Below are 67,908 nucleotides of genomic sequence, written 5' to 3'. Positions count from 1 at the left end.
GGGTCTATGGGGGGCATATGGGGTCTGGGGGGGGTCTGGGGGGGTCTGGGGGGTCTATAGGGATCTATGGGGTTCTATAGGGGATCTATAGGGGTCTATAGTGATCCACATGGGGGCTATAGGGATCTATGGGAGTCTATAGGGCTCCTTAGGGATCCTCATGGGGGTCTATAGGGATCTATGGGGATCCATAGGGATCTATAGGGGTCTATAGTGACCCACATGGGGGTCTATAGGGATCTATGGGGGTCTATAGGGCTTCTTAGGGATCCTCATGGGGGTCTATAGGGGATCTATAGGGGATCTATAGGGATCTATGGGGGTCTATAGTGACCCACATTGGGGTCTATAGGGATCTATGGGGATCCATAGGGATCTATAGGGGTCTATAGTGACCCACATGGGGGTCTATAGGGATCTATGGGGGTCTATAGGGCTCCTTAGGGATCCTCATGGGGGTCTATAGGGGATCTATAGGGTTCTATAGGGGTCTATAGAGGATCTATAGGGTTCTATAGGGGATCTATAGGGTTCTATAGGAGTCTATGGAGGATCTATAGGGTTCTATAGGGGATCTATAGGGTTCTATAGGGGTCTATAGGGTTCTATAGGGGATCTATAGGGTCCTATAGGGGTCTATAGGGGATCTATAGGGGATCTATAGGGTTCTATAGGAGTCTATGGGGGATCTATAGGGTTCTATAGGGGATCTATAGGGTTCTATAGGGGTCTATAGGGGATCTATAGGGTTCTATAGGGGTCTATGGGGCTCCATAGGGCTCCATAGTCACAGCGGGTGGTCTCGGTGTGGGCGTGGCCTAACCCCAGCAGTGGGCGTGGCCTCTTTAAGCCCCGCCCCCTCGGCGCCGCCATCTCCCTTTTTCCCGCCACCTTTTTCCCGCGCCCGCGCCCGATAACGGATCGGAGCGCGGGAACCGGAACCGGAACCGGAACCGGACGGAAACCGGAACCGGAACCGGAGCTGGTTGGGGGAGGGGGGGGGAATAACGGGATGATGGCGGACCCGGGGGGGGGTGGGTTTAATTAAGGGGGGGTCGTTGTGGGGGTCGCCATGGGCTGCAATATGTGCGTGGTGCAGAAGGCCGAGGAACAGCACCGGGGGGGGATGCAGGTAATGGCCGGGGTTGCCATGGGAACCGTTGTCATGGGAACTATGGGGGGGGATGTTGTCATGGTAACCGGGGATAAGGGGATGGATGGGGACAATGGATGGGGGGGGGGGTTATAGGGGGAGATATAGGGGGGTTATAGTGGGGCTATGGGGGGAGATGGGGGGGATATAGGGGGATATGGGGGGATATAAGGGGATATGGGGGGGTTATAGGGGCATATAGGGGGATATGGGGGGCTATGGGGGGCTATGGGGGGGCTATGGGGGGGCTATGGGGGGATATAGGGGGAGATGGGGGCGTGGCAGGGGGATATAGGGGGATATGGGGGGATATAGGGGGGATATGGGGGGCTATGGGGGGAGATGGGGGGGTTATAGGGGGAGATTGGGGGTTATAGGGGGGAGATGGGGGGTTATAGGGGGATATAGGGGGATATAGGGGGGGTATGGGGGGTTATAGGAGGGATATAGGGGGAGATGGGGGCGTGGCAGGGGGATATAGGGGGGATATAGGGGCTATAGGGGGAGATGGAGGGTTATAGGGTGGATGTAGGGGGGATATGGGGGGGTTATAGGGGGGATATGGGGGGATATAGGGGGAGATGGGGGGTTATAGGGGGAGATGGGGGGTTATAGGGGAAGATGGGGGGGATATAGGGGGAGATGGGGGGGTTATAGGGGGAGATGGAGGGAGATGGGGGGGTTATAGGGAGAGATGGGGGGTTATAGGGGGGATATAGGGGGGAATGGGGGGATATGGGGGGGTTATAGGGGGATATAGGGGGATATGGGGGGGTTATAGGGGGAGATAGGGGGGATATGGGGGGCTATGGGGGGATTGGGGGCGTGGTAGGGGGGATATAGGGGGGATATGGGGGGTTATAGGGGGGCTATGGGGGGAGATGGGGGGATATAGGGGGAGATGGGGGGTTATAGGGGGATATGAGGGGTTATAGGGGGATATAGGGGGAGATGGGGAGGATATGGGGTGCTATGGGGGGATTGGGGGCGTGGTAGGGGGGATATGGGGGATTATAGGGGGATATAGAGGGAATGGGGGCATGGCAGGGGGACATAGGGGGGATATGGGGAGTTATAGGGGGGGTATAGGGGGAAATGGGGGTTATAGGGGGATATGGGGGGATATAGGGGGAATGGGGGCGTGGCAGGGAGATATAGGGGGGAATGGGGCGGTTATAGGGGAAGATGGGGGGCTATAGGAGGGATATAGGGGGCTATGGGGGGAGATGGGGGGTTATAGAGGGAGATGGGGGGATATGGGGGGATTGGGGGGCTATAGGGGGGAATGGGGGCGTGATAGGGGGGATATAGGGGGAGATGGGGGGTTATAGGGGGGATATAGGGAGAGATGGGGGCGTTATAGGGGGTATATAGGGGGAATGGGGGCGTGGCAGGGGGATATAGGGGGGATATGGGGGGTTATAGGGGGGATATGGGTGGTTATAGGGGGGTTATAGGGGGGCTATAGGGGGAGATGGGGGGGATATGGGGGCGTTATAGGGGGATATAGGGGGAATGGGGGCGTGGCAGGGGGATATAGGGGGAGATGGGGGGTTATAGGGGAAGATGGGGGGCTATAGGGGGGATATAGGGGGCTATGGGGGGAGATGGGGGGTTATAGGGGTTGATATAGGGGGATATGGGGGGGATATGGGGGAATTGGGGGGCTATAGGGGGGAATGGGGGCGTGATAGGGGGGTTATAGGGGGGGATATAGGGGGCTATGGGGGGAGATGGGGGCGTGGCAGGGGGTTTAAAGGGGGAGATGGGGGGTTTAAAGGGGGCTATGGGGGGAGATGGGGGGGTTATAGGGGGCTATGGGGGTCTATGGGGGGTTTGAAGGGGGCTATAGGGAGGTTATAGGGGGATATGGGGGGCGTGGCAGGGGGTTAAAGGGGGCTATAGGGGGAGATGGGGGGTTATAGGGGGCTATAGGGGGGAATGGGGGCGTGGTGGGGGGATATGGGGGGAGATGGGGGGTTTAAAGGGGGATATAGGGGAGGAATGGGGGGTTATAGGGGGCTATGGGGGGAGATGGGGGCTATAGGGGAGAATGGGGGGTTATAGGGGGTTATAGGGGGATATGGGGGGGAATGGGGGGTTATAGGGGGCTATAGGGGGAATGGGGTCGTGGTGGGGTGGGAATGGGGGGGTTTAAAGAGGGATATGGGGGGTAACGGGGGGCGTGGCAGGGGGTTATGGGGGGGATTGGGGGGCTTAAAGGGGGGGATTGGGGGTCTGGGGGGGTCTGTGGTGGTCTATGGGGGTCCGGGGGGGGGTGTATGGGGGCTGTGGGGGGGTCTATGGGGGTCTGAGGGGGTCTGGGAGGCGTCAAAGGGGTCTATGGGGGTCTGGGGGCGTCAATGGGGTCTATGGGGGTCCGGGAGGGGTCTATGGGGGTCTGGGGGGGGTCTGTGGGGGTCTATAGGGCTCTGGGGGGGGTCAAAGGGGTCTATGGGGGTCTGGGGGCGTCAATGGGGTCTATGGGGCTTTGGGAGGGGTCTATGGGGGTCTGGGGGCGTCAGTGGGGTCTATGGGGGTTTGGGAGGGGTCTATGGGGGTCTGGGGGGGTCTATGGGGGTCTGGGGGCGTCAATGGGGTCTATGGGGGTTTGGGAGGGGTCTGGGGGGGTCTATGAGGGTCTGGGGGCGTCAATGGGGTCTATGGGGGCCTGGGGGGGGGGTCTATGGGGGTCTGGGGGGGTCTGTGGGGGTCTATAGGGCTCTGGGGGGGGGGGTCAAAGGGGTCTATGTGGGTCTGGGGGCGTCAATGGGGTCTATGGGGGTTTGGGAGGGGTCTATGGGGGTCTGGGGGGGTCTATGGGGGTCTGGGGGCATCAATGGGGTCTATGGGGGTTTGGGAGGGGTCTGGGGGGGTCTGGGGGGGTCTATGGGGGTCTGGGGGGGGTCAAAGGGGTCTATGGGGGTCTGGGGGCATCAATGGGGTCTATGGGGGTTTGGGAGGGGTCTATGGGGGTCTGGGGGGGTTTATAGGGCTCTGGGGGGGGGGTCAAAGGGGTCTATGGGGGTCTGGGGACATCAATGGGGTCTATGGGGGTCTGGGGGCATCAATGGGGTCTATGGGGGTTTGGGAGGGGTCTATGGGGGTCTGGGGGGGGTCTGGGGGGGTCTATAGGGCTCTGGGGGGGCGTCAATGGGGTCTATGGGGGTTTGGGAGGGGTCTATGGGGGTCTGGGGGGGTCTACGAGGGTCTGGGGGCGTCAATGGGGTCTATGGGGGTCCGGGAGGGGTCTATGGGGGTCTGGGGGGGGTCTGGGGGGGTCTATAGGGCTCTGGGGGGGTGTCAAAGGGGTCTATGGGGGTCTGGGGGCATCAATGGGGTCTATGGGGGTTTGGGAGGGGTCTATGGGGGTCTGGGGGCATCAATGGGGTCTATGGGGGTTTGGGAGGGGTCTATGGGGGTCTGGGGGCATCAGTGGGGTCTATGGGGGTCTGGGGGCGTCAGTGGGGTATATGGGGGTTTGGGAGGGGTCTATGGGGGTCTGGGGGGGTCTATGAGGGTCTGGGGGCGTCAATGGGGTCTATGGGGGCCTAGGGGGGGGTCTATGGGGCTCTGGGGGGGGGTCAAAGGGGTCTATGGGGGTCTGGGGGCATCAATGGGGTCTATGGGGGCCTGGGGGGGGTCTATGGGGCTCTGGGGGGGGGTCTATGGGGGTCAAAGGGGTCTATGGGGGTTTGAGGGCGTCAGTGGGGTCTATGGGGGTTTGGGGGGGTCTATGAGGGTCTGGGGGCATCAATGGGGTCTATGGGGGTCTGTGGGGGTCTGTGGGGGTCTATAGGGCTCTGGGGGCATCAATGGGGTCTATGGGGGTTTGGGAGGGGTCTATGGGGGTCTGTGGGGGTCTATGAGGGTCTGGGGCCATCAATGGGGTCTATGGGGGAGGGAGCTTTGGGGGGGGGGGAGGGAATTTGGGTGGGGGTCTCAGCTTCTGACCCCCCCCCCCCCCCCCTTTTATCCCCCTATAGGTGAGGGAGGGGCTTCGCCGTGGGGGGGGGGGGGACGGCAGCCGGGCGGGGGTCCCGCGGGGGGGGGTCCCCAAAGAGCCGCTGATGCTGCAGGTGCTTCGACGCAGCCCCCACCCCCGAGGGGCCGCCCCCCCCCAACCCGGAGGGACCCCCCCCCCCCTGCCGTGGGGTGGGGGTGGGGGGTCGGGACCCCCATTGGATGCTGCGCCCCCCCCACAACACCCCCCCCCCACATCTATGGGGCTGGTGGACAGCGGGACCCAGACAGACATCAGCTTCGAGAGTCGACTGGGGGGGGCTGAGCAGTGAGTGACCCCCCGTTATTGGGGGGGGGTTATGGGGGGGTTAATGGGGGTCCTGGGGAGGGTTATGGGGGTCCTGGGGGGGGTTATGGGGGTCCAGGGGGGGGTTATGGGGGGTAATGGGGGTCCTGGGGGGGTTATGGGGGTCCTGGGGGGGGTAATGGGGGTCCTGGGGGGGGTCCTGGGGGGTAATGGGGGTCCTGGGGGGGGTTATGGGGGTAATGGGGGTCCTGGGGGGGTCCTGGGGGGGTAATGGGGGTCCTGGGGGGGGTTATGGGGGGTTAATGGGGGTCCTGGGGAGGGTTATGGGGGTCCTGGGGGGGGTTATGGGGGGTTAATGGGGGTCCTGGGGAGGGTTATGGGGGTCCTGGGGGTCTTATGGGGGGTAATGGGGGTCCTGGGGGGGGTCCTGGGGGGGTAATGGGGGTCCTGGGGGGGTCCATGGGGGTCCTGGGGGGGTTTATGGGGGTCCTGGGGGGGTTATGGGGGTCCTGGGGGGGGGTAATAGGGGTCCTGAGGGTGTTATGGGGGGTAATGGGGGTCCTGGGGGTGTTATGGGGGGTAATGGGGGTCCTGGGGGGGGTCCTGGGGGGGTAATGGGGGTCCTGGGGGGGGTTATGGGGGGTTAATGGGGGTCCTGGGGGGTTATGGGGGTCCTGGGGGTGTTATGGGGGGTAATGGGGGTCCTGGGGGGGTTATGGGGGTCCTATGGGGCTGGGGGAGTTATGGGGGTCCTGGGCGGGGTTATGGGGGTCCTGGGGGTCTTATGGGGCATAATGGGGGTCCTGGGGGGGTTATGGGGGTCCTGGGGAGGTTATGGGGGGTAATGGGGGTCCTGGGGGGGGTTATGGGGGTCCAGGGGGGGGTTATGGGGGGTAATGGGGGTCCTGGGGGGGTTATGGGGGTCCTGGGGGGGGTAATGGGGGTCCTGAGGGTGTTATGGGGGGTAATGGGGGTCCTGGGGGGATTTATGGGGGTCCTGGGGGGGGTAATAGGGGTCCTGAGGGTGTTATGGGGGGTAATGGGGGTCCTGGGGGGGTCCTGGGGGGGTAATGGGGGTCCTGGGGGGGGTTATGGGGGGTAATGGGGGTCCTGGGGGGGGTTATGGGGGGTTAATAGGGGTCCTGGGGGGGGTTATGGGGGGTAATGGGGGTCCTGGGGGGGTTATGGGGGTCCTGGGGGGGGTTATGGGGGTCCTGGGGGGGGTTATGGGGGGTAATGGGGTCCTGGGGGGGGTTATGGGGGGTAATGGGGGTCCTATGGGGCTGGGGGGCCATCATGGGGGTCCTGTGGGGTGGTTTATTGGGGTCCTGGGGGGGATAATGGGGGTCTTGGGGGGGGTAATGGGAGTCCTATGGGGCTGGGGGAGCATCATGGGGTTCCTATGGGGTGCTTTATTGGGGCCCTGGGGGGGTTATGGGGGTCCTATGGGGCTGGGGGTGTTATGGGGGTCCTAAGGGGGAGTTATGGGGGTCCTGGGGGGGTTGTGGGGGGTAATGGGGGTCTTGGGGGGGTTATGGGGGTCCTATGGGGCTGGGGGTGTTATGGGGGTCCTGGGGGAGGTTATGGGGGTCCTGGGGGTCTTATGGGGGGTAATGGGGGTCTTGGGGGGGTTATGGGGGTCCTATGGGGCTGGAGGGCTTATGGGGGTCCTATGGGGTGGTTTATTGGTGTCCTGGGGGGGTTATGGGGGTCCTGGGGGGGGTTATGGGGGGTAATGGGGGTCCTGGGGGGGTTAATGGGGGTCCTATGTGGCTGGGGGTGTTATGGGGGTCCTGGGGGGGGTTATGGGGGGTAATGGGGGTCCTGGGGGGGGTTATGGGGGTCCTATGGGGCTGGGGGGGTTATGGGGGTCCTGGGGGGTGTTATGGGGGGTAATGGGGGTCTTGGGGGGGTTATGGGGGTCCTGGGGGGGGTTATGGGGGTCCTATGGGGCTGGGGGGGTTATGGGGGGGTCCTGGGGGTCCTGGGGGGGTTAATGGGGGTCCTGGAGGGGTTATGGGGGTCCTGGGGGTCTTATGGGGGGTAATGGGGGTCTTGGGGGGGTTATGGGGGTCCTATGGGGCTGGGGGTGTTATGGGGGTCCTGGGGGGGAGTTATGGGGGTCCTGGGGGGGGTTGTGGGGGGGTAATGGGGGTCCTGGGGGGGGTATGGGGGTCCTATGGGGCTGGGGGGGTTATGGGGGTCCTGGGGGGGGTTATGGGCGTCCTGGGGGTCTTATGGGGGATAATGGGGGTCTTGGGGGGGTTATGGGGGTCCTATGGGGCTGGGGGTGTTATGGGGGTCCTGGGGGGGGTTGTGGGGGGTTAATGGGGGTCCTGGGGGGGGTTATGGGGGTCCTATGGGGTGGTTTATTGGGGTCCTGGGGGGGTTATGGGGGTCCTGGGGGTGTTATGGGAGGTTATGGGGGTTCTTGGGGGGGTTATGGGGATCCTGGGGGGGTTAATGGGGGTCCTATGGGGCTGGGGGGGTTATGGGGGTCGTGGGGGGGTTAATGGGGGTCCCACCCCACAGCCCCCCCCAGGACTATTACGACCCCGTTGACATGGGGGACCCCGAGCGCCCCGACGAGCTGGAATACGAGGTCAGTGGGGTCATTATGGGGGGGGACAGAGGGGCAATTTAATGTGGGGAGGGGTCCACAACCCCCCTGACCCCCCCCCCTATATGTGCCCCCCCCCCCATTATAGGAGGTGGAGCTCTATAGGGCCAGCCATAGGGATAAGCTGGGGCTGACCGTCTGCTATCGAACTGATGGGGAGGAGGATGCTGGCATCTATGTGGGGGAGGTATATGGGGGGGGGGGCGACTTGTGGGGCTGGGGGGGGCTATGGGGGTCCTGGGGGGCTTATGGGGGTCCTGGGGGGGTTAATGAAGGGGTTATGGGGGTCCTGGGGGGGTTATGGGGGTCCTGGGGGCGTTAAATGAAGGGGTTATGGGGGTCCTGGGGGGGCTATTGGGGTCTTTTAGAGGTTATGGGGGTCCTGGGGGTGTTATGGGGGTCCTGGGGGGGTTAATGAAGGGGTTATGGGGGTCCTGGGGGGGTTATGGGGGTCCTGGGGGGGGTTAATGAAGGGGTTATGGGGGTCCTGGGGGGGTTATGGGGGTCCTTAGGGGGTTATTGAAGGGGTTATGGGGGTCCTGGGGGGGGTTATGGGGGTCCTGGGGGGGGTTAATGAAGGGGTTATGGGGGTCCTGGGGGGGTTATGGGGATCCTGGGGGGGTTATGGGGGTCCTGGGGGGGGTTATGGGGGCCCTGGGGGGGTTAATGAAGGGGTTATGGGGGTCCTGGGGGGGTTAATGAAGGGGTTATGGGGGTCCTGGGGGGGTTAATGAAGGGGTTATGGGGGTCCTGGGGGGGTTATGGGGGTCCTTGGGGGGTTATTGAAGGGGTTATGGGGGACCTGGGGGGGTTATGGGGATCCTGGGGGGGGTTAATGAAGGGGTTATGGGGGTCCTGGGGGGGGTTATTGGGGTCTTGAAGGGGTTATGGGGGTCCTGGGGGGGGTTATTGGGGTCCTGGGGGGGTTATGGGGGTCCTGGGGGGGTTAATGAAGGGGTCCTGGGGGGGGTTATTGGGGTCTTGAAGGGGTTATGGGGGTCCTGGGGGGGTCTTTGGGGGTCCTGAGGGCATCCTATGGGGGGCCTAAGGGGTCTTGGGGGGTCCTGGGGGGGTCCTGGGGGGCCTGGGGGGTCGTATGGGGTCTGAGGGGGTCTTATGGGGGGTCCTATGGGGTTCCTATAGGGAACTGGGGGGTCCTATGGGGTGCTGGGGGGTCTTTGGGGGGGGCATATGTAGGTCCTATGGGGATCTGAGGGGAGCTATGGGGGTCCTGGGGGGCTTTATGGGGGTCCTGGGGGGGTTTATGGGGCTCTTGAAGGGGTTATGGGGGTCCTGGGGGGGGGTTATTGAGGTCCTTGGGGGGGTATATTGGGGTTTATTGGTGTCCTGGGGGGGGGTTATGGGGTTTATTGGGGTCCTGGGGGGGGACTTGTGGGGCTGGAGGGGGGTTATGGGGGTCCTGGGGGGTTATTGGGGTCCTGGGGGGGGTTATGGGGGTCCTGGGGGGGTTATTGGGGTTTATTGGGGTCCTGGGGGGGGGTTATGGGGGTCCTGGGGGGGTTATGGGGGTCCTGGGGGGGGTTATTGGGGTTTATTGGGGTCCTGGGGGGGGGTTATGGGGGTCCTGGGGGGGTTATGGGGGTCCTGGGGGGGTTAATGAAGGGGTACTGGGGGTCCTGGGGGGGGGTTATTGGGGTTTATTGGGGTCCTGGGGGGGTTTATTGAGGTCCTTGGGGGGGTATATTGGGGTTTATTGGGGTCCTGGGGGGGGTTATGGGGTTTATGGGGTTCTGGGGGGGGTTTATGGGGTCCTGGGGGGGTTTATTGGGGTCCTGGGGGGGGTTTATGGGGTTTATTGGGGTCCTGGGGGGGGTTTATGGGGTTCTGGGGGGGTTTATGGGGGTCTTGAAGGGGTTATGGGGGTCCTGGGGGGGGGTTATTGAGGTCCTTGGGGGGGGTATATTGGGGTTTATTGGGGTCCTGGGGGGGGTTTATGGGGTTTATTGGGGTCCTGGGGGGTTTATGGGGTCCTGGGGGGGTTTATTGGGGTCCTGGGGGGGGTTTATTGGGGTCCTGGGGGGGTTTATTGGGGTCCTGGGGGGGGTTTATGGGGTTTATGGGGTCCTGGGGGGGGGTTTATGGGGTTTATGGGGGTCCTGGGGGGGGGGTTATGGGGTTTATGGGGTCCTGGGGGGGGTTTATGGGGTTTATGGGGTCCTGGGGGGGGTTTATGGGGTTCTGGGGGGGGTTTATGGGGTTCTGGGGGGTCTCTGGGGGTCCTATGGGGTTTTGGGGGGTCTTATGGAGGTTCCTATGGGGTCCTGAGGGGTTTTGGGGGGTCTCAGCGGTGGTTTATGGGTCTGGCTGTATTTGGGGGGGGGTCTCAGGGGTCTCACCCCCCCCCCCCCCATATATATTCCTATAGGTGAACCCCAATAGCATCGCAGCCAAGGATGGGCGCATCCGAGAGGGCGACCGCATCATCCAGGTTTGAAGGGGGGGGAAATGGGGGGGGTCCGCCCCATATTGGATATTATGGGGGGGGGTCCCTGGGGGTCTCGGGGGGGGTCCTGACCCCCTGTGCCCCCCCCTCAGATTAATGGGGTGGAGGTTCAGGACCGGGAGGAGGCCGTGGCCTTCCTGACCAGGGAGCAGCAAACCAACATCTCCCTGCTGCTGGCACGGCCTGACTGCCAGGTGGGGGGGGCTTATGGGGTCTTAGGGGGGGCTTATGGGGGTCCTATGGGGTCCTGGGGGGTCTATGGGGGGCCTAAGGGGTCTTATGGGGGTCCTATGGGGTCTGAGAGGGTCTTATGGGGGTCTTATGGGGTCTGAGAGGGTCTTATGGGGGTCCTATGGGGTCCTGGGGGGTCTATGGGGGGCCTAAGGGGTCTTATGGGGGTCCTATGGGGTCTGAGAGGGTCTTATGGGGGGCTTATGGGGGTCCTATGGGGTCTGAGAGGGTCCTATGGGGTCCTATGGGGTCTGAGAGGGTCTTATGGGGGTCCTATGGGGTCCTGGGGGGTCTATGGGGGGCCTAAGGGGGGTCCTATGGGGTCTGAGAGGGTCCTGGGGGGTCTATGGGGGGCCTAAGGGGGGTCCTATGGGGTCTGAGAGGGTCCTATGGGGTCCTGGGGGGTCCTAAGGGGGTCCTATGGGGTCTGAGAGGGTCTTATGGGGGTCCTATGGGGTCCTATGCGGGTCATATGGGGTCTGAGAGGGTCCTATGGGGTCCTATGGGGTCCTGGGGGGTCTATGGGGGGCCTAAGGGGGGTCCTATGGGGTCTGAGAGGGTCTTATGGGGGTCCTATGGGGTCTTATGGGGGTCCTATGGGGTCCTGGGGGGTCTATGGGGGGCCTAAGGGGTCTTATGGGGGTCCTATGGGGTCTGAGAGGGTCTTATGGGGGGCTTATGGGGTCTTGGGGGGCCTAAGGGGGTCCTATGGGTGTCCTATGGGGTCTTATGGGGGTCCTATGGGGTCCTGGGGGGTCTATGGGGGGCCTAAGGGGTCTTATGGGGGTCCTATGGGGTCTGAGAGGGTCTTATGGGGGGCTTATGGGGGTCCTATGGGGTCTGAGAGGGTCTTATGGGGTCCTATGGGGTCCTGGGAGGTCTATGGGGGGCCTAAGGGGGGTCCTATGGGGTCTGAGAGGGTCCTATGGGGTCCTGGGGGGTCTATGGGGGGCCTAAGGGGGGTCCTATGGGGTCTGAGAGGGTTTTATGGGGGTCCTATGGGGTCTGTGGGGTCTGAGAGGGTCTTATGTGGGTCCTATGGGGTCTGAGAGGGTCTTATGGGGGTCCTATGGGGTCCTGGGGGGTCTATGGGGGTCCTAAGGGGGTCCTATGGGGTCTATGGGGGGCCTGAGGGGGTCTTATGGGGGTCCTGTGGGGTCTGTGGGGGGCCTAAGGGGGGCCTGTGGGGGTCCTATGGGGTCTTATGGGGGTCCTATGGGGTCTGAGAGGGTCTTATGGGGGGCCTAAGGGGGTCCTGTGGGGGTCCTATGGGGTCTTGGGGGGTCTTTGGGGGTCCTATGGGATCTGAAGGGGTCTTATGGGGGGTCTTTGGGGGGCCTGGGGGTCCTATGGGGCCTAAGGGGGTCCTATGGGGTCTTTGGGGGTCCTGGGGGTGTCCTATGGGGGTCCTATGGGGTCTTGGGGGGTCTTTGGGGGTCCTATGGGGTCTGAGGGGGTCTTATGGGGTGTCTTTGGGGGGCCTGGGGGTATTATGGGGGGGCCTAAGGGGGTCCTATGGGGATCCTGTAGGGTCTTATAGGGGTCCTATGGGGTTCTGGAGGGTCTTATGGGGGTCCTGGGGGTTCTTTGGGGGTCCTATGGGATCTGAAGGGGTCTTCTGGGGGGTCTTTGGGGGGCCTGGGGGTCCTATGGGGTCTGAAGGGGTCTTATGGGGGGTCCTGGGGGGTCCTATGGGGGTCGAAGGGGGGGCTTATGGGGTCCTATGGGGACCTGGTGGGTCCTATAGGTCTTATGAGGGGTCCTATGGGATCCTGGGGTGTCTCTGGGGGTCCTATGGGGGGTCCTATGGTGGTCTTGAGGGGGGGGTCTTTTGGTGGGGGGGGGTCCTGACTTTAATCCCCCCCCAGCGCTGGAAGGACAGTGACAGGGAGGATTTCCTCGATGACTTCGGGTCCGATGAGGGGGAGCTGGGGGGGGGCGTGTGGACCCCCCCGGGGCAGGTAGGGGGGGAAATGGGGGGGGAATGGGGGGGGCAATGGGGTTAATGGGGGGGAATAGGGGGGGTAATGGGGTCTGAGGGGGTCTTATGGGGTCCTATGGGGTCTTATGGGGGTCCTATGGGGTCTGAGGGGGTCTTATGGGGTCCTATGGGGTCCTATGGGGTCTGAGGGGGTCCTATGGGGTTCTACGGGGTCCTGTGGGGTCTGAGGGGGTGCTATGGGGGTCCTATGGGGTCCTATGGGGGGTCTGGGGGGGTCTTATGGGGGTCCTATGGGGTCTGAGTGGGTCTTATGGGGGTCCTATGGGGGTCCTATGGGGTCCTATGGGGTCTTATGGGGTCTGAGGGGGTTTTATGGGGGCCCTATGGGGTCCTATGGGGTCTGTGGGGGGTCCTATGGGGTCTGAGGGGGTCTTATGGGGGTCCTATGGGGTCTGAGAGGGTCTTATGGGGTCCTATGGGGTCTAAGGGGGTCTTATGGGGGTCCTATGGGGTCTGAGGGGGTCTTATGGGGTCTGAGAGGGTCTTATGGGGATCCTATGGGGTCTGAGGGGGTCTTATCGGGGTCCTATGAAGTCCTATGGGGTCTGAGGGGGTCTTATGGGGGTCCTATGGGGTCCTATGGGGTTCTATGGGGTCTTATGGGGTCCTATGGGGTCCTATGGGGTTTTATGGGGTCTTATGGGGTTCCCTTTCCCCCCCCCCCCATATAGGACCCCAGCCCATCCCCCCCCTGCCTCCCGGGGGGGGCAGCGGAACCGGAACCGGACAGTGGGTTGGGCCGAACCGACGAGAGCACGAGGAACGAGGAGAGCTCGGAACACGACCTGCTATTGGGGGAGGGGGACGAGGGACCCCCCCCCAGAGCCCCCCCCCCTTTAAACGACCCCCCCCATAGAGCACATAGAGCGGCGGGGGGAAAACCCGGAGCCAGATCCGGAGCCGGAGCCACGGGAAGAACCGGGTTCGGGGCGGCTGGAAAACACGGAACCGGAGCGCAGTACGGAATGGAGCCGGCCGTAAGAACCGCGGTTCCGATCCAGGCGGGATTCGGGTCAACGCAAAGAAACGGAACCGGATTCGGGTTGGTCTCGAGGAACGGAACCGGAACCGGGTTTGGAGCCGGGGGAAGACACGGAACCGGAGCCGGGTTTGGGTCGGGACCGGAGAATGGGAGAAGAACCGGAGCCGGGTCGCAGGTTCCGGGATCCGGGTTTGGACCCGGAGGAGGAAGAACCGGAACCGGAACCGGGCCGCCACCGTCACCCGGAACCGGGTTTGGGTCGGTACCGAGATCCGGAGCGGGGGGAAAACCCGGATCACCGACATCCGGGTTCGGGAACGGAGGAAGGGCCCGATACGGAACCGGAACCGGGTTCGGAATCGGGGGAAGAACCGGAACCGCGGAACGAACCGGATCCGGGTCGCAGCCGTCGGGATTCGGGTCCGGGGGGAAACCTGGAACCGGATTCGGATCGGGAGGATCCGGGTTCGGTTCTGGGTATCAACCGGGGGCAAAACCCGGATCCGGATCGATGGGAAAAGCCGGAACCGGGTTCGGGTCGATGGGAAAACCCGGATCCGGATCCCACTCACCGGGATCCGGGTTCGGCTCAATGGCAAAACCCGGCACCGGATCGTCCAACCCAGGATCTGGATTCGGGGCCGGATCAAAACCCGGAGCCGGATCGTCCAACCCAGGATCGGGATTCGGGGCTGGATCAAAACCCGGCACCGGATCGTCCAACCCAGGATCTGGATTCGGGGCCGCCTCAAAACCCGGAGCCGGATTCTCGGCCCAATCCGCCCTTTCGGGCCCATTTTTACGGCCCAGAACCACAGAACGACCCGGTTCCGGTCCCACCTCGTCCCCTTTGGACCCCCCCCCAATTATAGGGACCCCAGAGCGGGGTCGTTTGGGGACCCCCCCCCATTTATCCCGGCTCCCATTGGACGAGGAGCTGCGGCACATGGAGTTCCAGCACCGTCAGCTCCTCCGATCCCAAAAGCTGGAGCGGCTCCGTCGGGCCTGGATTAATGGGGAGGGGGCTTCCAACGACCCCCCCCCATTATTATTATTAGCTGATATCTCTGAGGCTCCTGAACGTGACACAACCAGCGCTTATAACACAGGGACGGGGGGGGAGAGCTGCAGGAGCTCCCCGTTATTGCTCCATAAAATGGGGGGAGGGGGCGTTAAATTGGGGGGTGGGCGAGGGAAAAGACCCGGCCGGGATCGGCTGTTAAAGGCTCGAGCCATTCGGATCATGGAGGAGAGGGGGGGGGGGTCCACAACCGACGATGATAATAGGAGTGAATTGAAGCTGGGCCGATATTGGAGCAGGGAACAGAGGAAACAGCACCTGGTTAAAGCCAGGGAGCAAAGGAGGAGGAGGGAGGGGGGGGGGGGGTTAAAAGGGGAGGGGGGCTTCAAGGGGGGGGAGGGGGAGCAGGGGGGGAGGGGGAGGAGGAAAAGGAACAGGAGGATCCTGGAGAATTGGGTGACGATCCAGGGGATGTTGAGGGGGGCGGATGGGGGGAGGGTCTACAACCCGCTGCTGTCAGTCACCACCGTGTGAGGGGGGGGATACGGGGGGGAATTGGGGCTGGGGGCGTAATGGGAGCAATAGGTGGGGATGGGGTTCTATAGCGACCCCTAGTGGAGGGAGGGGGAATAATGGCAACTAATTGGGGCTGGGGTCTCAGTGCTGCCCCCTTGTGGATAGAGGGGGAATAACAGCCCCTAATTGGGGTTGGGGTCTCAGTGCTGCTCCCTGGTGGTGGTTAAGGCGAATAACAGCCCCTAATTGGGGCTGGGGGCGTAATGGGAGCGATAGGTTGGGGATGGGGTTCCATAGCGCCCCCTAGTGGAGGGTAAGGGGTATAAGGGACCATAATTGGGGCTGGGGTCTCAGTGCTGCCCCCTAGTGGACGGTTGTGGTATGGCATGGTGTCCCTTTAATTGGGGCTGGGGGCGTAATGGGAGTTGTAGGTTGGGATGGGGTTCTATAGCGACCCCTAGTGGAGAGAGGGGGAATAACGGCAACTAATTGGGGCTGGGGTCCCAATGGAGCCTCCAATTAGGGCTGGGGTCCTCATGGTGCTCCCTTATTAGGGCTGGGGTCCCAATGGAGCCTTTAATTGGGGCTGGGGTCTCAGTGCTGCCCCCTAGTGGAGAGTAAGGGGAATAACACCCCCTAATTAGGGCTGGGGTCCTCATGGTGCTCCCTAATAAGGGCTGGGGTCCCTATGGTGCTCCCTTATTAGGGCTGGGATCCCAATGGAGCCCCTAATTAGGGCTGGGGTCCCAATGGAGCCTCTAATTGGGGCTGGGGGTGCAATGGGAGCGGTAGGTTGGGGTGGGGTCCCATAGCGCCTCCTAGTGGAGAGAGGGGGAATAACGGCAACTAATTGGGGCTGGGGTCTCAGTGCTACCCCCTAGTGGTGGGTAAGGGGAATAGCGGCCCCTAATTGGGGCTGGGGGCGTAATGGGAGTTGTAGGTTGGGGATGGGGTTCCATAGCGCCCCCTAGTGGAGGGTAAGTGGAATAACGGCAACTAATTGGGGCTGGGGTCTCAGTGCTGCCCCCTGGTGGTGGGTAAGGCGAATAACAGCCTCTAATTAGGGCTGGGGTCTCAATGGAGCCCTTCATTGGGGGCTGGGGTCCCAATGGTGCTCCCTAATTGGGGCTGGGGCTCCAATGGTGCCACTAATTGGGGCTGGGGTCCTCATGGAGCCTCTAATTAGGGCTGGGGTCCTCATGGTGCTCCCTTATTAGGGCTGGGGTCCCAATGGAGCCTTTAATTGGGGCTGGGGTCTCAATGGGAGCGATAGGTTGGGGATGGGGTTCCATAGCGCCCCCTAGTGGAGAGTGGGGGAATAACGGCCCCTAATTGGGGCTGGGGTCTCAGTGCTGCCCCCTTGTGGTGAGTAAGGGGAATAGCGGACCATAATTGGGGCTGGGGTCTCAGTGCTGCCCCCTAGTGGAGAGTAAGGGGAATAACAGCCCCTAATTAGGGCTGGGGTCCTCATGGTGCTCCCTAATAAGGGCTGGGGTCCCAATGGAGCCCCTAATTAGGGCTGGGGTCCCAATGGAGCCTCTAATTGGGGCTGGGGGCGCAATGGGAGCGGTAGGTTGGGGTGGGGTTCCATAGCGCCCCCTAGTGGAAAGAGGGGGAATAACGGCAACTAATTGGGGCTGGGGTCTCAGTGCTGCCCCCTAGTGGTGGGTAAGGCGAAAAACAGCCCCTAATTGGGGCTGGGGGCGTAATGGGAGTTGTAGGTTGGGGATGGTGTTCCATAGCGCCCCCTAGTGGAGAGAGGGGGAATAACGGCAACTAATTGGGGCTGGGGTCTCAGTGCTGCCCCCTAGTGGACGGTCGTGGTATGGCATGGTAATTGGGGGTCCCAAGGGTGCTCCCTATTTAGGGTTGGGGTCCCAACAGAGCCCCTAATTAGGGCTAGGGTCTCAATGGTGCCCTTCCTTGAGGGCTGGGGTCCCAATGGTGCTCCCTATTTAGGGTTGGGGTCCCTATGGTGCCCTTCATTTGGGGCTGGGGTCCCAATGGTGCTCCCTAATTAGGGCTGGGGTCCTCATGGTGCTCCCTAATTGGGGCTGGGGTGCCAATGGAGCCTCTAATTAAGGCTGGGGTCTCAGTGGAGCCTTTAATTGGGGGCTGGGGTCCCAATGGAGACTTTAATTGGGGCTGGGGTCTCAATGGGAGCAATAGGTAGGGATGGGGTTCCATAGCGCCCCCTAGTGGTGGGTAAGGGGTATAAGGGACCATAATTGGGGCTGGGGTCTCAGTGCTGCCCCCTGGTGGTGGGTAAGGGGAATAGCGGCCCCTAATTGGGGCTGGGGTCTCAATGGGAGTGATAGGTGGGGATGGGGTTTCATAGCGCCCTCTAGTGGAGGGTAAGGGGAATAACGGCAACTAATTGGGGCTGGGGTCTCAGTGCTGCCCCCTGGTGGTGGGTAAGGCGAATAACAGCCCCTAATTAGGGCTGGGGTCCCAATGGAGCCCCTAATTGGGGGCTGGGGTCCTCATGGTGCTCCCTAATTAGGGCTGGGGTCGCAATGGAGCCTCCAATTAGGGCTGGGGTCCCAATGGAGCCTCTAATTAGGGGCTGGGGTCCCAATGGAGCCTTTAATTGGGGCTGGGGTCTCAATGGGAGCGGTAGGTGGGAATGGGGTTCCATAGCGCCCCCTAGTGGTGGGTAAGGGGTATAAGGGACCATAATTGGGGCTGGGGTCTCAGTGCTGCCCCCTAGTGGACGGTTGTGGTATGGAATGGTGTCCCTTTAATTAGGGCTGGGGTCCCTATGGTGCTCCCTTATTAGGGCTGGGGTCCCAATGGAGCCTCTAATTAAGGCTGGGGTCTCAATGGTGCCCCTCATTGGGGGCTGGGGTCCCAATGGAGCCTTTAATTGGGGCTGGGGTCTCAATGGGAGCGGTAGGTTGGGGATGGGGTTCCATAGCGCCCCCTAGTGGAGAGAGGGGGAATAACGGCAACTAATTGGGGTTGGGGTCTCAGTGCTGCCCCCTGGTGGAGAGTAAGGGGAATAACGGCAACTAATTGGGGCTGGGGTCCCAATGGAGCCTCTAATTAGGGGCTGGGGTCCCAATGGAGCCCCTAATTGGGGCTGGGGTCTCAATGGGAGTGATAGGTGGGGATGGGGTTTCATAGCGCCCTCTAGTGGAGGGTAAGGGGAATAACGGCAACTAATTGGGGCTGGGGTCTCAGTGCTGCCCCCTGGTGGTGGGTAAGGGGAATAGCGGCCCCTAATTGGGGCTGGGGTCTCAGTGCTGCCCCCTAGTGGACGGTTGTGGTATGGCATGGTGTCCCTTTAATTGGGGCTGGGGTCCCAACAGAGCCTCTAATCCGGGCTGGGGTCTCAATGGTGCTCCCTTATTAGGGCTGGGGTCCCAATGGAGCTCCTAATTGGGGCTGGGGTCCCAATGGAGTCTTTAATTGGGGCTGGGGTCTCAATGGGAGCGATAGGTTGGGGATGGGGTTCTATAGCGCCCCCTAGTGGAGGGTAAGGGGTATAAGGGACCATAATTGGGGCTGGGGTCTCAGTGCTGCCCCCTGGTGGACGGTTGAGGTATGGAATGGTGTCTCTTTAATTGGGGCTGGGGTCTCAATGGGATCGCTATGCAGGGATGGCGCCCCCTAGTGGTGGGTAAGGGAAATAACGCCCCCTAATTGGGGCTGGGGGCTCTGTTGGTCCTCATGGTGCTCCCTTATTAGGGCTGGGGTCCCAATGGAGCCTCTAATTAAGGCTGGGGTCTCAATGGTGCCCTTCATTGGGGGCTGGGGTCGCAATGGAGCCCCTAATTGGGGCTGGGGTCTCAATGGGAGCGGTAGGTTGGGGATGGGGTTCCATAGCGACCCCTAGTGGTGGGTAAGGGGAATAGCGTCCCCTAATTAGGGCTGGGGTCTCAGTGCTGCCCCCTTGTGGACGGTTGAGGTATGGCATGGTGTCCCTTTAATTGGGACTGGGGTCTCAATGGGATCGCTATGCAGGGATGGCGCCCCCTAGTGGTGGGTAAGGGAAATAACGCCCCCTAATTGGGGCTGGGGGCTCTGTTGGTGCTCATGGTGCTCCCTTATTAGGGCTGGGGTCCCAATGGAGCCTCTAATTAAGTCTGGGGTCTCAATGGAGCCTTTAATTGGGGCTGGGGTCTCAATGGGAGCGGTAGGTAGGGGATGGGGTTCCATAGCGACCCCTAGTGGAGAGAGGGGGAATAACGGCAACTAATTGGGGCTGGGGGCGTAATGGGAGCGGTAGGTTGGGATGGGGTTCCATAGCGCCCCCTAGTGGAGGGTAAGGGGTATAAGGGACCATAATTGGGGCTGGGGTCTCAGTGCTGCCCCCTGGTGGTGGGTAAGGCGAATAACAGCCTCTAATTAGGGCTGGGGTCTCAATGGGAGTGATAGGTGGGAATGGGGTTCCATAGCGCCCCCTAGTGGTGGGTAAGGCGAATAACAGCCTCTAATTAGGGCTGGGGTCTCAATGGAGCCCTTCATTGGGGGTTGGGGTCCCAATGGTGCTCCCTAATTGGGGCTGGGGTCCCAATGGAGCCTCTAATTAAGGCTGGGGTCTCAATGGAGCCTTTAATTGGGGGCTGGAGTCCCAATGGAGCCTTTAATTGGGGCTGGGGTCCCAATGGTGCCCTTCATTGGGGGCTGGGGTCCTGATGGTGCTCCCTAATTAGGACTGGGGTCCCAATGGAGCCTTTAATTGGGTCTGGGGTTTCAATGGAGACTTTAATTGGGGCTGGGGTCTCAATGGGATCGCTATGTAAGGATGGCGCCCCCTAGTGGTGGGTAAAGGAATAGCGCCCCCTAATTGGGGCTGGGGTCTCAGTGCTGCCCCCTCGTGGACGGTTGTGGTATGGAATGGTGTCCCTTTAATTGGGGCTGGGGTCCCTATGGTGCTCCCTATTTAGGGCTGGGGTCCCAACAGAGCCCCTAATTAGGGCTGGGGTCCCTATGGTGCCCTTCCTTGAGGGCTGGGGTCCTAATGGTGCTCCCTAATTGGGGCTGGGGTCCCAATGGTGCTCCTAATTGGGGCTGGGGTCTCAATGGGAGCGATAGGTAGGGATGGCGCCCCCTAGTGGAGAGAGGGGGAATAACGGCCCCTAATTGGGGCTGGGGTCTCAGTGCTGCCCCCTTGTGGATGGTTGTGGTATGGCATGGTAATTGGGGGTCCCAATGGTGCTCCCTATTTAGGGTTGGGGTCCCAGAAGAGCCTCTAATTAGGGCTGGGGTCCCAATGGTGCTCCCTAATTAGGGCTGGGGTCCTCATGGAGCCCTTAATTGGGGCTGGGGTCCCAACGGAGACTTTAATTGGGGCTGGGGTCTCAATGGGATCGCTGTGTAGGGCTGCTGTTCCTATGGCGCCCCCTAGTGGACAGAGGGGGAATAACGCCCCCTAGTTAGGGCTGGGGTCCTAATGGAGCCTTTAATTGGGGCTGGGGTCCCAATGGAGCCTCTAATTAGGGCTGGGTCCCAATGGTGCCCTTCATTGGGGGCTGGGGTCCTAATGGAGCCCCTAATTGGGGCTGGGGTCCTCATGGTGCTCCCTTATTAAGGCTGGGGTCCCAATGGAGCCTCTAATTGGGGCTGGGGTCCCAATGGAGCCTCTAATTAGGGCTGGGGTCCCAATGGGGCCACTAATTAGGGCTGGGGTCCCAATGGTGCTCCCTAATTAGGGCTGGGGTCCCAATGGAGCTTTTAATTGGGTCTGGGGTCCCAATGGTGCTAATTGGGGCTGGGGTCCTCATGGAGCTCCTAATTGGGGCTGGGGTCCCCGATTCCGGACCCCCGGCCCCCATCATTACCTCTAATTAACTGAGACCCCCATCTTCTTTAATTAGGGACCCCCAGGGCTGCCCCTAATTGGGGCTGGGGTCCCATATTATCCCCCCCCCCCCCCCAGGGCTGTGCCCCTAATGGGGGCTGGGGGGGGGGGGTCCCCATTGTGCCCCCTAATTGGGGGGGGGGTCCTAAATGTCTCCACCCCCCCCCTTAATTGGGGTCCCTTAATTTGGGTCTGGGGTCCCTCAGGCTGACCTCGAATTGGGGACCCCCAGTAGCATCCCCCTCCCCTTTATCCCTTCATTGTGGACCTCCCCCATTTTGGGGACCCCCCCCCCATTTTAAGCCCCCCCCCCTCTATTTAAGACCCCCCCCCTTTGGAACCCACCCAATTTATTGGGGGGGGGACGACCCTTATTGTGCCCCCCCCCCCCCAACGACCCCCCCCCACCTTTAAGCCCCCCCCCCCATATAACCCCTCAATGGGGTCCCGATACTACTGAGCCCCCCCCCCATATAGGGACCCCCCCCCCTCCATAGAAGCACATGGGGGTCCCTAAATTTGGGCCGTTTTGGGGCATTTTGGGCTCATTTGGGGCCATTTTTATCTCCTCCCCCCCCCCCCGCAGGGTTCGTAGTTGTGGGGGGGGGTCCCCATTGTGCCCCCCCCCCATATTGTCTGTCTGTGTTATGAGGTTTTGGGGGGGGGGGGGTCGGGGGTCTTTGGGGGTCAATAAAGCAGCGACTGGTTCCTTTGTATTCCTTTCAGCCCATTCATTTGGGGGGGTTGGGACCCATAAGTGCCCCCCCCGGCCCCACAAGTGCCCCCACCTCCTTCAGCCCCACACATTTAACCCCCCCTTCCCCATAAGTGATTCCTCCAGCCCCATAAGTGCCCCCCGACCCCACAGCCTGCCATATCTCCCCCCTGTCCCATAAGTACCCCCCAGCCCCATAAGCGCCCCCCCCAGCCCTCAGCCCCACACATTTGCCCCCCCACCCATAAGTGCTCCCTCCAGACCCATAAGTGCCCCTCAACCCCTCCCTTTCCCTCCCCCTCCCCATAAGTGCCCCCACCCCCCTCAGCCCCACACATTTGTCCCCCCCCCGGCCCCATAAGTGCCCCCCCCGCCCCATAGATCACACACAGCCCCCCATTGAAGCAGAACGGACTTTTATTATGGGGTTTTTTGCCCCTCCCCCAAAGCCAAAAGCCCCATTTAAATGGGGGGAAAGAAGGGGAAAATCCCCCCCCCCCCACCCGGAAATAAAGCAGGAAATCAAATAAAATATGGGGGAAATAATGAGGAAATTGGGAATAATGGGGAAATAATGAGGAAATGGGGGAAATAATGGGGAAATAATGGAGGAATAGGGAAATAATGGGGAAATAATGGGGGATAATGGGGGAAATAATGGAGAAATAATGGGGAAATGGGGAAATTATGGGGAAATAGGGGAAATAATGGGGGATAATGGGGGAAATAATGGGAAATAATGAGGAAATGGGGAAATAATGGGAAATAGGGGAAATAATGGGGGAAATAATGGGAAATAAGGAAGGAAGAAATGAATGAATGAAGGAAGGAGGAAGTGAATGAATGAATGAAGGAATGAATGAATGAAATGAGGGTGAATGGAGGGAAAATGAAAGGAATGAATGGAAGTGAAGGATGGAAAAGGGGGAAATAATGAATGAATGAAGGGGAAATGGAGCAGAAATGGATTGAAAGGAAGAGGAAATGGAAGGGAGGAAATGGAAGTGAGTGAATGGAAGGAAAGCAATGAATGAATGGAAGGAAGGAAGGCAATGAATGAATGGGAGGAAGGAAAGGAATGAATGAATGAATGGAAGGAAGGCAATGAATGAATGGAAGGAAAGGAATGAATGAATGGAAGGAAGGAAAGCAATGAATGAATGGAAGGAAGGAAGGAAGGCAATGAATGAATGGAAGGAAAGGAATGAATGAAGGAAGGAAGGGAAAGCAATGAATGAATGGAAGGAAGGAAGGAAGGCAATGAATGAATGGAAGGAAGGCAATGAATATGGAAGGAAGGAATGAATGAATGGAAGAAGGAAAGGAATGAATGAATGGAAGGAAGGAAAGGAATGAATGAATGGAAGGAAGGAAGGAATGAACGAAGGAAAGCGAGGAAGGAAGGAAGGAAGGAAGGAAGGAAGGAAGGAAGGAAGGAAGGAAGGAAGGAAGGAAGGAAGGAAGGAAGGAAGGAAGGAAGGAAGGAAGGAAGGAAGGAAGGAAGGAAGGAAGGAAGGAAGGAAGGAAGGAAGGAAGGAAGGAAGGAAGGAAGGAAAGGAAGGAAGGAAGGAAGGAAAGGAAGGGAGGAAAGGAAGGAATGAATGAATGGAAAGGGAGGAAGGAAGGAAGGAATGAATGGAAAGGAGGAAGGAAGGAAGGAATGGAAGCTCAGGGAGTGCAATGGGAATCCAAGAAGTGAATGGAATAGAGTGGATTTGGAATGGAGTGGATTGGGGGGGGGGCTTCAATGGCAGTAAAAGATGAATGGAATTAAGGGGGGGTTTGGGGGGGGGCTTCATTGGTAATAAAACATGAATGGAGTAGATGGAGGTGGGGGGGTTCAATGAGAGCAAAAGATGAGTGGATTGGGGGGGCTTCAGTGATAGGAAAAAGATGAATGAAAGGGGGGCTTCCAATGGCAATAAAACATGAATGGAATTAGAGTAAATGGGGGGGGGGGGGGGTTATTGACACAAGGGGGGGTCATTCATTGACTGGGGGGGCTTCAATAGCAATAGAAGATGAATAGAGTGGATGGGGTGGGAGTGGGGGGCTTCAATGACATTAATAGAGTGGATGGGGGAGGGGCTTCAATGGTAATAAAGGATGGAGAGGGAGAGAACTTCAATGGCAATAAAACATGAATGAAATAGAGTGAAGGGTCATTCATTGACTGGGGGGGGGCTTCAATGGGAATAATGAATGGGTGGGGGGGTTCATTCATTAACTGAGGGGGTTCATTCATAGACGGGGGGTCCCATTCATGGTACATTGATGCAGAAGGGGGATGAATGGAGTAGATGGGGGGGGTTCAATGGCAATAATGAATGGGGGGCGGGGCTTCAATGGCAATAATGAATGGGGGGTGGGGGCTTCAATGGCAATAATGAATGGGGGGGGGTTTCATTCATTAACTGAGGGGTTCATTCATTAACTGAGGGGTTCATTCATAGACGGGGGGTCCCATTCATGGTACATTGATGCAGAAGGGGGATGAATGGAGTAGATGGGGGGGGTTTAATGGCAATAATGAATGGGGGGGGGGGGTTCATTCATTAACTGAGGGGTTCATTCATTAACTGAGGGGTTCATTCATTAACTGAGGGGTTCATTCATGGGTGGGGGGTCCCATTCATGGTACATTGATGCGGAAGGGGGATGAATGGAGTAGATGGGGGGCTTCAATGGCAATAATGAATGGGGGGGGGTTCATTCATTAACTGAGGGGGTTCATTCATAACTGAGGGGTTCATTCATTAACTGAGGGGGTTCATTCATAGACAGGGGTTCCCATTCAGGGTACATTGATGCGGAAGGGGGATGAATGGAGTAGATGGGGGGGGTTTAATGGCAATAATGAATGGGGGGCGGGGCTTCAATGGCAATAATGAATGGGGGGGGGGTTTCATTCATTAACTGAGGGGTTCATTCATTAACTGAGGGGGTTCATTCATAGACAGGGGTTCCCATTCAGGGTACATTGATGCGGAAGGGGCTGTGTGGGACGTGCTGATCCCCCCATTTGAGGACCAGCAGATGCTCCCCGCGTTCCCGCAGCACGTAGGACACGCTGTAAAGCTGCCGGCCCAGGTGCTTCACCTGCAGCTCCTCACACGGCTGCGGGGACCCTGCATGCCCACCAACAGCATGTTGGAACCTATAGGGAGATATAGGATACATGGGGTTATATGGGGTTATAATGGGGGGATATGGGGGTATATGGGGTTATATGGGGGAAATGGGGTTCTAGGGGGGGTATATGGGGGGATATGGGGTTATATGGACCCTGCATGCCCACCAACAGCATGTTGGAACCTATAGGGAGATATAGGATACATGGGGTTATATGGGGTTATATGGGGGGATATGAGGTTCTAGGGGGGGTATATGGGGTTATAATGGGGTTATATGGGGAGATATGGGGTTATATGGACCCTGCATGCCCACCAACAGCATGTTGGAACCTATAGGGAGATAGAGGTTATAATGGGGTTATATGGGGGGATATGAGGTTCTAGGGGGGGTATATGGGGTTATAATGGGGTTATATGGGGTTATAATGGGGTTATATGGGGAGATATGGGGTATATGGACCCTGCATGCCCACCAACAGCATGTTGGAACCTATAGGGAGATAGAGGAGAATATAGGGTTATATGGGGTTATATGGGGGGGATATGGGGTTATATGGGGAGAAATGGGGTTCTAGGGGGGAAATGGGGTTCTAGGGGGGGTATATGGGGTTATATGGGGTTATAATGGGGTTATATGGACCCTGCATGCCCACCAACAGCATGTTGGAACCTATGGAAAATATAGGATATATGGGGTTATATGGGAACCTATAGATACATAGAGAATATAGGAGCTTATATGGGGTTAAATCAGGGGGGGACACCCCCCATAACCCCAATAACTGCCCCCCAATCCCCCATAACCCCAATAACTGCCCCCCAATCCCTCCCCAGCCCTATAACAACCCTCCCAAGCCCCCCAGCCCCATAACCCCCCCACCCCCAGCCCTATAACCACGCCCCCCCCAGCCCCATAAGTCCCCCCCAGCCCCATAACCAGCCCCATAACCCCATAGCCCCATAGATCCCTACCAGCTTTGCTGCAGTCCACAGTGAAGGAGTTCCTCTGCCCTATAACCCCCTCCCCAGCCCCATAACCCCCCAATAACTGCCCCCCAGACCCCCCAGCCCCATAACCAGCCCCATAACCAGCCCCATAACCACCCCCAGCCCCATAACCAGCCCCATAACCACCCCCAGCCCCATAACCAGCCCCATAACCCCCCAGCCCCATAGATCCGTACCAGCTTTGCTGCAGTCCACAGTGAAGGAGTTCCTCTGCCCCACAAAGGCCTTGCTCAGCCCCAAACCTTTGGCCACCACTTTGGAGGGGTCCGAGAAGGTCGGGACCCCCCCAGGGGGGGTGGGTCCGGATGGGGGGGGGGCAGCGGAGGAGCTGGGGGGGGTCGTTGTTGTGGGGGGGGACTGAGACCCCCAACCAGAATCAACCAGAACCGAGGAGCTCTCACGCAGGGAGTGGGTGCTGACCAGACGGGGACCTGGAATAGGGGGAGATATAGGGGGGGGTCCTCATATCCCCCCATAGATCCCCCATATGCCCCTCAAATCCCCCCATACCCCCCCCAAACCCCATATTACCCCATAGACTCCCCATAGACCCCCCTTAGACCCACATATCTCCCCATATCCCCCCATAGAATGCCCTTATCTCCCCCAAAACCCCCCATATCCCCCCATAGATCCCCTGTATCCTCCCCAAAACCCCCAATATCCCCCCTAGACCCCCCATATACCTCCCATAAACCCCTTATAGACCTCCTACACCCCCATATCCCCCCCATATCCCCCTCCAAACTCCCCACTGACCCCCTATAGACCCCCATATCCCCCCATATCTCCCCATATTGCCCCATATCCCCCCCACAGACCCCCATATTGCTCCATATTCCCCCCATAGACCCCATATTGACCCATAGATGCCCCATATTGACCCATAGACCCCCCATATCCCCCCCAAACACCCCATATCCCCCCCATAGACCCACATATCTCCCCCATAGACCCCCTATAGACCCCCATATCCTCCCATATTCCCCCCATAGACCCCTTATAGAGCCTCCGACACCCCCACAGACCCCTATATCCCCCATAGACCCCTATATACCCCCATATCCCCCTCCAAATTCCCCACAGACCCCCTATAGACCCCCATATCCCCCCATATCTCCCCATAGATGTCCCATATTCCCCCTAAATCCCCCCATATCCCCCTCCAAACCCCCATAGACCCCCCATAGACCCCCATATTGACCCATAGACCCCCCATATCCCCCCATAGACTCCCATAGAACCCCCATATCCCCCCATAGACCCCTATATCCCCCTCCAAACCCCCCATATACCCCCATAAACCCCTTATAGAGCCTCCTACACCCCCATATCCCCCCCATAGACCCCCATATCCCCCCCATAGACCCCCATATTGACCCATAGACCCCCATATTGACCCATAGACCCCCATATTGACCCATAGATGCCCCATATTGACCCATAGACCCCCCATATCTCCCCCATAGACCCCCATATTGACCCATAGATGCCCCATATTGACCCATAGACCCCCCATATCCCCCTTACCAGTGACTTTAGCCTTGAAGGGGCTGCCTGCGATGTGATGTGGCCCCCATAGACCCCCCATATCCCCCATAGACCCTCATATTGACCCATAGACCCCCCATATTGACCCATATCCCCCCATAGACCCCCATATCCCCCCCATAGACCCCCACATTGACCCATAGACCCCCCATATTGACCCATATCCCCCCATAGACCCCCATATTGACCCATAGACCCCCATATTTACCCATAGATGCCCCATATTGACCCATATCCCCCCCATAGACCCCCATATTGACCCATAGACCCCCCATATCCCCCCATAGACTCCCATAGACCCCCCATATCCCCCCATAGACCCCTATATCCCCTTCCAAACCCCCCATATACCCCCCATAAACCCCTTATAGAGCCTCCTACACCCCCATATCCCCCCCATAGACCCCCATATCCCCCCCACAGACCCCCATATTGACCCATAGACCCCCATATTGACCCATAGATGCCCCATATTGACCCATAGACCCCCATATTGACCCATAGACCCCCATATTGACCCATAGATGCCCCATATTGACCCATAGACCCCCCATATTGACCCATAGACCCCCATATTGACCCATAGATGCCCCATATTGACCCATAGACCCCATATTGACCCATAGACCCCCATATTGACCCATAGATGCCCCATATTGACCCATAGACCCCCCATATCCCCCTTACCAGTGACTTTAGCCTTGAAGGGGCTGCCTGCGATGTGATGGGGCCCCCCAAACTTGATGGCAATGAGGTAACTGCCGGGTGCCATCGGGGTATAGATGACCCTAAAGCCTTCGGGACACTCCACACACTCCATCTTCACTTTCGATGGACCCTCAATGGTCACAGACAAAGCTCCAGGTCCGGCGTGTATCGTGTTCACCACAAACTCGGCTGGGGAGCCTTAAAATGGGGGGAAAAAGGGGGTTTATGGGGTCCCCCCCCCAATGCTTGGCCCTATAGGCAAAGTAATGGGGTCGCTATGGAGGACATATAGTGCTGCCACCTGGTGGTGGTTATAGAGTATTGCAGGTTAATACAGCTCCGTGCTGCCACCTGGTGGTGGTTATATGGTATTGCAGTTCAATGGAGTTCAGTGCTGCCACCTGGTGGTGGTTATAATGTATTGCAGGTTAATACAGATCAGTGCTGCCACCTGGTGGTGGTTATTTGGTATTGCAGTTTAATTCAGTGCAGTGCTGCCCCCTAGTGGTGGTTATATGATATTGCAGGTTAATACAGATCAGTGCTGCCACCTGGTGGTGGTTATATGATATTGCAGGTTAATACAGATCAGTGCTGCCACCTGGTGGTGGTTATATGATATTGCAGGTTAATACAGATCAGTGCTGCCATCTAGTGGTGGTTATATGGTATTGCAGTTCAATGCATTCAGTGCTGCCCCCTAGTGGTGGTTATATGGTATTGCAGTTCAATGCATTTCAGTGCTGCCCCCTAGTGGTGGTTATATGGTATTACAGTTCAATGCAGCTCAGTGCTGCCATCTAGTGGTGGTTATATGGTATTGCAGTTCAATGCATTTCAGTGCTGCCCCCTAGTGGTGGTTATATAGTATTGCAGTTCAATGCAGTTCAGTGCTGCCCCCTAGTGGTGGTTATATGGTATTGCAGTTCAATGCATTTCAGTGCTGCCCCCTAGTGGTGGTTATATGGTATTACAGTTCAATGCAGTTCAGTGCTGCCCCCTAGTGGTGGTTATATAGTATTGCAGTTCAATGCAGTTCAGTGCTGCCACCTAGTGGTGGATGTATGGTATTGCAGTTCAATGCAGCTCAGTGCTGCCCCCTAGTGATGGTCCTCCAATTGCCCCTTATTGCCCCCTATTGCCTCCACAGCTCAGTGCTGCCCCCTAGTGGTGGTTAAGAAGCATTGCAGTCCCACTCAGTGCTGCCCTCTAGTGGCGATACCACCCCATTGCCCCCCATAGCTCAGTGCTGCCCCCTACTGGTGGTCCTTCCACCATCCTCATTGACCCCCATTGCCCCCCATAGCTCAGTGCTGCCCCCTAGCGGTGGTTAAGAAGCATTGCAATCCAACTCAGTGCTGCCCCCTAGTGGTGATTGGAAAGCATTGCCCCCCATAGCCCCCATAGCCCCCCATAGGAAAGCATTGCCCCCCATTGCCTCCTATTGCCCCCCATAGCCCTCATAGCCCCCTATAGCCCCCCATAGGAAAGCATTGCCCCCCATTGCCCCCCATAGCCCCCCATAGCCCCCATAGCTCCCCATTGCCCCCATAGCCCCCTACCGGTGGTTCCTCCCTCCAGTCCTGCCCCATAGGCTGTGACGAGGCCGGGGTCTCCAGCTTGGCCGGGGTCTCCCACGCGGACCTTGAAGGGGCTCCCGGGGATGTGGGCCCCATCGAACTTGACGTCAATGGAGTAAACGCCGTTCTCACGCGGGATGAAACGCACCGCGTACTTATCTATGGGGCAGAGATAGGGGGCGTTATGGGGTTATATGGGGTTATAATGGGGTTCTATGGGGGTATAATGGGGGTATATGGGGGGATATGGGGTTATAATGGGGGGATATGGGGGGATATGGGGTTATAATGGGGGTATATGGGGGCATATGGGGGTATAATGGGGCTATATGGGGTTATAATGGGGCTATATGGGGTTATAATGGGGGTATATGGGGTTATAATGGGGGTATATGGGGTTATATAGGGTTTATATGGGGTTATAGGGGGGTATATGGGGTTGTATGGGGTTCTCACGCGGGATGAAACGCACCGCGTACTTATCTATGGGGCAGAGATAGGGGGCGTTATGGGGTTATATGGGGTTATAATGGGGGTATATGGGGTTATATAGGGTTTATATGGGGTTATAGGGGGGTATATGGGGTTGTATGGGGTTCTCACGCGGGATGAAACGCACCGCGTACTTGTCTGTGGGGCAGAGATAGGGGGTGTTATGGGGTTATATGGGGTTATAATGGGGGTATATGGGGTTATATGTGGTGATATGGGGTTCTGTGGGGTTCTATGGGGTTCTCACGCGGGATGAAACACACCGTGTACTTGTCTGTGGGGCAGACATAGGTGGTGATAGGGGGGTATATGGGGGTATAATGGGGGTATATGGGGTTATAATGGGGGTATATGGGGGTATATGGGGTTATAGGGGGGTATATGGGGGTATAATGGGGGTATAATGGGGGTATATGGGGTTATAATGGGAGCATATGGGGGTATAATGGGGTTATATGGGGGTATATGGGGTTATAATGGGGGTATATGGGGTTATAATGGGGGTATATGGGGTTATAGGGGGTTATAGAGGGGGTATAGGGGGTTCTATGGTGTCCTATGGGGTTCTAATGGGGTTATATGGGGGGGTTATGGGTTTATATAAGCTTGTACGGGGGGTTATGGGGTTATACTAGGGGTTATATGGGTGTATAATGGGGTTCTATGGGGTTATAGGGGGAGTTATATGGAGGTATATGGGGTTATGTAAGGGTATATAAGGTTATACGGGGTTATAATGGGGTTCTATGGGGTTATAGGGGGTGTTATATGGAGATATATGGGGTTATATAAGGGTATATAAGGTTATACGGGGTTATAATGGGGTTCTATGGGGTCCTATGGGGCTCTATGGGGTTCTATGGGTCTGATGATGGATCTATGGGGCAGGATGTGGGTCTGACCTTCGGTAACCTCGGATATATGACACTCCTCGATGGCCCCGGACGGGCTGTGAACTTTGGCATCCAAAGCCCCTTTGGCCCCATTGAGGCTGACGGCGAACGAGGCGGGTTGGTGAACCTTCAGACCGGACTCCTATGGGGGGGGGGGACAATAAGAGACCCCAACGGGGAGGGGACAGACCATAATAGTCCTGGGGGGGGGGGGGTGGATCTATGGGGTGGGGGGGATGACATCCCATAATAGTCCCAAAGGGGGGAGGGATCTATGGGGTGGGAGGGATGACAGACCATAATAGTCCTGGGGGGGGAGGGGGTGGATCTATGGGGTGGGGGGGGGGACATCCCATAATAGTCCTTGGGGGGGGGGGTCATCTATGGGGGTCATCTATGGGGCTGGGGGTTGATCTATGGGGCTGAAGGGCGGGGGGGCACAACATAAGAGTCCCAAAAGGGGGGGGGGGACATCCCATAATAGTCCTGGGGGGGGACAACAGCCCATAATAGTCCTGAAAAGGGGGGGGTGACATCCCATAATAGTCCTGGGGGGGGAGGGGGTGGATCTATGGGGTGGGGAGGGATGACAGACCATAATAGTCCTTGGGGGGCGGGGGACAGACCATAATAGTCCTGGGGGGGGAAGGGGTGGATCTATGGGGTGGGAGGGATGACAGACCATAATAGTTCGGGGGGGGGGGGGGGGGGAGACACAGACTATAATAGACCCGGGGGCGGGGTCATCTATGGGGCTGGGGGGGTGATCTATGGGGTTTGGGGGGGGGTTGACATCCCATAATAGTCCCAAAGGGGGGAGGGATCTATGGGGTGGGAGGGGTGACAGACCATAATAGTCCTTGGGGGGGAAGGGGTGGATCTATGGGGTGGGAGGGATGACAGACCATAATAGTCCTGGGGGGGGGCGGGGACAGACCATAATAGTCCTGGGGGGGGGGGGTGGATCTATGGGGTGGGAGGGGGGACAGACCATAATAGTCCTGGGGGGGGGGGGGACACAGACTATAATAGTCCCGGGGGGGGGGGAGACATCCCATAATAGTCCTTGGGGGGGGGTCATCTATGGGGCTGGGGGTTGATCTATGGGGCTGGAGGGCGGGGGGGCACAACATAAGAGTCCCAAAGGGGGAGGGGAAGTGACATCCCATAATAGTCCTTGGGGTGGGGGGGGTTTGACATCCCATAATAGTCCCAAGGGGGGGGGGGGGGGCAGGACCCCATAATATCACCATAGGGGTCTCTGCCCCATAACCCACCCCACCCCATAACCCCCACATAGGGGGGGTTCCAAGCCCCATAACCCCCCACACCCCATACCCACCCCATAGGGGACCTAGACCCCCATTTGGGGAGGGTCCAAACCCCATAACCCCCCCCACCCCATAACCCACCCCATAACCGCCCCCCCCAGCCCCATAACCCCCACATAGGGGGGGTCCCAAACCCCATAACCCAACCCCCCACCCCATAACCCACCCCATAGATGGCCCCATTTGGGGGGGGGGGTCCAAACCCCATAGCACCCCCCCCATAACCCACCCCATAGATGACCCCATTTGGGGCAGGTCCATACCCCAACCCCCCCCAACCCTCCCCATATTATATGGGGGGTGGGGTGGGGGTTGGGTCATCCCGCCCCACAAGTTATGGGGTTTCTTCCCCCACCCCCCCCCCCATTCCCATCCATCTCCCCACTTACCTTATGGGGGGGGGCTTTTAGGGGGGGTTAATGGGGCAGAACGGGGGGTCCCAAACACACCCCCCCCTTGACCCCCATCTATGGGGGTTATAGGGCTGGGGGGGGGGGCTTCTATGGGGCCGTTCTGCTCCTTTAACCCCCCCATTGCACCCCATAACCTGGCCCCACATTATATATATGGGGCTGGGGGGGGGGGGGGGCTGTTAATAGCCTTTATCAGAGACCCCGAGAGAGGGGGGGGCGCACGGGGGGGCACTGCCCCCTAAATGGCCCTATATGGCTGCCCTAGAGATCTATAGACCCCACTGAGCCCTATAGATCCCATAGACCCCAATAAAGCACTACAGACCCTATAGAGCCCTATAGACCCCTAAATGGCCCTATATGGCTGCCCTAGAGATCTATAGACCCCACTGAGCCCTATAGATCCCATAGACCCCAATAAAGCACTACAGACCCTATAGAGCCCTACAGACCCCATAGACCCCGATAAAGCCCCTATAGAGCACTATAGGCCCCACTGAAGCCCCCTAAGTGCCCTGTAGAGCCCACTTCAGCCCCCTAAGTGTCCTCCAGAGCTCCATAGAGACCCCTAAGTGCCCCATAGAGCCCCCTAAATACCCCATAGAGCCCCATAAATACCCCATAGAGCCCCATAGATCTCCACAGGCCCCCTAAATACCCTCTAGAGACCCATGGAGACCCATAGGCCCCCTAAATACCCTCTAGAGCCCCATGGAGACCCATAGGCCTCCTAAATACCCTCTAATTCCCCACAGAGCCCCATATATGCCCTAAAGAGCTCCATAGAACCCCATAGAGCCCCATATATGTCTTCTAGAACTCCATAGAGCCTTGTAGGTCCTCTCTATGCCCTCCAGAACCCCACAGATATCCTATATGCCCTCCAGAGCCCCATAGAGCCCTATATGCCCTCCAGAGCCCCATAGAGCCCTATATGTCCACCAGAGCCCCACAGAGCCCCCTATGTGCCCTCTAGAGCCCCCTATTGCCCCCTATATGGCCTCCAGAGCCCCACAGATATCCTATATGCCCTCCAGAGCCCCATAGAGCCCTATATGGCCTCCAGAGCCCCATAGAGCCCCATAGAGCCCCCTATTGCCCCCTATATGGCCTCCAGAGCCCCATAGATCCTCATAGATCCCCATAGAGCCCCCTATAGCCCCCTATTGCCCCCTATATGGCCTCCAGAGCCCCATAGATCCCCATAGAGCCCCCTATAGCCCCCTATTGCCCCCTATATGGCCTCCAGAGCCCCATAGATCCCCATAGAGCCCCCTATAGCCCCCTATTGCCCCCTATATGGCCTCCAGAGCCCCACAGAGCCCCATAGAGCCCCCTATAGCCCCCTATATGGTCTCCAGAGCCCCATAGATCCCCATAGAGCCCCCTATATGGCCTCCAGAGCCCCACAGATATCCTATATGCCCTCCAGAGCCCCATAGAGCCCTATATGTCCTCCAGAGCCCCATAGATCCCCATAGATCCCCATAGATCCCCCTACTGCCCCCTATATGGCCATGTGTAGGGCCTGTGCGCGCCCCTCTCCCGGAGCCTCACCTGAAGGCTAGAAACAGTGAGACGTCGCGCGGCGTCGCTGTTGGGGGCAGCGGGAACCACAAAGGGGCTGTCGGGGATGTGCTCGTCATTGAACTTCACCGCCACCTCGTAATCACCTGCGGGGTAACGAGCACCTCGTTAATTGACTCATTAAGCAGGCCATCAATGGGGATCAATGGGGGATAAGATCCATTGGGGTCAATGGGGGTCAATAGGGGTCAGTGGGTGTCAATGGAGGTCAATGGGGATCAATTGCGGTCAATGGAAGTCAATGGGGATCAATAGGGGTCAATGGGGATCAATGGGGATCAATAGAGGTCAATGGGAGTCAGTGGCAGTCAATGGGGATCAATGGGTGTCAATGGCAGTCAATGGGGATCAATGGGGATCAATAGAGGTCAATGGGAGTCAATGGGGATCAATGGGGATCAATAGAGGTCAATGGGAGTCAATGGGAGTCAATGGGGATCAATGGGAGTCAATGGGAGTCAATGGCAGTCAATGGGGATCAATGGGTGTCAATGGCAGTCAATGGGGATCAATGGGTGTCAATGGCAGTCAATGGGGATCAATGGGGATCAATAGAGGTCAATGTAGATCCATTGGGGTCAATGGGGGTCAATAGGGGTCAGTGGGTGTCAATGGAAGTCAATGGGGATCAATTGCGGTCAATGGGGATCAATAGAAGTCAATGGGGATCAATGGGGATCAATAGAGTTCAATGGGAGTCAATGGGAGTCAATGGGGATCAATGGGGATCAATGGGGATCAATGGTAGTCAATGGGGGTCAATGGGGATCAATGGGGATCAATAGAGGCCAATGGGAGTCAATGGGGATCAATGGGGAACAATGGGAGTCAATGGGAGTCAATGGGGGTCAATGGGGATCAATGGGGGTCAATGGGGATCAATGGGGGTCAATGGGGATCAATGGGAGTCAATGGGGATCAATGGGAGACAATGGGGATCAATGGGGATCAATGGGTGTCAATGGGGATCAATGGGGGTCAATGGGGATCAATGGGTGTCAATGGGGATCAATGGGAGACAATGGGGATCAATGGGGATCAATGGCAGTCAATGGGGGTCAATGGGGGTCAATGCAGATCAATGGGGATCAATGGGTGTCAATGGGGATCAATGGGGATGTGCTCGTCATTGAACTTCACCGCCACCTCGTAATCACCTGCGGGGTAACGAGCACCTCTTTAATTGACTCATTAAGCAGGCCATCAATGGGGATCAATGGGGGATAAGATCCATTGGGGTCAATGGGGGTCAATAGGGGTCAGTGGGTGTCAATGGAGGTCAATGGGGATCAATTGCGGTCAATGGAAGTCAATGGGGATCAATAGGGGTCAATGGGGATCAATGGGGATCAATAGAGGTCAATGGGAGTCAGTGGCAGTCAATGGGGATCAATGGGTGTCAATGGCAGTCAATGGGGATCAATGGGGATCAATAGAGGTCAATGGGAGTCAATGGGGATCAATGGGGATCAATGGGGATCAATAAAGGTCAATGGGAGTCAATGGGAGTCAATGGGAGTCAATGGGGATCAATGGGGATCAATGGGGATCAATAAAGGTCAATGGGAGTCAATGGGAGTCAATGGGAGTCAATGGGGATCAATGGGGATCAATGGGGATCAATAGAGGTCAATGGGAGTCAATGGGAGTCAATGGGGATCAATGGGAGTCAATGGGAGTCAATGGGGGTCAATGGGGATCAATAGAAGTCAATGTAGATCCATTGGGGTCAATGGGGGTCAATAGGGGTCAGTGGGTGTCAATCGGGATCAATGGGGATCAATTGCGGTCAATGGGGATCAATAGAGGTCAATGGGGATCAATGGGAATCAATGGCAGTCAATGCAAGTCAATGGAGGTCAATGGGGATCAATGGCGGTCAATGGGGATCAATGGCAGTCAATGGGGGTCAATGGGGGTCAATGCAGATCAATGGTGATCAATAGAGGTCAATGGGGTTCAATGGGGTCAATGGGGATCAATGGGAGTCAATGGGGGTCAATGGGGTTCAATGGGAGTCAATGGGGTTCAATGGGGTCAATGGGGATCAATGGGAGTCAATGGGTGTCAATGGGGATCAATGGGGATGTGCTCGTCATTGAACTTCACCGCCACCTTGTAATCACCTGCGGGTTAACGAGCACCTCGTTAATTGACTCATTAACTCATTAACCAGCCCTTCATATAGGGCAGCAATTGGGGATGGGACCCATTGGGGTCAATGGGGATCAATCAGGGACAGTGGGTGTCAATGGGGGTCAATGGGAGTCAATGGGTTTCAATGGGGGTCAATGGGGATGTGCTCGTCATTGAACTTCACCGCCACCTCGTAATCACCTGCGGGTTAACGAGCACCTCGTTAATTGACTCATTAAGCAGTGGATCAATGGATGTCAATGGGGGATGAGATCCATTGGGGTCAATGACGGTCAATGGGGCTCAATAGGGATCAATGGGGGTCAATGGGGATCAATGGGGGTCAATGGGGATCAATGAGGATCAATGGGGATCAATGGTAGTCAATGGGGGTCAATGGGGATCAATGGGGATCAATAGAGGTCAATGGGAGTCAATGGGAGTCAATGGGAGTCAATGGGGATCAATGGGAGTCAATGGGTGTCAATGGGAGTCAATGGGAGTCAATGGGGATCAATGGGAGTCAATGGGAGTCAATGGCAGTCAATGGGGATCAATAGAAGTCAATGGGGGTCAATGGGGATCAATGGGAGTCAATGGGGATCAATAGAGGTCAATGGGAGTCAATGGGAGTCAATGGGGATCAATGGGAGTCAATGGGAGTCAATGGCAGTCAATGGGGATCACTGGGGTTCAATAGAGGTCAATGGGAGTCAATGGCAGTCAATGGGGATCAATGGGTTTCAATGGGGATCAATGGGAATGTGCTCCTCATTGAACTTATGGGGCCAGCCCATGTTATGGGGCCATCTGAGCTTATAGGGTCAGTATTGGGGTCCCCATATCCCTCCCCAGCCCCATACCAGGCTGAGCTTATGGGGTCAGCCCTTGTTATGGGGCCATCTGAGCTTATGGGGCTGAGCTTATAGGGCCAGCATTGGGGTCCCCATACCCCATGTTATGGGGTCATTTAAGCTTATAGGGCCAGCATTGGAGTCCCCATACCCCCCCCCCCCATCTCTGCCCCATATCCTGCCCCATATCTGCCCCATATCCCCACCCATCCCTGCCCCATATCCTGCCCCATACCCCCCCCCATCCCTGCCCCATATCCTGCCCCATATCCCGCCCCATATCCTGCCCCATATCCTGCCCCATATCCCCCCATATCCTGCCCCATATCCTGCCCCATATCCCCCCATATCCCCATACCGGGTTCTTGCACGACGTATGAGACCCCACAGGATCCATCTTTCCGGTCCTCGAACGCGATCTCGGCTTTGCTGGGACCCTCCACCGAGATGGACAGACCCCCAGCCCCGGCCTCACGCGTCCAGATGCTGAACTCCGCTATGGGGCAGAAACATGGGGGTCAGACCCATAGACCCCCCTATAACCCCCCATTATGCCCCATAGACCACCTATAACCCCCCATTATGCCCCATAGACCCCCTATAACCCCTCATAGCCCCCCTATAACCCCCTATTATGCCCCATAGACCCCCCATAACCCCTCATCATGCCCCATAGACTCCCTCTAACCCCCCATAACCCCCCTATAACCCCCCATTCCCCCCATAGACCCCCTCTAACCCCCCATAGACCCTCTATAACCCCCCATAGCCCCCTATATCCCCCCATAACCCCCCTACAACCCCCCATAGACCCCCTCTAACCCCCTATAACACCCCATAGCCCCCCTATAACACCCCACAGACCCCATATAACCCCTCATAGACCCCCTATAACCCCTCATTACCCCCCTATAACACCCCATAGACCCCCTATAACCCCCCATAACTGCCCCATAGCCCCCCCCTATCTCTTACCTGGCACTCCAGTCTCAGCCCTTTCCAATCCGGGCCCCCCAGCTCTGACTTTATGAGCCCCCCCCTCTCCGAGGGGTCCCACAGTGAACTGGAAGGGGCTGCCCGGGACGTGCTGCCCCCATAGCCCCCCTATAACCCCCCTGTAACCCTCTATAACCCCCTATAGCCCCCCTATAACCCCCCATAACCCCCTATAACACCCCATAGACCCCCTATAACCCCCTATAACCCCCTATAACACCCCTATAACACCCCATAGACCCCCTATAACCCCCCTATAACACCCCATAGACCCCCTCTAACCCCCCATAACCCCCCTATAATCCCCCATTCTGCCCCATAGCCCCCCTATAACCCCCTATAACACCCCATAGCCCCCCTATAACCCCCTATAACCCCCCATAGCACCCCTATAACACCCCACAGACCCCATATAACCCCTCACAGACCCCCTATAACCTCCCATAGCCCCCCTATAACCCCCCATAGCCCCCCTATAACCCCCCATAGACCCCCTATAACCCCCTATTATCACTCACCAGGCACTCCAGTCTCAGCCCTCTCCAATCCGGGCCCCCCAGCTCTGACTTTATGAGCCCCCCCCTCTCCGAGGGGTCCCACAGTGAACTGGAAGGGGCTGCCCGGGACGTGCTGCCCCCATAGCCCCCCTATAACCCCCCATAGCCCCCCTATAACCCCCTATAACACCCCATAGCCCCCCTATAACCCCCTATAACACCCCATAGACCCCCTATAACCCCCTATAACACCCCATAGACCCCCTATAACCCCCCATAGCCCCACTATAACCCCCTATAACACTCCCTAGGCCCCCTCTAACCCCCCATAGCCCCCCTATAACCCCCTATAACCCCCCTATAACCCCCTATAACACCCCATAGACCCCCTCTAACCCCCCATAGACCCCCTATAATCCCCCATTCTGCCCCATAGCCCCCCTATAACCCCCTATAACACCCCATAGCCCCCCTATAACCCCCTATAACCCCCCATAGCACCCCTATAACACCCCACAGACCCCATATAACCCCTCATAGACCCCCTATAACCCCTCATTACCCCCCTATAACACCCCATAGCCCCACTATAACCCCCTATAACACCCCCTAGACCCCCTATAACCCCCCATAGCCCCACTATAACTCCCCATTATACCCCACAGACCCCCTATAACCCCCCCTATGGGTGCTATGGGGCCCTATCTCTTACCAGGCACTCCAGTCTCAGCCCTCTCCAATCCGGGCCCCCCAGCTCTGACTTTATGAGCCCCCCCCTCTCCGAGGGGTCCCACAGTGAACTGGAAGGGGCTGCCCGGGACGTGCTGCCCTCGGTCCTTGACGCTGACCGAATGGACCCCGCTCTCTTCGGGGACGAAGCGGATGCTGTAGGAGCCGCTTTCCCCTTCCAGGACCTGGGCGGCCATAGAGGAACCCGACGGGGCCGTCACGTGGGCTGTCACCTCGTGGGAGCTGGGGTCTGTATGGGGGTACGACATTATAAGGACCCATAGGACTGACCCCATAGGGATTGACCCCATAGGAACCCATTGGGACCCTGCGCCCCCCCCCCAGACCCCATTCAGGTCCATTTTGGGATCCCCAGAATGGGGCTGAGACACCCATAGGACCCCCCTGTCCCCCCATAGGACCCCCAAGACGCCCCATGGGACACCCCCCGCCCCACTTTACCCCCCCAAGACCCCCCCAGAACCCCCCAGCCCCAATTTAGGTCCATTTTGGGACACCCCGGACCCCCCCAAGGCCCCCCAGCTCCCCCCATGGCCCCCCCATAGGACCCCTCCAGACCCCCATAGAACCCATAGGACCCCCCATAGGACCCCCCAGCCCCACTTAACCCCCCCATAGGACCCCCAAGACCCCCCCCGGACCCCCATAGAACCCATAGGACCCCCCATAGACCCCCCATAGGACCCCCAAGACACCCCCCAGATTCCCATAGAACCCATAGAACCCCCCAGACCCCCATAGGATCCATAGGACTCCCCAGGCCCCCATAGGACTCCCAAGACCGCCCCAAGACCCCCCATAGGACCCCCCAGACCCTCCATAGGACCCCCAAGACCCCCCATAGGACCCCCAAGACCCCCCCCAGACCCCCCATAGGATCCATAGGACCCCCCAGACCCTCCATAGGACCCCCAAGACCCCCCATAGGACCCCCAAGACCCCCCCCAGACCCCCCATAGGACCCATAGGACCCCCCAGACCCCCCATAGGCCCCCCCGTCCCCCCATAGACCCCCTGTCCCCCCATAGGACCCCCCCAGACCCCCATAGGACCCATAGGACCCCCCATAGACCCCCTGTCCCCCCATAGGACCCCCCCAGACCCCCATAGGACCCATAGGACCCCCCATAGACGCCCCATAGCCCCCCTGTCCCCCCATAGGACCCCCCCAGACCCCCATAGAACCCATAGGACCCCCCATAGACCCCCCATAGCCCCCCTGTCCCCCCATAGGACCCCCCCAGACCCCCATAGGACCCATAGGACCCCCCATAGACCCTCCATAGGCCCCCCTGTCCCCCCATAGGACCCCCCCAGACCCCCATAGAACCCATAGGACCCCCCATAGGACCCCCCAGCCCCACTTAACCCCTCCATAGGACCCCCAAGACCCCCCCCGGACCCCCATAGAACCCATAGGACCCCCCAGACCCCCATAGGACCCCCAAGACACCCCCCAGATTCCCATAGGACCCATAGAACCCCCCAGACCCCCATAGGATCCATAGGACCCCCCAGACCCCCATAGGACCCCCAAGACCCCCCATAGGACCCCCAGGACCCCCCCAGACCCCCATAGGACCCATAGGACCCCCCATAGACCCCCTGTCCCCCCATAGGACCCCCCCAGACCCCCATAGGACCCCCCCATAGACCCCCCATAGGCCCCCCTGTCCCCCCATAGGACCCCCCCAGACCCCCATAGGACCCATAGGACCCCCCATAGCCCCCCTGTCCCCCCATAGGACCCCCCCAGACCCCTATAGGACCCCCCATAGCCCCCCTGTCCCCCCATAGGACCCCCCCAGACCCCCATAGGACCCATAGGACCCCCCCATAGACGCCCCATAGCCCCCCTGTCCCCCCATAGGACCCCCCCAGACCCCCATAGGACCCATAGGACCCCCCATAGACCCCCCATAGCCCCCCTGTCCCCCCATAGGACCCCCCCAGACCCCCATAGGACCCATAGGACCCCCCATAGACCCCCCATAGCCCCCCTGTCCCCCCATAGGACCCCCCCAGACCCCCATAGGACCCATAGGACCCCCCATAGACCCCCCATAGCCCCCCTGTCCCCCCATAGGACCCCCCAGACCCCCATAGGACCCATAGGACCCCCCATAGACCCCCCATAGCCCCCCTGTCCCCCCATAGAACCCCCCCAGACCCCCATAGGACCCATAGGACCCCCCACAGACCACCCATAGACCCCCCCAGACCCCCATAGGACCCCCCCAGACCCCCAGACCCCCCATAGGACCCATAGGACCCCCCATAGACCCCCCATAGCCCCCCCACCTGGCATTTTGAGGCTGAGGTCGCACGCCGTCCCCACATGAGCCTCGGGGGGGGCCCTGCGGCGCCGCGTGATGCTCTCCTTCACCCGGCCCTCACCCGTCACCTTCACCGAGAACGGGCTCCCTGGGGGGGGGAAACCAGTTAGGACCAGTACGGACCAGTATAGACCAGTATAGACCAGTATGGACCAGTATAGACCAGTTAGAACAAGTATGGACCAGTATGGACCAGTATAGAGCAGTATAGAGCAGTATGGAGCAGTATGGACCAGTTAGAACAGGTATGGACCAGTATGGAGCAGTATGGAGCAGTACAGATCAGTATGGGGCAGTATAGACCAGTACTGACCAGTTAGAACTGGTATGGACCAGTATGGACCAGTATAGACCAGTTAGAACAGGTATGGAACAGTATGGACCAGTATGGAGCAGTTAAAACCAGTATGGACCAGTTAGAACAGGTATGGACCAGTATGGACCAGTATAGAGCAGCACTGACCAGTATGGACCAGTACGGACAAGTCAGAACTGGTATGGACCAGTATGGACCAGTATGGACCAGTTAGAACTGGTACGGACCAGTATGGAGCAATTCAAACCAGTATGGACCAGTTACAACTGGTATGGACCAGTTAGAACCAGTACAGCCCCCAGACCCACATATAACCCCCATATAACCCCATTATACCCCATTATAACCCCCTTATACCCCATTATAACCCCATTAGACCCCATTATACCTCATTATATCCCATTATATCCCAGTATAACCAGTACCAGGCACATGCTGGTCCCCGAATTGCACAGCTATGATGTAGTTTCCAGGCTCAGTGGGGCAGTACAGCCCCCAGACCCACATTATACCCCATTATACCCCATTATAACCCCCTATAACCCCATTATAACCCACTATAACCCCATATAAACTCCATTATATCCCAGTATATCCCAGTATAACCAGTACCAGGCACATGCTGGTCCCCGAATTGCACAGCAATGATGTAGTTTCCAGGCTCTGTGGGGCAGTACAGCCCCCAGACCCACATTATACCCCATTATACCCCATTATAACCCCCTATAACCCCATTATAACCCCATATAAACCCCATTATATCCCATTATATCCCAGTATATCCCAGTATAACCAGTACCAGGCACATGCTGGTCCCCGAATTGCACAGCAATGATGTAGTTTCCAGGCTCAGTGGGGCAGTACAGCCCCCAGACCCACATTATACCCCATTATATCCTATTATAACCCCCTATAACCCTATTATATCCCATTATAACCCCATTATATCCCAGTATATCCCAGTATAACCAGTACCAGGCACGTGCTGGTCCCCGAATTGCACAGCAATGATGTAGTTTCCAGGCTCAGTGGGGCAGTACAGCCCCCAGACCCACATTATACCCCATTATATCCTATTATAACCCCCTATAACCCTATTATATCCCATTATAACCCCATTATATCCCAGTATATCCCAGTATAACCAGTACCAGGCACGTGCTGGTCCCCGAATTGCACAGCAATGATGTAGTTTCCAGGCTCAGTGGGGCAGTAGCCCACCCTGCAGGTCCCATCCGGCAGCTCCTCGGTGCTGATGTCCACTTTGCTGGGCCCCTCAATGGACAGGCTCAGCCCCCCATAACCTATGGGGGGGGGGGGGGGTGTTAATTAACACGGGGGGGGTTAATTAATGAGGGGGTTAATTAGTGGGATGGGGGGGGGTATAAAGGAAGAGAGGACCCCATTAACCCCCCCCAGTCCCTTTGGGGGTCCCATTAACCCCCTTAAAGCCCATCAGGGGTCCCATCACCCCCCTTAAAGGCCCCCCAGCCCCATTGAGGGGTCCCATTAACCCCCCCAACCTCATCGGGGGTCCCTATAACCCCATTGAGAGTCCCTTTAACCCCCCCCCATCCACACTGAGGGTCCCATTAACCCCCTTAAAGCCCATTGGGGGTCCCATTAACTCCCCCCCCCAGCCCCATTGGGGGTCCCTATAACCCCATTGGGGGTCCCATTAACCCCCCCTTAAAGCCCATTTGGGGTCCCATTAACCCCCTTTAACCCCCCCAGCCCCATTGGGGGTCCCTCTAACCCCCCCCATGCCCATTGAGGGTCCCTATAACCCCATTAAGAGTCCCTTTAACCCCCCCCCCATCCCCACTGAGGGTCCCATTAACCCCCTTAAAGCCCATTTGGGGTCCCATTAACCCCCTTTAACCCCCCCAGCCCCATTGGGGGTCCCTCTAACCCCCCCCATCCCCATTGAGGGTCCCTATAACCCCATTGGGGGTCCCATTAACCCCACTGGGGGTCCCATTAACCCCCTTTAACTCCCCCCATCCCCATTGAGGGTCCCTATAACCCCATTGGGGGTCCCATTAACCCCCTTAAAGCCCATTTGGGGTCCCATTAACCCCCTTTAACCCCCCCAGCCCCATTGAGGGTCCCTATAACCCCACTGGGGGTCCCATTAACCCCCCCTTAAAGCCCATTTGGGGTCCCATTAACCCCCTTTAACCCCCCCCAGCCCCATTGAGGGTCCCATCTACCCCCTTATCCCCCCCTTACCTGCATCCCTGGTGTCGATGGTGAAATGTGTGGGGGTGAACGTCCTCCCCTCGTGCAGCCCCGGCCCCCCAACCCGGACCCTGCTGGCGTCCCCCAGCTCGGCCTGGCTGATGGTGACGGCTATGGGGCTGCGGGGCAGCGGCTGCCCCCCACGGGAGATGTGAACCAGGTGCTCCCCCACCTCCTGGGGGACAAATGAGATCCCTAAAAGGGGGGAGGGGGGGTAAAAACCAGTGAGGACCCATTGAGAACACATAGAGTCCCAATGGGTCCCATTGAAAACCCATTGAATCCCATTGAGTCCCATGGAGACCCCATTGAGAACCATTGAGTCCCACTGAAACCCCATTGAATCCCATTGAGTCCCATTGAGAACCCATGGAAACCCATTGAGAACCATTAAGTCCCATTGAGACCCCACTGAATCCCATTGAGTCCCATTAAGACCCATAGAGACCCCATTGAGTCCCATTGAGTCCCATTAAGACCCCATAGAGACCCCATTCAATCCCATTGAGTCCCATTAAGACCCATAGAGAGCCACTGAGTCCCATGGAGACTCTATTGAGAACCATCGAGACCCCAGTGAAACCCCATTGAGAACGATTGAGAACCACTGAGAACCCATTAGAACCCATTGAGTCCCATTGAGAACCATGGAGACCCCATGGAGACCCCATTGAGGTGCTCCCCCACCTCCTGGGGGACAAACGAGATCCCTATAAAGGGGAGGGGGGGGGGGGTAAAAACCAGTGAGGACCCATTGAGAACCCATAGAGTCCCAATGGGTCCCATTGAGAACCATTGAAACCCCATGGAGTCCCAGGGAGTCCCATGGAGAACCATTGAGCCCCACTGAGAACCAATGTAGACCCCACTGAACACCATTGAGATCCCATTGAGAACCATTAAGTCCCACTGAGAACCATTGAGACCCCATTGAATCCCACTGAGTCCCATTGAGAACCCACTGATTCCCATTGAGTCCCATTAAGAACCCATGGAGACCCACTGAGAACTGTTGAGAACCATTAAGTTCCATTGAGAACCCATTGATAACCATTGAGAACCAGTGAGACCCCATTGAGTCCCATTGAGAACCATTGAATCCCATTGAGACCCCATTGAATTCCATTGAGTCCCATTGAGAACCATTGAATCCCATTGAGACCCCATTGAATTCCATTGAGTCCCATTGAGAACCATTGAATCCCATTGAGACCCCATTGAATTCCATTGAGGCCCATTGAGAACCATTGAATCCCACTGAGAACCATTGAGAACCATTGGGTCCCATTGAGTCCCATTAAGAACCCATGGAGACCCCATTGAGTCCCATTGAGACCCATTGATTCCCATTCAGTCCCACTGAGAACCCATGGAGACCCATTGAGACCCATTGAGTCCCATAGAGACCCCATTGAGAACCACTGAGTTCCATAGAGACCCCATTGAGAACCCATTGATAATCATTGAGAACCATTGATTCCCATTGAGACCCCATAGAGACCCCATAGAGCCCCATTGATTCCCATTGAGAACCATTGGGACCCATTGAGTTCTATTGATTCCCATTGATTCCCATTGAGTCCAATTGAGACCCATTGATTCCCATTGAGTTCTATTGATTCCCATTGATTCCCATTGAGTCCCATTGAGACCCATTGAGTTCTATTGATTCCCATTGAGTCCCATTGAGTCCCATTGAGACCCATTGAGTTCTATTGATTCCCATTGAGTCCCATTGAGAACCACTGGGAACCCACTGAGTCCCATTGAGCCCCATAGAGTCCCATTGAGACCCATTGAGATCCATTGAATCCCATAGAGTCCCATAGAGCCCCATTGAGACCCATAGAGTCCCCATAGAGTCCTATAGAGACCCCATTGAAGTGCCCCTCCCCCCCCGGAAGTGCCCCCCTCCTCCCCGGAAATCCTCCTCCCCCCGGAAGTGCCCACCCGGAAGTGCCCACCCGGAAGTGCCCCCACCCGGAAGTGCCCACAACCGGAAGTTCCCCCCTCCCCCCTTACCAACATGGCCGTCCCGCAGCCGTTTGAGCTGGCACGGCTCCTTCCGGCCGGAAGGGGAGGTGACGCTGGCAGCCAATTGGCTGAGGTCGCTCTCGCCGATGTCCAATGGGATGTCGGCTGAGGCTCCGACCTTCAGGTGTGATTGGCGGAGGCTGTCGTCACCTAAAGAGCCCGCAGCCAATCAGGGAGCGCCTATAGAAGGGCCCCGTATCCCCCCATATCCCCATTAACCCCATTAACCCCCATTAACCCCCATTAAGCCCCCTATATCCCCATCTCAGACCCCATTAACCCCCATTAAACCCCCTATATCCCCATCTCAGACCCCATTAACCCCCATTAAACCCCCTATATCCCCCCTATATCCCCTCCTAAAGCCCATTAACCCCCCTATATCCCCCCTAAATCCCCCCTAAACCCCATTAACCCCCCCATAACCCCACTATATCCTTTTATGCCCCCTATATATCCCCCCCAAAACCCCATTAAAACCCCATATAACCCCCCAAACCCCATATAACCCCCCCATATCGCCCCATATCCCCTCTATATCCACCATATCCCCCCTATATCCCCATCTCAGACCCCATTAACCCCCATTAACCCCCCTATATCCCCCTATATCCCACCTAAATCCCCCCTAAACCCCATTAAACCCCCCATAACCCCACTATATCCTCTTATGTCCCCACTATATCCCCCCCAACACCCCATTAACACCCATTAAACCCCCTATATAACCCCCCAAACCCCATATAACCCCCCCATATCGCCCCATATCCCCTCTATATCCACCAGAACCCCCTATATCCCCATCTCAGACCCCATTAACCCCCATTAATCCTCATTAAACCCCCCATATCCCCATCTCAGACCCCTTTAACCCCCCATATCCCCCCTATATCCCCTTATATCCCCCTATATCCCCTTATATCCCCCCATAACCCCCTATATCCCCATCTCAGACCCCATTAACCCCCATTAACCCCCATTAAACCCCATCTCAGACCCCATATAACCCCATATCCCCCATATAACCCTATACGACCCTATTAATCCCCTATATCCCATATGTACCAGTGATGCGTGCAGTGAAGGGGCTGCCCGCGATGTGCTTGTCGTTGTACTTGACCACGATGCTGTAGTCCCCCATATCCCCCATATACCCCATATAACCCTATATAACCCTATTAATCCCCTATATCTCTATAGGTACCAGTGATGCGTGCAGTGAAGGGGCTGCCCGCGATGTGCTTGTCGTTGTACTTGACCACGATGCTGTAGTCCCCCATATCCCCCCCATATCCCCCATATACCCCATATAACCCTATATAACCCTACTAATCCCCTATATCCTATATGTACCAGTGATGCGTGCAGTGAAGGGGCTGCCGGCGATGTGCTTGTCGTTGTACTTGACCACGATGCTGTAGTCCCCCATATCCCCCCATATCCCCATTAACCCCCATATAACCCCATATCTCCCATATAAACCTATATGACCCTACTAATCCCCTATATCTCTATATGTACCAGTGATGCGTGCAGTGAAGGGGCTGCCTGCGATGTGCTTGTCGTTGTACTTGACCACGATGCTGTAGTCCCCAGGCAATACGGGCAGGTAGGACACGGTGCACGTCCCGTCCTGGTGGTCCCGGCAGCTGATCTCGGCTTTGGATGGACCCTCCACGGCCAGAGAGAGACCCCCTGTATGGGGATATATGGGATATATAGAGATCTATGGGGGTTAGAATAAAGGTGGTCAATGGGGATCTCAATGGCAGTCAATGGGAGTCAATGGGAGTGAATGGGAGTCAATGGGAGTGAGATCAATGGGAGTCAATGGGGATCTCAATGGGAGTCAATGGGAGTCAATGGGAGTCAATGGGAGTGAGATCAATGGGAGTCAATGGGAGTCAATGGGAGTCAATGGGGGATCTCAATGGGAGTCAATGGGAGTCAATGGGAATCAATGGGACTGGAATCAATGGGAGTCAATGGGAGTGGGATCAATGGGAGTCAATGGGAGTCAATGGGGACCATCCACGGCCAGAGAGAGACCCCCTGTATGGGGATATATGGGATATATGGGATATATAGAGATCTATGGGGGTTAGAATAAAGGTGGTCAATGGGGAGCCCAAGGGGAGTCAATGGGGATCTCAATGGGAGTCAATGGGAGTCAATGGGAGTCAATGGGAGTCAATGGGAATCAATGGGAGTCAATGGGAATCAATGGGAATCAATGGGAATCAATGGGAATGAATGGGAGTCAATGGGAATCAATGGGAGTCAATGGGAGTCAATGGGATCCAATGGGATCCAATGGGACTGGAATCAATGGGAGTCAATGGGAGTGGGATCAATGGGAGTCAATGGGAGTCAATGGGAGTGAGATCAATGGGAGTCAATGGGAGTCAATGGGAGTGAGATCAATGGGAGTCAATGGGAGTCAATGGGAGCCCAATGAGAGTCAATGGGAGTGAATGGGAGTCAATGGGGAGCCCAATGGGAGTCAATGGGGACCCTCCACGGCCAGAGACAGACCCCCTGTATGGGGATATATGGGATATATGGGATGTATAAGGATCTATGGGGGTTAGAATAAAGGTCGTCAATGGGGATCTCAATGGGAGTCAATGGGGGACTCAAAGGTGATGAATGGGGAGCCCATATCCCCCCATATAACCCCATATATCCCCATTTTAACCCCATATCCCCCCCATATAACCCCATATATCCCCATTTTAACCCCATATCCCCCCATATAACCCCTATCTCCCCCCATATCCCCCCTTTTACCCCCTATCTCCCCCCATATACCCCCTTTATAACCGCATATCCCCCCATATAGCCCCATATAACCCCCATATACCCCCGTATATCCTCCATATCCCCCCATATATCCCCCATATAACCCCCATATCCCCCTATATAACCCCCATATCCCCCCATATCCCCGCTTGTACCCCCTATATAACCCCATATCTTCCCATATAGCCCCATATAACCCCATATAACCCCATATATCCCCTATATAACCCCATATATCCCCTATATAACCCCATATAACCCCATATAACCCTATATATCCCCTATATAACCCCATATATCCCCTATATAACCCCATATAACCCCATATATCCCCTATATAACCCCATATATCCCCTATATAACCCCATATAACCCTATATATCCCCCATATAACCCCTATATAACCCCATATATCCCCTATAGGACCCCATATAACCCCATATATCCCCATATATCCCCTATATAACCCCATATATCCCCTATATAACCCCATATATCCCCTATATAACCCCATATAACCCCATATATCCCCTATATAACCCTATATATCCCCTATATAACCCCATATAACCCCATATATCCCCTATATAACCCTATATATCCCCTATATAACCCCATATAACCCCATATATCCCCTATATAACCCCATATAACCCCATATATCCCCTATATAACCCCATATAACCCCATATATCCCCTATATAACCCCATATATCCCCTATATAACCCCATATATCCCCTATATAACCCTATATATCCCCTATATAACCCCATATAACCCCATATATCCCCTATATAACCCCATATAACCCCTATATAACCCCATATATCCCCTATATAACCCCATATAACCCTATATAACCCCATATAACCCTATATATCCCCTATATAACCCCATATATCCCCTATATAACCCCATATATCCCCTATATAACCCCATATATCCCCTATATAACCCCATATATCCCCTATAGGACCCCATATAACCCCATATATCCCCTATATAACCCCATATATCCCCTATATAACCCCATATAACCCCATATATCCCCTATATAACCCCATATATCCCCTATATAACCCCATATAACCCCATATATCCCCTATATAACCCCATATAACCCCATATAACCCCATATATCCCCTATATAACCCCATATATCCCCTATATAACCCCATATAACCCCATATAACCCCATATATCCCCTATATAACCCTATATATCCCCTATATAACCCTATATATTACCCTCTCCCGCGTCCTTGGTGTTGACTGTGAACTCCGCGGGTTTATTGACGGTTCCGTGGGTCAGGCCGGGCCCGTACGCGGTCACGTGACCACTGTTCACATAGTCCACATAGAACTGCAGGGGGGAACCTGGGGGGAGATGGGGGGAGATAGGGGGAGATAGGGGGCAATAGGGGGAGATAGGGGGCAATAGGGGACAATAGGGGGCAATAGGGGTAGATATGGGGCAATAAGGGGCAATAGGGGGCGATAGGGGGCAATAGGGGGCAATAGGGGGCGATATAGGGTGGCCCCATAGACTGGGGGGGGAGATGTGGGGAGATAGGGGACAATAGGGGGCGATATGGGGTGATATGGGGTGGCCCCATAGACTGGGATGGGGTTATATGGGGTGCTATTGGGCGATATGGGGAGATATGGGGCGATATGGGGCGATAAGGGGGTGATATGGGGTGCTATGGGGTGCTATGGGGCAGACCCATAGCGGGGGGGGGGGGAGATGTGGGGTGATATGGGGTGATATGAGGCGCTATGGGGTCATATGGGGCAATATGGGGCATTATGGGGTGGCCCCATAGACTGGGATGGGGAGCTATGGGGCACTATGGGGCTGGGTGGGAGCGCTATGGGGTTATGGGGCACATTGGGGGGGGGGGGTTAAGAAACATTATGGGGTTATGGGGCACACAAAGAGGTTATGGGGCACACAGGGGGGGTTATGGGGCGTTATGGGGTTATGGGGTGCATTGGGGTTATGGGGTGCTATGGGGTTATGGGGCGCTATGGGGTTACCTGGGTCACCGCGGGTGTCCGTCTCATGCAGCGCAGTTATGGGGTTATTGTGGGGTTACGGGGTTATGGGGCTGTGGGCACACAGTGCAGTTATGGGGTGATTGATGGGGTTATGGGGCAGGGGGGTTATGGGGTGATTGATGGGGTTATGGGGTGATGGGGTTATGGGGTGATTGATGGGGTTATGGGGTGATTGATGGGGTTATGGGGTGATGGGGTGATTGATGGGGTTATGGGGTGATTGATGGGGTTATGGGGTTATGGGGTGATGGGGTTATGGGGCAGGGGGGTTATGGGGTGATTGATGGGGTTATGGGGCGGTGAGCGCATACAGTGCAGTTATGGGGTTAAGAGCTGAGTTATGGGGCACTTATGGGACCGCTATGGGGTCTCTATGGGGCTGATATAAGGTATCTATGGGGCAGCTATGGGGCAGCTATGGGGCTGACCTGGGATGTGCATGCTGTCATAGCGGATGTCCATCTGGTGCAGACACTTATAGTACAGCTATGGGGTATCTATGGGGTACCTATAGGGTCTCTATGGGGTATCTATGGGGCAGCTATGGGGCAGCTATGGGGCTGACCTGGGATGTGCATGCTGTCATAGCGGATGTCCATCTGGTGCAGCCTGACTTATAGTACAGCTATGGGGTATCTATAGGGTATCTATAGGGTCTCTATGGGGCTGATATAAGGTATCTATGGGGCAGCTATGGGGCAGCTATGGGGCTGACCTGGGATGTGCATGCTGTCGTAGCGGATGTCCATCTGGTGCAGACACTTATGGGGCAGCTATGGGGTATCTATGGGGTATCTATAGGGTCTCTATGGGGCAGCTATGGGGCAGCTATGGGGCAGCTATGGGGCTGACCTGGGATGTGCATGCTGTCGTAGCGGATGTCCATCTGGTGCAGACACTTATGGGGCAGCTATGGGGTATCTATGGGGTATCTATAGGGTCTCTATGGGGTATCTATGGGGTCTCTATGGGGCAGCTATGGGGCAGCTATGGGGCAGCTATGGGGCTGACCTGGGATGTGCATGCTGTCATAGCGGATGTCCATCTGGTGCAGCCCGGCCTCGCTGGGCACAAAGCGGACGGTGACGGTTCCGTCCTTGTTGTCCGTGATGTCGGGGTGGGAAACCTTCCCCGACGGCATCCGAACCTCCCCTATAGGAACAATGGGATGGGGGGCGGATGTGGGGCGGATATGGGGGGATATGGGGCAGATATGGGGGGATATGGGGGAATATGGGGGATATGGGGGGCATATGGGGGAATATGGGGGGATATGGAGTGGATATGGGGGAGATATGGGGGGATATGGGGCAGATATGAGGGAATATGGGGGAATATGGGGGGGATATGGGGGAATATGGGGGGATATGGGGGGATATAGGGTGGATATGTGGGGATATGGGGGGATATGGGGGAATATGGGGGAATATGGGGGGGATATGGGGGGGATATGGGGGGATATGGGGGCAGATATGGGGGGATATGGGGGGATATGGGGGGATATGGGAAGGATATGGGGGGATATGGTGGGATATGGGGGGATATGGGGGGATATGGAGGGCATATGGGGGGGATATGGGGGGGATATGGGGCAGCTATGGGTTCTGGGGGGGTTATTGGGGAGACATGGGGGGGGGGATATGGGGCAGATATGGGGTCTGGGGGGCGATATGGGGCAGCTATGGGGCAGCTATTGGGCAGCTATGGGGTCTGGGGGGGTCATTGGGGGGACATGGGGGAGGATATGGGGCAGCTATTGGGCAGCTATGGGGTCTGGGAGGGGGATATGGGGTCTGGGGGGGTCATTGGGGGGGGATATGGGGAGGATATGGGGCAGCTATGGGGTCTGGGGGTTGATATGGGGCAGCTATGGGGTCATGGGGGGGATATGGGGCAGCTATGGGGTCTGGGGGGGGTCATGGGAGGTGACAACAGGGGGATGTGGGGCAGCTATGGGGCAGCCATGGGGCAGCCATGGGGTCTCTATAGGGTCCCTATGGGGCAGCTATGGGGCAGCTATGGGGCAGGCCGTACCGGTGATCTCCCCCTTGGCGATGGTGAGGGGGATGACGAGGTCGAAGGGTCTCAGCCCCACATCCAGCCCATTCACCCCCAGCAGCGGACGCTCCGTCGCCTTAATGGGGGGGGGGGGGGGGGGGGGTTACACACTCACTTACAGCCCCCCTTGCACACTCACCGTGACCCATAGAGACCCATAGACCCATTGACCCCCAATATCCCCCTAACACCCCATTAATCCCCCCCTATAGCCCCCTAATACCCCATTTACCCCCCATTTACCCCCTTTACCCCCCACTTACCCCCCAATTACCCCCCTACACCCCCCATTTACACCCCAAACACCTCAATTACCCCCCATTTACCCCCCTTAGATCCCCCTTATGCCCCCTAATACCCCCCTAATACCCCATATATCCCCCATTGACCCCCCTATACCCCCCTTACGCCCTATTTACCCCCCTAATACCCCTCCAATACCCCATTTACCCCCCTTAGACCCCCCTTATGCCCCCATTGACCCCCTAAGATCCCATTTACCCCCCATTTACCCCCTATACCCCCCATTTACCCCATTTCTGCACTCACCATGACCTGGAAGGGGCTGTTGGGCACGTGCTCCCCCCCGAACCTCACACATATGATACCCTAATACCCCAATTACCCCCCTAATGCCCTATTTACCCCCCTAATACCCCATTTACCCCCCATTTACCCCCTTTACACCCCAACTACCCCCCTAACACGCCATTTATCCCCCTAATACCTCCCCCAATACCCCAGTTACCCCCCAATTACCCCCCTAACACCCCATTTACCCCCCATTTATGCCCCTCCCACCCCCCTTACACCCTATTTACCCCCCTAATACCCCTCCAATACCCCACTTACCCCCCTTAGACCCCCATTTACCCCCCTCCCAGCCCCCTTACGCCCTATTTATCCCCCTAATACCCCTCCAATACCCCATTTACCCCCCTTAGACCCCCCTTATGCCTCCATTTACCCCCCTAATACCCCATTTATCCACCCTATACCCCCCCAATACCCCATTTACCCCCCTTAGACCCCCATTTACCCCTCTCCCAGCCCCCTTACGCCCCATTTAACCCCCTAATACCCCTCCAATACCCCATTTACCCCCCTTACACCCCCCTTATGCCCCCATTTACCCCCCTTAGACCTCCCTTATGCCCCCTATACCCCCCTTATGCCCCCTATACCCCCCTAATGCCCCATTGACCCCTCTAATACCCCATTTACCCCCCATTTACACCCATTTACCCCCTGTTGGCACTCACCATGACCTGGAAGGGGCTGTTGGGCACGTGCTCCCCCCCGAACCTCACACATATGATGCCCTAATACCCCAATTACCCCCCTAATGCCCTAATTACCCCCCTAACATCCCATTTACCCCCCATTTAACTCCTTAATTCCCCCTAACACCCCATTTACCCCCCTAATACCCCCCTATCACCCCATTTATCCCCCATTTACCCCCCTAATGCCCCCCTTATACCCCAATTACCCCTCATTTACCCCCCTAATACCACCCTAACACCCCAATTACCCCCCATTTACCCCCCTTAGACCCCCCTTATGCCCCCATTGACCCCCCTAACACCCCATTTACCCCCCTAATGCCCCATTTACCCCCCTTATACCCCCCTTATGCCCCCTATACCCCCCTAATACCCCAATTACCCCCCTTAGACCCCCCTTATGCCCCCCTATACCCCCCATTTACCCCCTGTTGGCACTCACCATGACCTGGAAGGGGCTGTTGGGCACGTGCTCCCCCCCGAACCTGACACAGATGATGTATTTCCCGGGCTGTGGGGCCGTGTAGAAGATGTCGAAGGTCCCGTCCTCGTTCTCCACCACGTCCACGTCGGCCTCGGCCCCGTCGGGGGCTCTCACCGCACACGTCACCTTCCCGGGACCCGCAGCCTTGGCGTCAACCGTCAGCAGCGTCTGCTCACCCAGCTGGATGGTGGGACCCAGCCCTGGGCCTGACCCACAAGTGGGGGTCAGTAGGGGGACCCAACAATGGGGGACCCCCCCAATGGGACCCCCCATAAGACTCAATGGGGGACCCCCAGTAGGGCACCCAATGGGGGACCTTACAATGGGAGTCAATGGGAGACCCCCCAATGTGACCCCCCATAAGACTCAATGGGAGACCCCCACTATGGCACCCAATGGGGGTCAATGGGGGACCCCCCCAATGGGACTCAATGGGAGACCCCCAGTAGGAGTCAATGGCGGACCCCCAATCTGAGCCCACCATCAGCAGTGTCTGCTCCCCCAGCTGGATGGTGGGACCCAGCCCTGGGCCTGACCCACAAGTGGGAGTCAATGGGGGACCCAACAATGGGAGTCAATGGGAGACCCCCAGTAGGAGTCAATGGGGGACCCCCAGTGGGACCCCTAATGAGAGTCAATGGGGGACCCCCCCAATGGGGGTGAATGGGAGACCCCCAGTATGGCACCCAATGGGAGTCAATGGGGGACCCAACAATGGGAGTCAATGGGAGACCCCCCAGTGGGACTCAATGGGAGACCCCCAGTGGGACCCCTAATGAGAGTCAATGGGGGACCCCCCCAATGGGGGTGAATGGGAGACCCCCAGTAGGACCTCCCATAGGAGTGAATAGGGAACCCACAGTAAGACCCTCAATGGGAGTCAATGGGAGACCCCCAGTAGAACCCCCCATAAGACTCAATGGGAGACCCCCCCTATGGCACCCAATGGGAGTCAATGGGAGACCCCCATAAGACTCAATGGGGGACCCCCTGTATGGCACCCAATGGGAGTCAATGGGGGACCCCCAATCTGAGCCCACCATCAGCAGCGTCTGCTCCCCCAGCTGGATGGTGGGACCCAGCCCTGGGCCTGACCCACAAGTGGGACTCAATGGGGACCCCCAACATGGCACCCAATGGGAGTCAATGGGGGACCCCCCCAATGGGAGTCAATGGGAGACCCCCAGTATGGCACCCAATGGGAGTCAATGGGAGACCCCCAATGGGACCCCCTATAAGAGTGAATAGGAGACCCCCAGTAGGACCCCCCATAAGACTCAATGGGGGACCCCCAGTATGGCACCCAATGGGAGACCTCACAATGGGAATCAATGGGAGACCCCCCAATGGGACCCCCATAAGAGTGAGTGGGAGACCCCCAGCATGGCAACCAATGGGGGTCAATGGGGACCCCCCCAATGGGAGTCTATGGGAGACCACCCAATGGGAGTCAATGGGAGACCCCCAGTATGGCACCCAATGGGAGGCAATGGGGGACCCCCTCAATGGGAGTCAATGGGGACCCCCACTATGGCACCCAATGGGAGTCAATGGGGGACCCAACAATGGGAGTCAATGAGAGACCCCCCAGTGGGACCCCTAATGGGAGTCAATGGGGGACCCCCAGTATGGCACCCAATGGGGGACCTTACAATGGGAGTCAATGGGAGACCCCTCAATGGGAGTCAATGGGAGACCCCCAGTAGGAACCCCAATAAGAGTGAATGGGAGACCCCCAACATGGCACCCAATGGGAGTCAATGGGGGACCCCCAATCTGAGCCCACCATCAGCAGCGTCTGCTCCCCCAGCTGGATGGTGGGACCCAGCCCTGGGCCTGACCCACAAGTGGGAGTCAATGGGGGACCCAACAATGGGAGACCCCCAATATGGCACCCAATGGGAGGCAATGGGGGACCCCCCCAGTGGGAGTCTATGGGAGACCACCCAATGGGAGGCAATGGGGGACCCCCAATGGGACCCCCTATAAGAGTGAATGGGAGACCCCCAGTATGGCACCCAATGGGGGAGCCCCCATAAGACTCAATGGGAGACCCCCCCAATGGGACCCCCTATAAGAGTGAATGGGAGACCCCCAGTATGGCACCCAATGGGGGAGCCCCCATAAGACTCAATGGGAGACCCCCCCAATGGGAGTCAATGGGAGACCCCCAATGGGACCCCCTATAAGAGTGAATGGGGGACCCCCAGTAGGGCACGCAATGGGAGTCAATGGGGGACCCCAAAGCAGCCCCCTATGTGTCCTGGGTGGGGGGGGGTGTAGCTGTGGGGTGTGGGGGGGTGGGGGTCCAGCAGCATTGGGGTGATCTATGGGGTGGGTGGGTGTCTATGGGATCTATGGGGTGATCTATGGGGCAGGGGGGTGATCTATGGGGTGATCTATGGGGTGATCTATGGGGCAGGGAGGTGATCTATGGGGTGATCTATGGGGTTATCTATGGGGCAGGGGGGTGATCTATGGGGTGATCTATGGGGCCTATGGGGTGATCTATGGGGTGATCTATGGGGCAGGGGGGTGGTCTATGGGGTGATCTATGGGGCAGGGAGGTGATCTATGGGGTGATCTATGGGGTCTATAGGGTCCATAGATTCTATGGGGTGATCTATGGGGTGATCTATGGGGTGATCTATGGGGCAGGGGGGTGATCTATGGGGTCTATAGGATCTATGGGGTGATGTATGGGGTGATGTATGGGGCGACATGCAGCAGCCGAGCCGTGCTCTTACCTAAGCCGTGGCCTCCGATGGAGACTAGAGCAGCGTGTGGGGCGCAGTGGGGCAGGGGGGGGGTGTGGGGTGAGGTGTGGGGTGTGGGGTGGGCAGAGAAGCGAGAAATAGAGTGAGATAAAGACCCCAAAAACCCCCAAACTCACCCCATATTTATGGCTATTAAACCCCAGAGCGCAGCGCCCCCTGGTGGCCAATATCTGCCATTGCAGTGAGGCCCCCCATTAAGTTCTATGTAGCGCAGCGCCCCCTGGTGGCCAATAGCAGCCATTGCAGTGATGCCCCCTATTACATTCTGTATCCCACAGCGCCCCCTGGTGGACAAAAGATGTCATTGCAGTGACCCCCCATTAAGTTCTATATGGCACAGCGCCCCCCAGTGGCAGAGTGCAGTGATCGCAACGAGGCCCATTAAAGGACCTTTGGGGACCCCCCCCAAGACCCCCAGTAACGGGCAGCCCCCTATTGGAGGACCCTATAGTCCCTATAGTGCCCAGCGCCCCCTTGTGGCAGCCCCCCATTGGAGGACCCTATAGTCCCTATAGTGCCCAGCGCCCCCTTGTGGCAGCCCCCCATTGGAGGACCCTATAGTCCCTATAGTGCCCAGCGCCCCCTTGTGGCAGCCCCCCATTGGAGGACCCTATAGTCCCTATAGGGCACAGCACCCCCTTGTGGCCACCATTTGCTATTACACCCCCCCAATGGGGTCTCCATTAGTCCCTATAGAGCGCAGCGCCCCCTTGTGGCAGCCATATTGACCCCATATCCCCCCATATCCCCTTATAACCCCCCATATCCCCCCATATTGACCCCATAGCCCCCCCTTATAGACCTCATATCCCCCCTATTCACCCCATATCCCCCCCCATTGATCCCATATCCCCCCATAATCACCCCATATCCCTCCCACATCCCCCCATACTCCCTCCATTCACCCCATATCCCCCCATATTGACCCCATATCTCGCCATATTCCCCCCCATATCTCCCTCTAAGACCCCCATATCCCCCCCCATTCACCCCATATCCCCCCATACCCCCCCCATATCCCTCTATATCCCCTTATAACCCCCCATAACTCCCCCCATATACCCCCATATCCCCCCCCATAGACCCTATAGCCCCTTACTGACCCCATATCCCCCATATCCCTCCCCATAGACCCTATAGCCCCTTACTGACCCCATATCCCCCATATCCCTCCCCATAGACCCTATAGCCCCTTACTGACCCCATATCCCCCATATCCCTCCCCATAGAACATATAGCCCCTTACTGACCCCATATCCCCCATATCCCTCCCCATAGACCCTATAGCCCCTTACTGACCCCATATCCCCCATATCCCCCCCCATAGACCCTATAGCCCCTTACTGACCCCATATCCCCCATATCCCTCCCCATAGAACATATAGCCCCTTACTGACCCCATATCCCTCCCCATAGAACATATAGCCCCTTACTGACCCCATATCCCCCATATCCCTCCCCATAGACCCTATAGCCCCTTACTGACCCCATATCCCCCCCATAGACCCTATAGCCCCTTACTGACCCCATATCCCCCATATCCCCCCCCATAGACCCTATAGCCCCTTACTGACCCCATATCCCCCATATCTCCCCATATTAACACCCACCGGTGACCGTGCACTTGCTGGCGTCCCCTGCAGGCACAGCCCGGATCCTATAGGGCGAATATGGGATCTCGTCCCCCCCATATTTAATGAGGATGGTGTAACGACCCGTCGTGTCGGGGACGTACGACACCGTGTAGGTCCCGTCCCCATTGTCACGGATGGAAGCCTTCTTGGGTTTGCCCTCGGGGTCCTATAGGGCCAGATATAGGGTTAGATATAGATATAGGGTTAGATATAGGGTTAGACATAGGGTTAGATATAGGGTTGGATATAGGGCCAGATATAGGGTTAGATATAGGGCCAGATATAGGGTTAGATATAGGGTTAGATATAGGGTTAGATATAGGGTTAGATATAGGGATAGATATAGGGTTAGATATAGGGTTAGATATAGGGATAGATATAGGGTTAGATATAGGGTTAGATATAGGGATAGATATAGGGTTAGATATAGGGATAGATATAGGGATAGATATAGGGTTAGATATAGGGTTAGATATAGGGATAGATATAGGGTTAGATATAGGGATAGATATAGGGATAGATATAGGGTTAGATATAGGGTTAGATATAGGGTTAGATATAGGGTTAGATATAGGGTTAGATATAGGGTTGGATATAGGGTTAGATATAGGGTTACATATAGGGTTAGATATAGGGTTAGATATAGGGTTAGATATAGGGATAGATATAGGGATAGATATAGGGTTAGATATAGGGTTGGATATAGGGTTAGATATAGGGTTAGATATAGGGTTAGTTATGGGGTTGGGGGGGTCACATATGGCATCACAGATGAGGTCCTATGAGGTCACACGTGGGTTATATATGGGGTGAGATCTGGGTCACATATGGGGTGAGATATCGGCATTGATGGTGAACCCCCACATCCACCCCATATCCCCCTTATAACACCCTGTATTCCCTTATAACCCCCCATATCACCCCATACCCCCCCAATATCCCCCCATATCCACCCCATAACCCCCCAATATCACTCTATATCTCCCTATAACCCCCCATATCCCCCCTTATGACCCCCATATCTTTCTATAGACCCCCATATCCCCCTATATCCCCTTATAGACCCCCATATCGCCCCATATCCACCCCATAACCCCCCATATCCCCCCCATATCACTCTATACCTCCCTATAACCCCCATATCGCCCCATATCCACCCCATAACCCCCCATATCCCCCCCATATCACTCTATACCTCCCTATAACCCCCATATCACCCCATATCCACTTATGACACCCCATATCCCCTTATAACCCCCCATATCCCCCTTATAACACCCCATATCACCCCATATCACCCCATATCCCCCCATATCACCCCATATTCCTCTTATAACCCCCCATATCCCCCTTATAAACCCCCATATCCCCATTATAACCCCCCATATCCCCCTTATAACCCCCCATATCCCCCTTATAAACCCCCATATCCCCATTATAAACCCCCATATCCCCCTTATAACCCCCCATATCCCCCTTATAACCCCCCATATCCCCCTTATAACACCCTATATCCCCCCATATCCCCCCCATATCCCCCTATAACCCCCCATATCCTCCCATATCCCCCTTATAACCCACCATATCCCCTTATGACCCACCATATCCCCCCATATCACCCCATATACCCCCATATCCCCCCCATATCGCCCCATATCCACCCCATATCTACCCCATATCCCCTTATAACCCCCCATATCCCCCTTATAACACCCTGTATCCCCTTATAACCCCCCATATAACCCCATATCCCCCTATATCGCCCTATATCCCCTTATAGACCCCTATATCCCCCCATATCGCCCCATAACCCACCGTGATCTGCACAGCCAGCAGCCCCTCTCCCGCATCCTTGGCATCAATGGTGAACTCCACGGGCAGTGACGCCGGGATCCCATATCCCCCCATATAACCCCATATAACCCCATATCCCCCTATATCCCCTTATAGACCCCCATATCCCCCCATATCCCCCCATATCCCCCCATAACCCACCGTGATCTGCACAGCCAGCAGCCCCTCTCCCGCGTCCTTGGCATCAATGGTGAACTCCACAGGCAGCGACGCCGGGATCCCGCTGGTGTTGAGCCCCGGCCCCGAAGCTCGAACTTTGCTGGCGTCGTGGGACGGCAGCGCCTTCACCTTGAACGGGCTGTGGGGCACAGACCCATAGCTGACCCATGGCTGCCCCATGGCTGCCCCATAGATACCCCACAGCTGCCCCATAGCTGACCCATAGATAGCCCATGGCTGACCCATAGATACCCCATGGCTGCCCCATAGCTGACCCATAGATAGCCTATATATGGCCCATAGCTGACCCATGGCTGCCCCATAGCTAACCCTTAGATAGCCCATAGATGGCCCATAGCTGACCCATGGCTGCCCCATAGCTGACCCTTAGATGGCCCATAGCTGCCCCATGGCTGACCCATAGCTGCCCCATGGCTGCCCCATGGCTGACCCATGGCTGACCCATGGCTGACCCATGGCTGACCCATAGCTGCCCCATGGCTGACCCATAGCTGATCCATAGCTGCCCCATGGCTGCCCCATGGCTGACCCTTAGATGGCCCATAGCTGCCCCATGGCTGACCCATGGCTGCCCCATAGCTAACCCTTAGATGGCCCATAGCTGACCCATGGCTGACCCATAGCTGACCCTTAGATGGACCATAGCTGCCCCATGGCTGCCCCATGGCTGACCCATAGCTGCCCCATGGCTGCCCCATGGCTGCCCCATAGCTGCCCCATAGCTGACCCATGGCTGCCCCATGGCTGCCCCATGGCTGCCCCATAGCTGACCCATAGCTGACCCATGGCTGCCCCATGGCTGACCCATAGCTGACCCATGGCTGCCCCATGGCTGCCCCATAGCTGACCCATGGCTGACCCATGGCTGCCCCATAGCTGACCCATGGCTGACCCATGGCTGCCCCATAGCTGACCCATGGCTGACCCATAGCTGACCCTTAGATAGCCCATAGATGGCCCATAGCTGACCCATGGCTGCCCCATAGCTGACCCTTAGATGGCCCATAGCTGCCCCATGGCTGCCCCATAGCTGACCCTTAGATGGCCCATATCTGCCCCATAGCTGCCCCCCACCTTCGGGGCACGTCCTGGTCTCCATAGCGCACAGAGATGTTGTAGGGCCCCATAACCCCCCATAGCTGCCCCATAACCCCCCCATATCTGCCCCATAGCTGCCCCATAACCGCCCCATATCTGCCCCATAGCTGCCCCCCACCTTCGGGGCACGTCCTGGTCCCCATAGCGCACAGAGATGTTGTAGGGCCCCATAACCACCCCATAACCGCCCCATATCTGCCCCATATCTGCCCCATAACCGCCCCATATCCGCCCCATAGCCGCCCCATATCTGCCCCATAGCTGCCCCCCACCTTCGGGGCACGTCCTGGTCCCCATAGCGCACAGAGATGTTGTAGGGCCCCATAACCCCCCATAGCTGCCCCATAACCCCCCCATATCTGCCCCATAGCTGCCCCATAACCGCCCCATATCTGCCCCATAGCTGCCCCCCACCTTCGGGGCACGTCCTGGTCCCCATAGCGCACAGAGATGTTGTAGGGCCCCATAACCACCCCATAACCGCCCCATATCTGCCCCATATCTGCCCCATAACCGCCCCATATCCGCCCCATAGCCGCCCCATATCTGCCCCATAGCTGCCCCCCACCTTCGGGGCACGTCCTGGTCCCCATAGCGCACAGAGATGTTGTAGGGCCCCATAACCACCCCATAACCGCCCCATATCTGCCCTATCGCTGCCCCATAACCGCCCCATATCTGCCCCATAACTGCCCCATATCTGCCCCATAACCGCCCCATATCTGCCCCATAGCTGCCCCCCACCTTCGGGGCACGTCCTGGTCCCCATAGCACACAGAGATGCTGTAGGGCCCCATAACCACCCCATAACCCCCCATATCTGCCCTATAGCACCCCATAACCGCCCCATAACCGCCCCATAACTGCCCCCCACTTTCGGGGCACGTCCTGGTCCCCATAGCGCACAGAGATGTTGTAGGGCCCCATAACCACCCCATAACCCCCCCACAGCTGCCCCATAACCGCCCCATATCTGCCCCATAGCCGCCCCCCACCTTCGGGGCACGTCCTGGTCCCCATAGCGCACAGAGATGTTGTAGGGCCCCATAACCACCCCATAACCCCCCATATCTGCCCCATAACCGCCCCATATCTGCCCCATAGCTGCCCCCCACCTTCGGGGCACGTCCTGGTCCCCATAGCGCACAGAGATGTTGTAGGGCCCCTCTCGGGATGGGACGTAACTGACACTTTTGGTCCCGTCCCCGTTGTCCGTCACCTCCACCGGCTCCACCACACCTGGGGGCAGCGACCCACAGCTATGGGGCAGCCCCACATATCTATGGGGCAGCCCCAGACCCACATAACCCCCCCATCTCCCCATATCCCCCCCCCAGACCCACCTTTAGGCCCCATAACCCCCCATAACCTCCTTTTAGGCCCCATTACCCCCCATAACCCCCCATAGACCCACCTTTGGGCCCCATTACCCCCCATTGCCCCCATAACCCCCTTTTAGACCCCATTACCCCCCATAACCGCCCCATAACCCCCCACAGACCCACCTTTGGGCCCCATTACCCCCTCATAACCCCCTATAGACCCCATAACTGCCCCATAACCGCCCCATAACCCCCCATAACCCACCTTTGGGCCCCATTACCCCCTCATAACCCCCTACAGACCCCATAAACCCCCCATAACCGCCCCATAACCCCCCCCATAATCCCCTTTTAGACCCCACTACCCCCCATAACCCCCTTTTAGACCCCATAGCCTCCACCTCCCCCCATAACCGCCCCATAACCACCCCATAACCCCCCACAGACCCACCTTTGGGCCCCATAAACCCCCATAACCCCCTATAGACCCCATCATTACCCCTCATAACCACCACATATCCTCCCCATAACCCCCCATAGACCCACCTTTGGGCCCCATTACCCCCTCATAACCCCCTATAGACCCCATAACTGCCCCATAACCGCCCCATAACCCCCTATAGACCCCATAACTGCCCCATAACCGCCCCATAACCCCCTATCGACCCCATAACCGCCCCATAACCGCCCCATAGACCCACCTTTGGGCCCCATTACCCCCTCATAACCACCTATAGACCCCATAACTGCCCCATAACCCCTCACTGACCCACCTTTGGGCCCCATTACCCCCTCATAACCCCCTATAGACCCCATAACCGCCCCATAACTGCCCCATAACCGCCCCATAACCCACCTTTGGGCCCCATTACCCCCCCATAACCCCCTATAGACCCCATAACTGCCCCATAACTGCCCCATAACCCCTATAAGACCCCATAACTGCCCCATAACCGCCCCATAACCACCTTTGGGCCCCATTACCCCCCCATAACCCCCTATAGACCCCATAACTGCCCCATAACTGCCCCCATAACCGCCCCAATAACCCCCCACAGACCCACCTTTGGGCCCCATTACCCCCTCATAACCCCCTCATAACCCCCTATAGACCCCATAACTGCCCCATAACTGCCCCATAACCACCCCATAGCCCCCCATAACCCCACCTTTGGGCCCCATTACCCCCTCATAACCCCCTATAGACCCCATAACTGCCCCATAACCACCCCATAACCCCCTATAGACCCCATAACCACCCCATAACCCCCCATAGACCCACCTTTGGGCCCCATTACCCCCCATAACCCCCTCATAACCCCCTATCGACCCCATAACCGCCCCATAGCCCCCCATAACCCACCTTTGGGCCCCATTACCCCCTCATAACCCCCTATAGACCCCATAACTGCCCCATAACCGCCCCATAACCCCCTATCGACCCCATAACCGCCCCATAACCCCCCACAGACCCACCTTGGGCCCCATTACCCCCTCATAACCCCCTATAGACCCCCATAAACCCCCCATAACCGCCCCATAACCCCCTATCGACCCCATAACCGCCCCATAACCGCCCCATAGACCCACCTTTGGGCCCCATTACCCCCTCATAACCCCTATAGACCCCATAACTGCCCCATAACTGCCCCATAACCGCCCCATAACCCTCCACAGACCCACCTTTGGGCCCCATTACCCCCTCATAACCCCTATAGACCCCATAACTGCCCCATTACCCCCCATAACCCCCTATAGACCCCATAACCACCCCATAGTCCCCCACAGACCCACCTTTGGGCCCCATTACCCCCTCATAACCCCCCCATAACCCCCTATAGACCCCATAACCGCCCCATAGCCCCCCATAACCCACCTTTGGGCCCCATAACCCCCTCATTACCCCCCCATAACCCCCTATAGACCCCATAACCGCCCCATAGCCCCCCATAACCCACCTTTAGGCCCCATTACCCCCTCATAACCCCCTATAGACCCCATAACTGCCCCATAACCCCCTATAGACCCCATAACTGGCCCATAACTGCCCCATAACCCCCTATAGACCCCATAACCGCCCCATAGGCCCCCATAACCGCCTCATAGCCCCCCATAACCCACCTTTGGGCCCCATTACCCCCCCATAACCCCCTATAGACCCCATAACCGCCCCATAACCCACCTTTGGGCCCCATTACCCCCTCATTACCCCCCCATAACCCCCTATAGACCCCATAACCACCCCATAACTGCCCCATAAACGCCCCATAAACCGCCCCATAGCCCCCATAACCCACCTTTGGGCCCCACCACCTTGACGTCCAGCGGTGCGTCCCCCCCGGCTTTGCTGCAATCCACCTGGAACCTCTGCACCGCGTTGACCCTCACCTCCCCTTTAGTCAGCCCAGGCCCGGAGCATTTCACTGCCCCTATATCTATAGGGCCGCCCCCGGCCCCACCAGCATCAACAAGGGGACCCTAAATGGGCTCCCAGGGACCCTGCGGCCCCCATAGGTCACATTGAGGCTGTAGGTGCCGGCCACGCTGGGGATGTATTGAACCGAGCAGCTGCCGTCCTTGTTATCGGTGCAGGATAATTGGGCTTCGGATGGACCTTCCATTGCCAGGCCCAGCCCGCCGGTACCGGCACCGCTGGAAATGGGGGATAGGGGGTTAGAATGGGGGGTATGGGGGTCTAAGGGGGGTTATATGGGATATGGGGGGCTATAGGGGGGTATAAGGGCAATATAAGGGGGGATATGGGGGTCTAAGGGGGGAAATGGGGGGCTTAAGTGGGATATGGGGGTCTAAGGGGGTTATGGGGGTCTAAGGGGGGATATGGGGGTCTAAGGGGGGGATATGTGGGTCTAAGAGGGGTATAAGGGGGGCTATGGGGGTCTAAGAGGGGTCTAAGGGGGGAAATGGGGGTCTAAGGGGGGCTATGGGAGGCTATAGGGGGGGATATGGAGGTCTAAGGGGGCTTAAGGGGGGTATAAGGGGGTCTAATGGGGGGATATGGGGGTCTAAGAGGGCTATAAGCGGGATATAGGGGGGTCTAAGGGGGGATATGGGGGTCTAAGGGGGGTCAAAGGGGGTTTAAGGGGGGGATATGGGGGTCTAAGGGGGGATATGGGGGGTTTAAGGGGGGGATATGGGGGTCTAAGGGGAGGATATGGGGGTCTAGGGGGGCATATGGGGGTCTAAGGGGGGGATATGGGGGTCTAAGGGGGGGATATGGGGGTATAAGGGGGTCTAAGGGGGGCATAAGGGGGTCTAAGGGGGGCATAAGGGGGTCTAAGGGGGGATATGGGGGTCTAGGGTGGGATATGGGGGTCTAAGAGGGGTATAAGAGGGGATATGGGGGTCTAAGGGGGGTTATGGGGGTCTAAGGGGGGGATATGGGGACTAAGGGGGGATATGGGGGTCTAAGGGGGGATATGGGGGTCTAAGGGGTTTAAATGGTAATTGGGCTTCAGATGGACCTTCCATTGCCAGGCCCAGCCCGCCGGTACCGGCACCGCTGGAAATGGGGGGATATGGGGTTACAATGGGGGGTATGGGGGTCCAAGGGGGGATATAGGGGGGTCTGAGGGGGGATATAGGGGTCTAAAGGGGGATATAGGGGGATCTAAGGGGGGATATGGGGGTCTAAGGGGGGGATATGGGGGTCTAAGGGGAGGGAACAGGGGGATATCGGGGTCTAAGAGGGGATATG

At 57.2% G+C, this 67,908-nt stretch overlaps 2 protein-coding genes and 1 long non-coding RNA gene across 4 annotated transcripts; 1 reads left to right on the top strand and 2 right to left on the bottom strand.

The window, feature by feature from the left end:
- Positions 1-1,023: 1,023 nt before the first annotated feature.
- On the top strand, positions 1,024-15,097 carry LOC116652629 (uncharacterized; the record flags this gene model as incomplete). The annotated part of the gene is made up of 8 exons (XM_085535687.1): positions 1,024-1,132; positions 5,233-5,444; positions 7,956-8,025; positions 8,132-8,230; positions 10,430-10,492; positions 10,600-10,701; positions 12,607-12,699; positions 13,412-15,097. Coding segments are annotated over exons 1-8 (2,385 nt in total), but the record flags the coding sequence as incomplete, so codon positions are not given.
- Positions 15,098-22,179: 7,082 nt separating this feature from the next.
- On the bottom strand, positions 22,180-66,888 carry LOC107307149 (filamin-A-like; the record flags this gene model as incomplete). The annotated part of the gene is given in 24 exon segments (XM_085535686.1): positions 22,180-24,899; positions 24,902-24,937; positions 26,099-26,353; positions 28,161-28,379; positions 29,744-29,920; positions 31,156-31,288; positions 34,448-34,563; positions 37,826-37,963; positions 39,673-39,939; positions 42,012-42,134; positions 43,514-43,666; positions 44,595-44,798; positions 46,626-46,787; positions 48,159-48,332; positions 50,688-50,816; positions 52,512-52,652; positions 53,535-53,634; positions 55,287-55,534; positions 58,076-58,099; positions 59,716-59,905; positions 61,735-61,891; positions 63,987-64,110; positions 66,491-66,647; positions 66,650-66,888. Coding segments are annotated over 24 exon segments (3,815 nt in total), but the record flags the coding sequence as incomplete, so codon positions are not given.
- LOC146751069 (uncharacterized) lies at positions 50,825-52,209 on the bottom strand. 2 transcript variants are annotated; one of them, XR_014941944.1, is made up of 3 exons: positions 52,066-52,209; positions 51,480-51,550; positions 50,825-51,310 (listed from the first exon to the last, which is right to left on the bottom strand). It is a non-coding gene; the product is annotated as an uncharacterized LOC146751069 (long non-coding RNA). The 2 variants fall into 2 exon arrangements; XR_014941945.1 differs by lacking the exon at positions 52,066-52,209 and adding an exon at positions 51,929-51,971.
- Positions 66,889-67,908: the final 1,020 nt, after the last annotated feature.

The sequence above is a fragment of the Coturnix japonica genome, unplaced genomic scaffold (assembly GCF_054131305.1).
Source record: "Coturnix japonica strain WE unplaced genomic scaffold, WE-NBRP24 Scf153, whole genome shotgun sequence".
NCBI lineage: Eukaryota > Metazoa > Chordata > Aves > Galliformes > Phasianidae > Coturnix > Coturnix japonica.
This window is presented reverse-complemented; position numbering and strand designations above follow the sequence as displayed.